The sequence below is a fragment of the Eublepharis macularius genome, chromosome 4 (genome assembly GCF_028583425.1).
Source record: "Eublepharis macularius isolate TG4126 chromosome 4, MPM_Emac_v1.0, whole genome shotgun sequence".
NCBI classification, from domain to species: Eukaryota; Metazoa; Chordata; class Lepidosauria; order Squamata; family Eublepharidae; genus Eublepharis; species Eublepharis macularius.
In genome coordinates, this window is record NC_072793.1 from 180,970,109 (window position 1) to 181,020,888 (window position 50,780).

The 50,780-nt window shown below is 45.7% G+C and overlaps 2 protein-coding genes across 3 annotated transcripts in view; both read right to left on the reverse strand.

Moving 5' to 3' along the window:
* Positions 1-910: 910 nt before the first annotated feature.
* Positions 911-30,751, reverse strand: LOC129327253 (zinc finger protein 883-like). Of its 2 annotated transcripts, XM_054975739.1 has the most exons (3): positions 30,577-30,751; positions 29,192-29,321; positions 911-3,536 (listed from the first exon to the last, which is right to left on the reverse strand). In XM_054975739.1, exons 1-3 carry the CDS (start codon positions 30,655-30,657, stop codon positions 1,774-1,776), a joined length of 1,974 nt encoding a protein of 657 aa, XP_054831714.1. In that variant the 5' UTR covers positions 30,658-30,751; the 3' UTR covers positions 911-1,773. The 2 variants fall into 2 exon arrangements, 1 of the variants encoding a protein (XP_054831714.1); XR_008596794.1 differs by lacking the exons at positions 911-3,536; positions 30,577-30,751 and adding an exon at positions 25,080-25,766 and having other exon boundaries at positions 29,192-29,281.
* A 14,793-nt stretch (positions 30,752-45,544) lies between these two features.
* The window catches only part of LOC129327256 (zinc finger protein 883-like), a 23,344-nt gene continuing 18,108 nt past the window's right edge, over positions 45,545-50,780 (reverse strand). Inside the window, exon 3 of the mRNA XM_054975743.1 lies at positions 45,545-49,152. Within this exon, the coding sequence (XP_054831718.1) occupies positions 47,474-49,152 (1,679 nt within the window). The 3' untranslated portion in view covers positions 45,545-47,473. The remainder of the gene's footprint in view (positions 49,153-50,780) is intronic.

Genomic DNA, 50,780 nt, shown 5'->3' on the forward strand with positions numbered 1-50,780 from the left:
TGCAATTTAGGCTAAGGGAAACACCTTGGAAGGGCTAAGGGGTTATGGAGGAGCCAAATGAGAAGGCCATATGTTACGCTTCTGATTCCTACCGGGTGAAGTGGAGCGGGCATTTCCACCTGATCAATGCCTGATCACGGCCAGATGAAGGGAACTGGTATTACCACCTGCTCCGCACATAATCCAGTCCAGGTGAAGAGGGCGGGCATTGCCCCCTGCTCTGTGTCCAATTCCTGCCCGGTGAAGGGGGTGAGCATTTCAGCGTGCTCTATGCCTAATCCTAACAGGGTGAAGTGGGGGGCGGATTACCACCTTCTCTGTGGATGATCCCGACCAGGTGAAAGTGGGGCAACTATTGCCTCTTACTCCGTGCAGGATCATGGCTGGGTGAAGAGAGGCAGGCATCGCCACCTGCTCCATGCCTGATACTTTCTGGCTGAAGGGGGAGTACAATATTACTACATGCTCTGCTGCTGATTCCTGCTGGGTGAAGTGTGAGTGGGCATTGCCACCTGCTATGCGCCTGATCCTGCCTGAATGGTGCGGGCATTGCCTCCTGATCCGCACCTGATCCCGGCTGGGTGGTTTATACAGCATTACTGCATCCTTGCCTCGATCACTGCCCTGTGAAGGTGGGGGAGGGGCAGGATGGTCTGCTTTGCCTGTGCCCCCACTAGGGTGCATTCTCTGGAGGCACAGTCTTTCTCATCTAGGCTTCCCGCTCCAGTAGTGCCCTCTGGAGGTGCACCAGGATAACAGGTGAGTGATCTGGAATACGGCTTACCTTTTATATATTAGAATGGGTATTCTAGTGAACTGTGTATGAACTTTAATGTAGCTTGGTAGCAAGTTGTATAACACAGATGTTCTTTTTATCTTTGGACATCTAATTAAAAATAGTGGACAGTGGTAAATAAACGTTCCTTTATTTGCTAGAACTGACTAATCATAACCTGCTCACTTAAATTTTTCTCAACTTTTAAAAAGATTTATGAAGCTTATCTAGTATGTGCAACAGCATCACTCTCAGCTTCGTAGAATGTCACATAATTAAAAATCTGAAGCATCAGCTAAATACAAGACACACCATATTTTTACATTGTCAAATATGAAAGATGTTAGATTTCTTAGTAAACAGCACATACCATTCTTCCCACTGGAAAATTACACTACTCATCATTATGGAAGAAGGATGAAGCATTAATCAATCTCACAACTCCGGTGAATGATCCATTAACACAAGGAGCTTTGAAAAGAGAAAAATATGCATGTTTTGCTCACCGGGGCTAGTATTTAACACTGTTGGATGTTAACAGAAAAGATGTAGGGGAGATGAAGATAAAGGAAGGAATTCCTTTAGGAAGGAAGATAAAGGAAGGAAGATGATGAGATCTTCCTCATCAGGGTAAGCTACCATAAAACACTTTATGGCACGAACAAGCAAGATTAACTGGTGATGGGATGGCTATTTCCCAGTGGGCAATTCGAGTTGTACGGTAAGGCTGCTGCTCACACTGAAGCTCTACCCACTTTCTAAGTATTTATATGGAACCTCCCCGGTGTGAACCTTTTGCTGGCTACTTAGGGTGCCATTTCACATTCCAAGCATTTATATGTCTTCTTCCATGTGAATTCTTCGATAACGAGGTCACCAGTATATGAAAAACTCTTCCCACACTACCATCATTTGTAAGTATTCTTCCCCGCATGAACTTTTTGATTGCTAGTTAATCTGCCCTTCAGTGAGAAGCTATTTGTACACTCCAAGCATTTCTACCGCTTCTCCACTGTGTGAACCTTTTGATGGCTATTGAGGCTGCCATTGCAAGAGAAGCTCTTCCCACATTTCAAGCATTTATATGGCTTCTCCCCTGTGTGAATCCTATGATGTATAGTGAGGCTGCCATTGCGAGAGAAGCTCTTTCCACACTCCAAGCATTTATATGGCTTCTCCCCTGTGTGAATCCTATGATGATTAGTGAGGGCACCACTGTCAGAGAAACTCTTCCCACATTCCAAGCATTTATATGGCTTCTCCCCTGTGTGAATCCTATGATGATTAGTGAGGGCACCACCGTCAGAGAAACTCTTCCCACATTCCAAGCATTTATATGGCTTCTCCCCTGTGTGAATCCTGTTATGTTTAGTGAGGTCGCCACTGTGAAAGAAACTCTTCCCACATTCCAAGCATTTATATGGCTTCTCCCCTGTGTGAATCATGTGATGTTTAGTGAGGTCACGACTGTCAGAGAAGCTCTTCCCACACTCCAAGCATTTATATGGCTTCTCCCCTGTGTGAACCTTTTGATGCCTAGTGAGGCTGTCATTGTGAGAGAAGCTCTTTCCACACTCCAAGCATTTATATGGCTTCTCCCCTGTGTGTATACTGTAATGTTTCCTGAGCCCACTATTCCAAGTGAAGCTCTTCCCACATTCCAAGCATTTATATGGCTTCTCCCCTGTGTGAATCCTGTGATGTTTAGTGAGGTCACCGCTGCGAGAGAAGCTCTTTGCACACTCCAAGCATTTATATGGCTTCTCACCTATGTGAACCTTTTGATGGCTAGTGAGGCTGTCATTGTAAGAGAAGCTCTTTCCACACTCCAAGCATTTATATGGCTTCTCCCCCGTGTGAACCTTTTGATGGCTAGTGAAACCGTAATTCCAAGAGAAGCTCTTTCCACACTCCAAGCATTTATATGGCTTCTCCCCCGTGTGAACCTTTTGATGGAGAGTGAGGTTGCCATTGCGAGCGAAGCTCTTTCCACACTCCAAGCATTTATATGGCTTCTCCCCTGTGTGAACCTTTTGATGGCTAGTGAGGCTGTAATTCCAAGAGAAGCTCTTTCCACACTCCAAGCATTTATATGGCTTCTCCCCCGTGTGAACCTTTTGATGGCCAGTGAGGCCGTAATTCCAAGAGAAGCTCTTTCCACACTCCAAGCATTTAAATGGCTTCTTTCCTGTGTGAATCCTACGATGTATAGTGAGGTTACCATTGAGAGAGAAGCTCTTTCCACACTCCAAGCATTTATGTGGCTTCTCCCCTGTGTGAATCCTGTGATGTTTTGTCAAAACACCACTGTGAGAGAAGCTCTTCCCACACTTCAAGCATTTATATGGCTTCGCCCCTGTGTGAAGCTTTTGATGGCTAGTTAGGTTGCCAGTCCAAGAGAAGCTCTTACCACACTCGAAGCATTTATATGGCTTCACCCCTGTGTGCATCCTCTGATGTTTAGCCAACTTGCTATTCTGAAGAAAGGCCTTCCCACACTTCAGGCATTCATATGTTTTCCGCCATGTTGTAATTTTCTGACATATTTTGACTCGGAGTTTGCCTGGGACCTCAGCGATCTTCCTGCTCTGATGGGCAAGGAATTTCTTCCTCTGCTTCCGTTTTGCTTTCCTTTTGATTCTCTGCCACTTCTTTGGTACCACTTGGTCCCCTGGTTTTGCTTCTCCCTTCAGATCTTCATCTCTTTCCATAATTGCTCTTCCTGGTTCCTTGTCACTTGCCAACTCCCTCACATATGCAGCTGCAAAAGAGAGACGGAAATCACATTTTAAAAAGAAGAAAATCAAAAAGGTAGAAATGACTCAACAAATATTTAAGATTTCATTGCCTTTGAAACCAGAACTCTTTTTATTAAACCACATATTGGTTCCAGTTAATAAAAACCAAAAACATTTGATTTTGAATATAACCATAACAGCCAGGATACTATACGCGAAACTCTAGAAAACGACAGCCATTCCAACGCAAGAGAAACTGACTGAAAGAACTCTTGAGACAGCTGAAATGGATAAATTGTCGAGTTTATTGAAAGACATGGACATTACAATATATAATGATGTTTGGGAGCCTTTTTACAGCTGGATACAAAAGAAGTCTGAAGAAACCTAGCTTTTAGCTAAGATGAAGACGTTTATGGACATTATCTAAAATGAAGGGGGAAATATGCAAATAAATAGCTGATCTGCAGAACACATGGATGTAACAAGAAATATATTAGATTGAATGGTGCGATGTATTAGTTATAAATATGAATTTCTTTCCCCCAACCCCTCTATTCTGTACCCCTTCCTTCTTAGTAAAAAAAATACTTATTTTTTAAAAAAGATAGAAATATCTGTTCACAAGTAAAATGAGTATGAATTGTACTGTAAGGAGCAGGCCTTGTTCCAATGAATATAGAGTAAAAAACTTTGGTTCAAGCTTCGTTGCTGTAAGAAATCTTATTAGGCCTGTTTGCTGAGAAAGGCACAGACACTGTTAATTAGTTGCCCCTGCATTGCTTTCATTTTCTGGGAAAGTGGCCTTGAGAAGCCCAGTGCCTGGTGATAATCTCAGCTCTTCCCATACTCTCTAATCTTTCACAGGGATGTAGTGTCCAATTAAGAAACAAGCCCTGATTGGTTCCCTGAGAGTTAAGAAGCCAATCTGTTTCTAGACGGTTTACCATTCCACACCGTTCCACTCTTGACCAGCCTTGCTATCTTGTAGCTATTGCCAACTATCAGCTATGTGAGAAGAGGGCTTCCAGCTCCATGCCAACTCCAAGTTGCTTAGAGTGACCTGGCATGAATGGGCTTTGGTAAGATCAACCAGCTTTGGAACCAACTCAGAGAATTGTTTTTTTAAATTTTTTTTATTTTTTTACTAGAAGATAAAGGATACAGAATAAAGAGGATGGGAAAAAGAAATTCATATTATATATCACTAATACACTGCACTGTACTATCTATTTCTTCAACGTGTTCTGCAGATCAGCCACTTATTTGCAAATTTTTCCAATCATTTTAAATAATGTCCAATAAAGTCTTCATCCTAACTAAAAGCTAAGTTTCTTCAGATTTTCTCTGTATTCAGCTATAAAATGGGTCCCAAATGTCATTATATATTGTAATGTCTATGTCTTTCAATAAACTTGACAATTTATCCATTTCAGTTATCTCAAGAATCCTTTCAATCAGGTATTCTTGAGTTGGGATGACTGTCGTTTTCCAAAGTTTCACATATAGTATTCTGGCTGTTATGATTATATTCAAAATCAAATGTTTTTGGTTTTTATTAACTAGAACCAATATGTGGTTTAATAAAAAGAGTTCTGGTTTCAAAGGCAATGACATCTTAAGTATCTGTTGAGACATTTTGTGGACCATCTTCCAGAACTCTGCTGCTTTTTTACATGTCCACCACATATGATAATATGAACCCTGGTTACTCTCACATGTCCAACATTTATTTGACATATTTAAAGGCATGTTAGCTATCCTAATAGGAGTTCGATGCCGTCTATAGAACATTTTGTAAATATTTTCTTTCAAAGAAGCTGCTTTTTTCATCCTGAAATTGCCCTTCCACATTTGCAACCATTGCTCTAAGTCAATTGTGTGTCCCACATTCTCTGCCCATTTTATCATGGTATGTTTAACTTCCTCCCCCTGTAATTTTGCGTTTAAAAGCATACTATATAATTTCTTTATTATTTTAACATCAGCACCACATATTATCATGTCAATATTCTCATCCTTTTCGTAGAAGCCCGTTTTTTTGTCTTTTTTATATTTAGATTCCAATGGTGCCTGGCCCCACCATCCCAACTCAATGTCTAACTCTCTCATTTCTTTTGAATTTTTTAATAGACCAGCTGGTTTCAACAGTACCTTATAGGTAGGGGCTTTCCCCTCTTTTTTTCAAGTTAGGTTGTGTAAATGCTTTGATTGGGGAGACCCACAAAGGCATTTTCTCATAAAAGACAAGTCTTAATCTTTCCCAAACCATCATTAATACCAGTACAGCCTGGTTAAGTTCCTTGAAAAAAGCTTGGGGTACCCCTACTGGTATGTTTTGGAACAAGAATAGGACTCTGGGTAGAACATTCATTTTTATCACCACAATTCTTCCCAGCAATGATATCTACAAGTCTTTCCATCTTTCCAGATCTTTTAAAATGGCTTTTATTTATTTTTATTTATTTATTTTTAATTACTAACACTACAAAAAAGGGAAAAGGGAACAGGGGGAAAGGGAAGAAACAACATATAAAAAACTACATCTACAAGTATTGCATTCCCTTCATACTACAATTATTTAAAGTTAAGACTTTTTAATATGCTATTAGATCGGTAGATCTTATAAAATACAAATTACAGTCAGGATCAGGTCTTCTCCCCCCCCCCGCCCGCGTCTTGGTCGCAGCTCTCTCTGAACAGCTACAATAGCTGTGCTCGCTCCCTCCTCCCCATTTCCCCCCATCAGATTCTAAATCCTCTCCTTGCTGGAACTCTTGATGATTAAACACAAAGTCCCTTAGCTGTACTTCCAATGTTATCTTGTAGGTTTGGTCTTTATAACTGAACCAGATACCTTCCGGAAATAACCATTTGTATTTTATTTCACGCTTCCTCAGAAGAGCTGCAAACCTTTTATATTTGAATCTTCTTTTCCGAGCTAAAAATGGAATGTCCTTCAATATCTTAACCTTGTTATCCAGAAAGTCCAAATCCACATTGTACGAATTATATAAGATGGTGTCCCGAGTCTTCTTAGATGAAAAATCGATAATAATCTCGCGAGGCAGCTGACGCTTCATTGCATATTTTGAAGATGTCCGGCGGACTTCCAAAATGTCGCTTTTTAACTCTTCTTTAGTTGCCTTTGCGGATGACGCCAAAAGTTCCGACACCAAGTCCTTTAAGTTTTCACTTTCCTCCTCCTTCACATTCTGAAGACGCAATACCGTCTGAGCACGATCCACTTGTAACCATATCAATTGATTCTCCAAAAGCTTTACTTCTTTGTTTGTTGCTTTCATGAGTACTGCGTTTTCGCGAGCAGACTGCTCTGCCCCTGACGCTGCGTCTTTAATGGTTTTCACTTGATTCTCAACTGAGCCAACCCTTTGACCGATTTCATTTAGCTTATCAACAAAGGGCTTCATAGCTTCGACGACCGACCGTTTAACCAGCTCTTCAAGAGACTCTCCTTTCCCCTGCAAAGCAGCCGAAACAGATTTGCCCACAGCAGGGCTCTGCTTTTTCGTCGCCATCTTAGGGGGGGGGGAGTCCGCCAACTAAGTTCCAAAACTCAATGAAGGGGAAGATATCTGAACCTTCTTAGCTTCAACTCCCACCAATCCTTCTCATACGCTTGGAATGACAGAAGGGATTCGCTACTTACAGGTTTTCACCTTAAATCTGCTTCTTGCCGTTCTCCATGGCCCAGCAGCACGCGATGTGCTGTGCAAGTCTACCGGCCTCCGTAGGAGCAAATGGGCAATTTACCCCCTGCATCGACTGCAGGGGGCTCTTCCCGCCGCGCTCCGGACCCTGACCCCTTCACTGGGAGTCCTGGGGGTTAACCCTCGCAGGTCAACCACCCGGTCAGGCTGCTCGGGCGCTTCCTCCCAGACCTGCGGAGAGGAGCGTCCGACATGGCCGGGAAAACGAAACCGAATCTAAAATTGCTTTTATTAATGTCATATAGTTATCATTCTTAATTCTAACTCCTCTAATTTCATCTGAATTTCGTATCTTATCCATAAGTGTTTCCAATGTTAGTATGAACAGAAGAAGTGATAGCAGACAGCCTTGTCTCATTCCTTTTTCAATTTTTATTGGTTCTGTTAATTAGCCGTTAACTACAATTCTGTTTTTTTGTTTATCATTATTTTTTTGGATTATTCTAAGAAAATGTTCTCCACATTGCATCTCTCCTAATTGTTTAAACATAAATTGCCAGTTAAGATTGTCAAAAGCTTTATCCATATCAAGAAACATTAGAGCTAGCTGTTTTTCTGGGTGGGCCTCATAGTATTCAAGATATTTAATATTTTCCTTATGCTGTGGCTAGTCTGTCTTCCTGTTAGAAAACCCGCTTGGTCTTGATGGATCATTTGGTCCAGTATTTTCTTCATTCGCCATGAGAGTATAGTTGCAAAGATTTTATAATCTACATTCAACAGTGAGATTGATCTGTAGTTTTTAATTTCTTTCAAGTCTGTTCCTTCCTTTGGTATTAGAGAAATCGTGGCTTCTTTCCAAGTCTCTGGCAAGGATTCTCTATCCCATATTTTTTCCATCAAGCACTTGAATGGGGCTATTAGGGTCTCTTCAAAACATGGGTAGAATTCAGCTGGAATGCCATCTAGTCCTGGAGATTTTCCCTTATTTTGTCTTTTAATTGCCTGTGCTATTTCGTTCATAGTAATTGGATCATTTAAAATTTTTCCCTGTTCTTCCTTAAATTTCTTCAGTTGCATGTTCTTTAAACAGGCTTCTTGTTGCTCTGGATGGACAGTCATTTTCCCATAAAGCTTTTTATAAAAGAGTTCTACCACCTTCTTTATTTCCTCCTGAAGTATTTTCTCTTCTCCTTTTTCATCCCTCAATATTATTTGTCTTTTAGTTTTCTCTTCTTAATTTGTAAGCTAGTCACCTTGTGGGTTTATTTGCGTTTTCAAAGTAATTTAATTTTGCTAATTTAATTTTTTTCTCCATCTCCTCTGTTAATATCAGGTTAAGTTTATATTGCAGTATCTTTATCTTCAGTTTTACTGTATCTTTTCCAGGGGTGTCTTTTAGGTTGTCTTCCTCTTCCTTTTAATTCCTTTCCAATTTCTGGTAGTCTTTATTTCTCTCTTTCTTTTTATGTGCTGCATATCTAATGGCCAGTCTTCTAAAAAGGTCTTTACTTGCATCCCACACTATATCCACAGTTGTTCCATTGTTTAGATTTTGTTTAAAAAAACCATTCCATTTCTTTGGAAACCATATCTTTAAATTTTTTGTCCTTTAATAGGCCTATATTCAGTCACCACATAATGGTCTTCTTTCTCCTTTTATCCTTATTATCAGAGGGTTGTGATCTCCAATCACTTGCGGTAAAATATCTATTTCTTCCATGTCCGCCACTGCCAATGTTCAGGCCCAGCACATATCTATTTGTGATTTGTGTCTATCAGAGTAGAAGGTATAATTGGTTGAATTCGGGTTTCGAATTCTCCATAAATCCACAAGGGCCAGTTCCTCTGCAAATTCAAAAAATGTCTTGGGGAGGGGTCCCCCCTTTTTTCCCGTTCTTCACCTGTTTCCTATCCAAACTTTTATCTACCACTGCATTAAAGTCTCCCCCTATATATATATCATTGTAATTCAAGTTGGATATGTCAGGATCTCTTTTAATATGCAGTTCCTTAACCAGAGTTACGCCATACTTAATTTGTAGATGTTAGCCTTTTTCTTCCTGGGTTGAAATTACGGGCCCAAATGGAAACTTAACTGTGGGAGTTTGTTATCGCCCTCCAGATCAGAAAATAGAGGAGGATTATAAAATGATGACAGGATTAAAGATGACTGCTAAACAAAAAAACTGTGTTGTAATGGGTGATTTTAACTACCCACACATTGACTGGGCCAATGGGTGTTCGAATCGGGGGAGAGAAAGTGAGTTTCTAGACTGTCTCAATGACTGTGCTATGGAACAGATGGTTACAGAACCTACTAGGGGAGAGGTGATCCTGGATTTGGTCCTCAGTAATGCTGAAGACCTGGTGAGAGATGTAAATGTGATTGCACCACTTGGGAACAGTGACCATAATGTTATTGAGTACAACATATGTATAAATAGGAAATTGCCAAATAAGACCAACACAGCCATGTTTAACTTCAAAAGGGGTAACTTTTCTGAGATGAGGGGGTACGTGAAGAAGAAACTGAAAGGGAAAGTAAAAAAGGTCAAAACACTTGGGGAATCTTGGAGACTATTTAAAACTACAATCCTGGAAGCTCAAATTAAATATATACCGCTGGTTAGGAAAGGCACAAATAGGTTTAGGAAAAGGCCAGCATGGTTAACAAGCAATGTAATAGAAGCTGTAAAAGGTAAAAAGGATTCTTTTAGGCAGTGGAAAACTAGTCGGAGTGAGGTTGATAAAAAGGAGCATAAGCTGTGGCAAAGAAAGTGCAAGTCTGTGATCAGACAGGCAAAAAGGGAATATGAGGAGCATATTGCAAAGAACATAAAGAAAAACAATAAACAATTCTTTAAATATATTAGAAGTAGGAAACCAGCTAGGGAGGCAGTGGGGCCCTTGGATGACCAAGGCGTAAAAGGATTACTAAAGGGTGATAGGGAAATGGCCGAGAAGCTGAATGCGTTCTTTGCTTCCGTCTTCACTGTGGAAGATAAGAAGTGCATGCCCACTCCGGAAGCACTGACTTTGGGAGGGGTTTTGAAAGACCTGAGTCACATTGAGGTGACGAGAGAGGAGGTTATGCGACTGCTAGATAATTTAAAAACTGATAAATCACCGGGCCCAGATGGCATACATCCAAGAGTTCTGAAAGAACTCAAGTGTGAACTTGTAGATCTCCTCACAAAAATATGTAATCTGTCATTAAACTCTGCATCTGTTCCTGAGGACTGGAAGGTAGCTAATGTTGTCCCCATCTTTAAAAAAGGTTCCAGGGGAGATCCGGGAAATTACAGGCCAGTCAGCCTGACGTCAATACCGGGTAAGTTGGTGGAAACTATTATCAAAAATAAAATTAGTGGGCACATTGATGACCAAAAGCTGATGAGGAAAACTCAGCATGGGTTCTGTAAGGGAAGATCTTGTCTCACCAATCTGTTAGAGTTCTTTGAGGGAGTGAACAAACAAGTGGACAAGGGAGATCCGATAGATATTGTTTATCTTGACTTCCAGAAAGCTTTTGACAAAGTTCCTCATCAAAGGCTCCTAAGTAAGCTCAGTAGCTATGGGATAAAGGGCCAAGTCCTCTTGTGGATCGAAAACTGGCTAATTAATAGGAAACAGAGAGTGAGTATAAACGGGCACTTCTCACAGTGGAGGGTGGTGAGCAGTGGGGTGCCACAGGGGTCGGTATTGGGTCCAATGCTTTTTAACTTGTTTATTAATGATTTGGAATTGGGATTAAGCAGTGAAGTGGCTAAATTTGCAGATGACACGAAATTGTTCAGGGTGGTGAAAGCCAGAGAGGATTGTGAGGCACTCCAAAGGGATCTGTCGAGGCTAGAAGAGTGGGCATCCATGTGGCAAATGAGGTTCAATGTAGCCAAGTGCAAAGTAATGCACATTGGAACCAAAAATCCAAAATATAAATACAAGTTGATGGGGTCTGAACTGGCGGAGACTGACCAAGAGAGAGATCTTGGAGTCATGATAGATAACTCACTAAAAACGTCAGCACAGTGTGCGACTGCCATAAAAAAAGCTAATGCTATGCTAGGGGTTATTAGGAAAGGGATTGAAAACAAATCAGCCGGTATCATAATGCCTCTGTATAAATCGATGGTGAGGCCTCATTTGGAGTACTGTGTACAGTTCTGGTCGCCACACCTTAAAAAAGATATCATAGCACTGGAAAAAGTACAGAGAAGGGCAACTAAAATGATTAAAGGGTTGGAACACTTTCCCTATGAGGAAAGATTGAGGCGCTTGGGGCTCTTTAGCCTGGAGAAAAGACGACTGAGGGGAGACATGATAGAGGTTTACAAGATAATGCACGGGTTAGAGAAGGTAGAGAAAGATGTGTTTTTCTCCCTTTCTCACAATACAAGAACTCGTGGGCACTCTATGAAATTATTGAGCAGTCGGGTTAGAACAGATAGAAGAAAATACTACTTTACACAAAGGGTGATAAACACATGGAATTCGTTGCCACAGGAGGTGGTGGCAGCTACAAGCATTGCCAGCTTCAAGAGGGGACTGGACAAATATATGGAGCAGAGGTCCATCAGTGGCTATTAGCCACAGGAGATAGATGGTATTCTCTTTGTGGGGAGGTGGTGCTCTGTTGTCTTGGTGCTGGAAGGAAGGCAGTGGGAGGGCTTCTGGTGTCCTGGCCTCACTGACAGTCCTTTAGATGGCACTGGATTTCTAGCCACTGTGTGTGACAGAATGTTGGACTGGATGGGCCACTGGCCTGATCCAACATGGCTTTGCTTATGTTCTTATGTTCTTATGTTCAGGTCCAGATGTTATTTTGACCGCAGTTTCCATGGGAGAGAATACCCTTTATCTGTCTCTTCAGCCGGCGACCTTGACGGCCCAAACCTTCCCATGTCCAATTTCTCATCATACAGAACTATGGGGAGAGGCTGGGATTGAAGGGTTTGATGTATCACAGGTTTCATTTTGTATCTCATTCTCAACAAAGCTTCTGTTCAGTCAAGTTCCGTTTAGGCCTTGAAATAATGGATACTTGTATCTTGAATGCTGTCTTTCAATAAACCTTTAGGAATCAAGAAACTTTTCGCTTCTTGCAGAAGGGGGAGATGGACTCTAGATAACAGGGATTCCATAGTCTGACATTTTGTTGAGAATCTCCTTTAACTCCCCCGACCCCTCACCCAGGGAGGATGGATACCAGTGAAGATGATTGATCAGTCCGATCCTGGAGGAGGGTGTGGGGTCTCAGAATGTGCCTGCCAGTGGTACTGAGCAGGATAGAGCGATCATCGGGGATGCCCAGTCAAGGCCGAGTGGGATTCATGGTGGCGACCAGCTGATTTTGCTGCCCACCCTGCAGCAGTGGGGCTCCAGACCCCGGGAAACCAGAGAGCGACGGGCCGGCACCACGTTCTCCCATTCGATGATCGATTTAAGCAGAACCGTTGGATCGACGGACCAGGGAGCAACGGGAGGCCCTGTTTGGGAAATGGGTTGCCTGTCCAAGCTCTCTGCAGGCGCAACACGGTCCAGTTCCCAGCCGTGGTACTGGTGGGATGCAGAGGCCGGGCAGCTAGTGGAGTGTGATCCCCGGGAGGATACTATCAGGCCTCAGGACTGGGAGGCCCCGTGCAATGAACTTTTGAGTTGGGACTACACCGATGTAGGTTCAGCCAGAACCTGGGACAATGGCATCGGATCCCAGGGGAGAGATCCACGTTGGAATCACTTGCAAAATCAAGCCCATGTGGTGCAGTATGGAATACTGGCGGTGACAGGCATAGCAAAGGGCTGGATAGCCAGCACGTCAGAGGAAGAAGGGCCTCCTGTGGAAGGAGGGGTAGAGCCACCGATCATTGAAGGACCTTCGGACTGGATACCGGTGGACGCAGAAGAAGAAGCAGACAATTGGCAGCGGCCTTGGGAAGAGACCTTGCTGCGGCCTGACCAGATGGAGCCGGTCAAGCAGCAGAAAGAAACGGAGCCTGGTACTCCTGCTCATTATCACTGGCTGGAAGACAGGATGGGAGCGATGGAAGAGGATTTAGCTCAAGCCGTTTATCTCATCGGCCTATTGGTGCAGGGTGAGGGAGCTTCACAGTCGGCTCAGCGGGGACACGTGGCCGGGGTCGCAGCCTCTCGGGGCCAAGCTCAACTTCAGCAGCCCCCTGCTCTGCCTGCTCCAGGGGCCTGGCCCGCAGGGACAAGCCCAGCCTGGGCCCCAACAGCCCCCAGGTCTGGCTCCCCAACAGCAACTGCCACCACCGCCACCACCTCAACCTATTCAGCCTCTGCCGCCGCCTCAACTAATTCCTGCCCCGCAGCCACAACAACCACCCCTGCTTCTTCAGCTGATTCCGGCCCCGCAGCTAGTCCAGCAGCCACCTCCACCGCTGCTGGTCCAACCTATTCTGGCCCCACAACTGCAACAACCACCGCCGCCCCTTCAGCCGATTCCGGCTCCACAGGTGGTCCAACAAGTGGTCCAACAGCCACTTCCACCGCCACCTCAGCCAATCCCCACTCCGCGACCCCAGCAGCCACCACCTCTTCCTGCCCCGGGCCCACCACTGCCACCGCAACAGCTGCCACCGCAACCATTGCCTGTTCCTCGTCCTCAAGGGCCCGTTGGTCCAGGAGCGCCAGGAGGGGCTGGACCTGTTCCCGGAGTCCCGCCAGCAGGCCAGCTGATGCAGGTGAGGTGGTCCGGTCCGAGGCGGCAGGGACTCGCCAGACAGGCTGGGGTTGCACTGCGAAGGCTGGTACAGCCACCACCCAGACCTCAACAAGTTCCAGGATGGGTGCCAGCTCCCCTGCAACCACAGCCACAACCGGGGCCCCCGCTGCTGTTTGGCCCTCCACCTCCAGCGTGGCAGGCAACCCAGGGCAGGCCAGGAGGAGCGGAATTGCCTATGGGGTGGATTAAGTTGGAGGCCACCTTTGATGGGGACACCCATAAACTGGGATTTTTCATGGTGCAGGCTCTCCAGTTTTTCAACCGGTGGGGCTACCTTTTCCCGGATGAGGAGTGTCGGGTTACTCATTTGTCATCCCGGCTGGAAGGCAAAGCAGTGGAGTGGTATGTGACTCTATATTACTCGGGGGCTCCCGAACTGGGACACCTTACAGGACTTTATCGCAGCCCTGAGAGCCCAGTACGAGGACCCCTTGGAGGAGAAGCAAGCCTGTACCGAGCTGCAAACTCTTTGGCAGGGAACACAACCCGTAAGGGAGTATGCGGCTAAGTTTCGTCAGTTGGCAGCCAAGTGCCCTCATTGCAAGGAAGGAAGATAGTGATGTTCAGGAGTGGAATGAATCCCAGGTTACTGAATATAGCTTTAATGCAAGATGATCCCCCAACACTTCTGGGTTGGATACAATTGGCGTGCAAAGTGGAAAACCGCACTCAAGTAGTCTGCCTTGTGGAGCGGCAACAGGCTATGGGAACCAGAAAACCCCCTCCTGTGGCGAGGGGGGCCCAATGGACTCCGATAGTCAGGGGAGCTAGGGAGACCCGATGCAGACAGGGACTTTGTTTGCAATGTAGCAACAGTGGGCATTTTGCGGCTCAGTGCCCTCTTCGAGCACAAGCCCCACCAGCTCCCCCACCGACTTGTCCAGTCCCTGCACCGAGGACCAGCCGAGGGAAAGGAATGCAGAGGAAGGGGTGTCTGGAACAGGGGCTAGACGCCGAGGAGGTGAAAATGGAGCTAGATGTCCAGTTTGCGGAGGCAGACACTCCCAGCCCACCATCGGGAAATGAGATGGATCTGTCATGAAGAGGCCCCAATGGCAGATCACAGAGGAAACCACCCCGGAAGAGGTGAGAGAGAGAGGTGCCATATTATTTGTACCAGTAATATTAATCAATCCAAAAAGGGGAACTCATATTCGAGTGCAGGTGTTAATTGACTCGGGCTGTTCAAGAGACATTATTGCACTGGCTCTGGTGAATGGCTTGGGATTAGAAACCCGAGAATTAAAGAGCCCATTATTTTTGAACAAATGGATGGTTCCAACATGAATCCAGCTGTCCGAGAAACAGAGCAGGTGCCCACAGGGATGGGTAAACATTGGGAAAGCCGATCTTATATCGTCAGTCAAGCGGCTAAGTATCCCCTCATCCTGGGCAGCCGATGGCTTTGGGATCATAATCCCAACATTAATTGGGCCAAAGGACATTAATTGGGCCAAGCCTTTAGCGAGGAGGAGGCAGTCAGCTTGCCCCCCCCCCCCACAATACTGACTGTGCAATTGAACTGATTGCGGGGGGAAGTCTCCCCAAGGGAAAACTGTACTCCATGAGCCCAGGGGAGAGAGAGGAGTTACAAAATTTTATAGATAAGAATCTGGAGAGGGGTTTCATCCATCCTACTAACTCCCCTCATGCAGCCCCGGTGCTATTTGTGAAAAAGAAAGATGGGGGGCTGAGACTTTACCGACTTTCGAGGTATCAACGCGGTGTCGATGACCAACGCCTACCCAATCCCATTGATCCAGGACCTGCTAAACGTAGTGGCACAGGGTAAGATCTTTTCAAAATTGGACCTTAAAGAAGCTTATTTTCATGTCAGAATCAGGGAAGGTGACGAGTGGAAAACCGCGTTCAATACGCCCTTAGGCCAGTAAGAATATCTTGTCATGCCTTTTGGCGTATCTGGAGCCCCATCTGTTTACATGGCCATGATCAATGAAGTCCTGCATAAATGTTTATACAAAGGAGTAGTGGTTTACCTTTTTTTTTTTTTAAGAAATTTTTATTGGATTAGAATATATAATCATTCAATACAAACATTACCCCTTTGTATATATCTGCTTCTAACCCCCTCCCTTTCCTCCCCCCATTTGTTTGACTTCCAACAGTTTTCCAACCCTTTGTCTATCTTATTACTTACTTACTTAATACCACATATAGTCTATTAAACATACACTTAAACTTTCTTCTAAGCTTATTATCTTTTATAACACAGAATTTCCTTTAGACACTCCTTAACTGGATCTTGTAATCTAAGTAAAACACTGCTAGCGTATATTAGTAATCTTAATATTAATAGTATAACGTTTTATCCATTTTCTGTTCCCTTACTTAAACTCTATACTCTCCCCAGTCATCATAATAATCAATTTGACTTATATTCTATAAATTTCTTTAAACATTTCTTATTCTCAATCTATTTTAAATGTATAAAATATCTGTTATACTAAAAACATGACTACAATAAAAAAGTACCCAGCTAGCGTGCTCTTATATATTCATAATAAAACATGTTATTTAATACTATATGTAATAAAATTTTATCATAACCCTAGTAATAGCTTAGAATTTAAAAGTTAAATCCCCCTTTCCCGGTAAAGTCACTTCTCTCTTCTTTTATTAAATTTCAGTAATTCTCAAACTGCCACAGTTCTCCTTTCACATCCCATTTTTTTTCCAAATATTGCTTCAGTTTCTCCCAATCCATGTTAAACTGTCCTGGATCAAGATCCTTAAGTTGTCATTTTGTCCATCTCAGCCATGTACAGCAATTTGTAGATCCAATCTTCAGTAGTCGGTACTTCTTGTACTTTCCATTTCTGCGCATATAAAAGTCTAGCCGCTGTGGTCATATAAAATAACAATGTTCTATATTGCGCTGGAACATCTTCCATTCCCAAGTTCAGTAGCAGCAATTCTGGGTTTTTATTAACTTGAATTTGTAAAATCTCATTAATTGCTTCTATTATTTCTCCCCAGTATAGCTTAGCTACCCCACAAGTCCACCACATATGATACAAAGATCCTTCATGCTTTTTACATTTCCAGCATTTATTCGACATATTAGTATTTCCTAGCGCAATTTTCTTTGGTGTCAGATGCCAACGATATATCATTTTATAGACATTCTCTTTAATATTTGTACATGTCATGATCTTCAAAGTCATTTTCCACAGGTATTCCCACGCCTCCATTGTTATTTCTTTATGAAAGTTTATCGCCCACTTCACCATTTGGACTTTGACTGTCTCATCCTCTGTAAACCATTTTAAAAGTACTGTATAGATCTTTGAAATTTCCTTTTTACCTTCTTGAAAAATTACCTCTTCTAATTCTGAATTCTCCGTTCTTATTCCTCCCTCCGCACAATCCGAGTTATAAAGATCTCTAATCTGCCTATATTGAAACCATCCATAACTTGAAGACAACTCCTCTTCTGTCTTTATTCTCAATTTTGAAAATTCTAGTCGTGTTATCTCCTTGTAAATTAAACACTGTTGTTCACTTTCGAGAGTTCTTGGATCTATTATTTCATACGGAACCACCCAGGAGGGAATTCCGTCTTGCAGGTAATTTTTGTACTTCTTCCAAATTGAAAAGAGGCTTCTCCGAATATAGTGGTGTAGAAACATGGAATCTGCTTTTACTTTGTCATACCACAAATATGCATGCCATCCAAATGTTTTTTATATCCCTCCAAAGCCAGTAACTTGCGATTCTTCAATGTCATCCATTCTTTTATCCAAGCCAGACAAATTGCTTCATCGTATAATCTTAAATTGGGTAGCTGCATTCCACCTCTCTCTTTAGCATCCTGTAATACTTTCATTTTCACACGAGGTTTCTTGCCTGCCCACACAAAGTCCGATATTTTCCTTTGCCATTTTTCAAATTGTTTAGAGTCTCGGATAATTGGAATTGTTTGTAACAAGAACATCACTTTCGGCAATACATTCATCTTTACTGCTGCAATTCTTCCCAACCATGACAAGTTCAGCCTATTCCATTTAATCAAATCTCGCTCTATTTGAGTCCACAATTTCTCATAATTATTCTTGAATAGGTCTATGTTCTTCGCAGTCAATTCAATTCCCAGATATTTTACCTTATTTGTTACTTTGCAGTCTGTTATTTCCATTAGTTCCTGTTGTTTCTGTTTGGTCATATTCTTACATAATATCTTTGACTTCTTTTTGTTTACATAAAATCCAGCCAAATCTCCGAATTCCCTAATTTTCTCCATTACCTTTGGCATATTCTCAATTGGATCATCCACAATTAACATTATATCATCTGCAAACGCTCTGACCTTGTAGGAAAACTCTCTTATTTTTATTCCTCGGATTGCATCATCTTCTCGAATCTGAATCATCAGTATTTCCAAGACTAAAATAAATAACAATGGTGACAAAGGGCAACCCTGTCTTGTACTTTTACCTATTATCAATTTTTTTGTCACATCCTCATTCACCACAATTGCTTCACTCTGGTCCCTATAAATTTCTTTCACTGCACGAATGAACTTTTCTCCCATTTGCAGCTTCTCCATAGTGGCAAACATAAAGTCCCAGTTCAAATTGTCAAATGCTTTCTCAGCGTCCCTGAAGAAGAAACCGACTTCTCTATCACAACGCTTATCATAATATTCAATAGCATTTATAACTGTCCTTAAATTATCTTTAATTTGTCTATTTGGCAAAAATCCAGCTTGCTCCTCCGCAATAAATTCAGACATCCATCCCTTTACCCTCTCCGCCAATATCTTCGCAAAGATTTTGTAGTCATTGTTCAGCAACGAAATTGGTCTGTAATTTTTAACATTAGTCAAGTCTTGTCCCTCTTTAGGAATCAATGATATATTAGCTTCACTCCAAGTATCTGGAGTCCTTTGATCTCGCATAACTCCATTGATCACTTCTTTCAGAAAGGGCGCCAATTCATTAGCCAATACTTTGTAAAATTTAGCTGTCAGTCCATCTGGACCTGGTGCCTTTCCTAATTTTGTTGACTGTATTGCCTCTTTTATTTCTTCTTCCGTCACTTCTCTATTCAGTTTATCTCTCCATCCTTCAGAAATTGCAGGGAGCTTCATCTTTTCCAAATACCTCGTTATTGAGTCTTTATTCACTTCTTTTTTTTGGTACAACTTTGCATAAAATTTAAAAAAGGCTCTACTAATGGCTGTCTGCTCCAGGTGTGTTTTATTCTCCTCACAAATTTTATTTATGGTTCTCTTCTCCTTTCTCTTCTTCAGTTGCCACGCCAAATATTTCCCAGGTTTATTTGCACCCTCAAATGACTTTTGATTCATTCTCTTAAGATTCCATTCCAGTTCTTTGTTATTCATTGCCGTCAACTGTTCTTGAAGGATTTTAATATCCTGATATATCTTCTTTTTTCCTGGTCTCTTCTTAAGTTGTATCTCTTTGGCTTTTATTTTTTCCATAATCTCCAATCTCTTCTCCTCTTTTTTCTTCCTAACTCTTGCATTTAAGTCCATTAGTATGCCTCTAGTCACTGCTTTATAAGTGTCCCATACCTTATTTGTTGATACTTCCTTATTCATGTTATGTTGTATAAAGAACTTGGTCTCTCTTCGCAGCAATTCAATGTTTTCTTCTTCTTGCAATAGATCTTCATTTATTCTCCATCCTCTTCTTTTAATTCTTTTCCCAAATCTCCACATGATTGGATTGTGATCTGAGCCTACCATAGGCATTATTTCCACATCCTTAGTCCAAAGCGCTAAGTCTTTGGAGGCCCAGATCATGTCAATTCGTGATAAAGTGGAATGTCTTGCAGAATAAAATGTATATTGTCTACTTTTAGGATTCTGTCTCCTCCATACGTCTTCTAGAGTTTCTTGTTCCTTTATTACAAAAAAAGACTTTGGTAATAGTCCTCTTTTCTTTTGTGCAGTTACAGATTTCTTATCTTCATCCAAGTTAGTAACTCCATTGAAGTCTCCAGCTAGAATTATCTGATCATAAGATAGCTCATCAAGTTGTTTTCCCAAGTCCTCAAAGAAACTTTCTTTTGCTCCATTGGGTGCATATATTCCAATCACCAACAATTTCTTAAAATTCCACATAATTTCCACTGCTAAATATCTGGCTTCCACATCACACACCACTAACTTTGGCTGTAATTCCTCTTTTATATACAACACCACACCTTTTTTCTTCTTTTTTGCAGCAGCCACAAATTCACTTCCCAATTTTGCAAATTTTAAATATTTTACATCTTGCTTTCCTGCAAACAAACAATGTCACATTTTTGTTTTAATAGCCAGTGGAAAATATTTTTTCTCTTGTTGGGTGAATTAAGTCCATTTACATTCCAAGATAAAATTTTGCACTCCATATTCATGATCTTGCTGTTGGTAAGTCCTTTTCATTGTCCCTGATAAACTTTTCCATCTCCAATTCAGATCTGATGCGCTTTTTGACTCCACCAGATTCAAAGGACACTCCTTCAGGTATTTCCCATCTGTATCTTATTTTCATATCCTTCAGAATCTGGACTAAATCTTTGTATTTTTTCTGGTCTAGCAACACCGATCTGGGCAATTCCTTCATAATGATGACAGTCTTGCCGTTGACCTCTAATGGATCTTGAAATTGTTTACTCACAATCATTTCTCTTGTATTTCTAGTCGTAAACTGCACAATCATATCTCTTGGTAATTTCCTCTGGGTCGCAAATCTTGAGTTTATTCTGTATACCACGTCTAGGATAGCCGCAATTTCCCCCTCCTCTTTCCCCAGGTATTCAGCCAGCACTTCTGTAATCTGTTCTTGGGCAGTCTTTCCTTCAGTTTCCGGCAGGCCACGAAACCTTAATTGTTTCTCCATATGTTTACTTTCCGCAACGGCCATTCTACCCCTCATCACCCTCATCTCAGTTCGTTGCGTGTCTGTTAAAGTGTCCACCGCATTTTCTACTATATTGACTCTTTGCTGTGTGGCTTGCAAGTCATTTTGTATCTTTTCCATACCTTTCGTCACTTCCGCCAATTCTTTCTTAAGTGTCTCTTTAAACTCTTTCGCCAACTCTGGTATCATATCTTTAAGTTCTTTGATTCCTTCTGAAACTTTTTTATCCAAACTTTCAATTGCCGCTTGCCACTCCTTTTTCGACATCGTGGGGCTAGCTTTGCCTCGCTCCCACGAGTCCGCCCTTTTTCTTAACTCCGTGGCGTTTAGCTTTATATACTTTTACTTTTAAAAGTCCCGAATTCGTTTTATTTCTAAAAAAAACCAATTGCAAAATCCAAAATGTCGGGCATCTTTTCTCTATGGTTTCTCTATGGTTGTTTCCCCTTTACTTGTAATCCAAGATGACCTACTTCCTCTTCCGCTGAAGCCACGACCCTTCCCCTTTCCAAAATGGCGTTGTTCTGCTTCCTGTAACGTGGAAAAGGCCGCTTCTCTCCAGCTTCTCTATTGTTATGACGTACTTCCTGTTCCTCAGCCACACACAGCAGTTCTCGTGATGTTAAAACTTTCTCACAGTCCACTATCTCTTTGTCACCACAGGTATGTAAACAATAATCAAATTTCTTTAATAACTCCGTTATGCTTAGTCCTTTTTTAAAAAAATTTCTTGCCGGAATTTCCCCTCCTTATAATCAATCTGTCGCAGTTTTAAAATTAACTTTAATGCTTCGTTTCTTAAAGTAATCTGTCCCATTTCAAGAGATAGTGATCTTTACCTTCTTAGTCGATTTCACGGGTTGTAATCACTGTTTCAATCTTCAGTTCACGTCAATTCCCCTTGTCCCTGTTTGAAGCTTGGGCATGTAGATCTTATGCCAACCGAATTGGCTCCTAAGCTGCTGTAGAGATCTTGGCAAAACCTGTCTTCGGGTGGGACCTCAAGGGACGGGAGAGAGTCCATTGCACAGGACCCCCCCTCGCCCGAGATCAATGCGCCCTGAGGTTCTTGAGCGTTCTAAGCCTGTTCTCCGCCTGAGAACAGTTGGCTGCGGGCAATTTTTGCCCCTCCAGCCTCCAAAACAGCAGCCCGGACAGCTCAGCTCTTAGAGCTGCGTTAGACCTCCATGGATCCCAAACCGGAAGTCGGAGTAGTGGTTTACCTTGATGATGTTCTTATTTTCTCAGAAACTAAAGAAAAGCATGTTAAACTGGTTCAGGAGGTTTTAGCCACTCTGATGCACCACAAGCTCCCTATCAAACTGTCTAAATGTGAGTTCCACAAAACTGAACTGGCCTATCTAGGCTACCGAGTTTCAGGGCAAGGGTTAAAAATGGACCCTGCCAAAATCCAGGCAGTGAAAGACTGGCAAACGCCAACCACCCGAAAGCAATTGCAATCTTTCTTAGGCTTTGCCAATTTATATAGACAGTTCATTGAGGGGTTCACCCAAAGTGCCCTTCCGTTAATGGGCTTGCTAAAAACGAAGGGGAGAGAGGAGCAAGCAAATAAGCCAACTAACAAACTGAATTGGGGCCCCGACTGCCAAGAGGCATTCGAAAAGTTGAAGGACCAATTTACTTCTGAGCCGGTCCTACAGCACCCAGATGAGAATCGCCCCTTTATAGTACAAGGGGACGCAAGTGATGCAGCCATTGGCAGAGTGCTTCTTCAAAGGGGGGAGGATGGTAAAGCACGGCCATGCACGTACCTGTCCAGGAAATTTACCGAGGCTGAGCGCAATTGGAATGTATCGGAGAAGGAGGCGTTTGCAGTTAAGGTAGCCCTTACAATGTGGTGGCATTGGCTAGAAGGGGCTCGCCACCCGTTTGAAGTGTGGACTGATCATGAGAACCTGGAAGTCCTCCGAAGTCCCTGCCGGCTTAATGCCAAACAACTCCGTTGGGCTGAATTCTTTTCAAAGTTTAATTTCACCTTTAACTTCCTGCCTGGCAAATCGAACTTCTTAGCAGACGCTCTGTCACGCATGCCCCAATTTCAAAGCAAAAGGGAGGAGAATATCGACACTGTCTTTTCCCCCACCCAGTTGGGAGGTGCGGTTACAACTCATAGCCAGACAACCAAACTGCAGGCTGAGCTGAAGGGGTGGAGAGCCAAAGTGAAAAGCGAAGTGGAAAAAGAGGGGGAGCAAGTGCCCAGAGTAAAAATGACTCAAACGGCAGTGGGAGAATGGGTAAAAGAGGACAAATTATACATTCCAGCTAGCCTCAGAAAAGAGGTGTTGCAGCAATGTCACGATGCCCATACCGCTGGTCACTTCAGTTACTTAAAGACATTACACTTAATCCACAGACAATTTTGGTGGCCGGGAATGCGGAAAGATGTTTCTCAATATGTGGCATCCTGCCCTACCTGCATTATGGCGAAACCTAGGAGGGGAAAGCCACCGGGGCTATTGCAACTTCTAGAAATCCCAAATCGCCCATGGGAAGTGATATCTATGGACTTCATGACAGACTTACCCCCCTCAAAAGGCTGCACTTGCATATTAGTAGTGGTGGACTTATTTTCTAAACAAGCCCATTTTATTCTGTGTACGGCCATACCTTCAGCTAAAAAGCTAGCCAACCTGTTCATGAAATACATTGTTAAGCTGCACTCTTTTCCCTCCAAGGTAATATCGGATCGGGGCGGACAATTTGTTGCCAATTTCTGGCGAGAGCTCTTGCAACTAGTCGGCATTGAACAAGGAATTAGCTCCACCCACCATCCCGAGAGCGACGGGCAGTCCAAAAGAACTAATCAAGTATTAGAGCAATTTCTCAGATGCTACATTAATTTTCAATATGATAATTGGACCCAGCTGCTCCATTTTGCAGAATACGCATATAACAACTCGGTCCACAGTTCCACAGGGGAAACGCCCTTCAAAATAGTGCATGGATATGAAGGAGTAGCGTTCCCTTTTGACATGCAACCAGAGAGCAAGCAAATGGGAGACTTAGGGGAGTGGTGGACCTCCCTTACTAAACAATGGATGTTAATCCAAAAGACTCTGGCCAAAGCAAAAGCAGATTATAAAAAGTACACTGATCACCACCGTGTGGAGCAGTGGAAATTGCAGCCTGGAGACAAAGTCTACATCTTCACCAAAAACTTCAAGACAGAGCCAACCAGCAAAAAACTAGGATTGAAATACTTAGGACCATTCCCAGTTAAGAAAGTAATCAATAAAGTGACTGCTGAAGTCGAACTACCAAAGAATCTATGCCATGTACACCCCACGTTTCATACCAGTCTGCTAAAACAAGCACCACCTGCAGATGAATGGCATCCAAAACAACCAATACCCCATCCTACTCTTATTGATGACCAAGTGCACTATGAAATAGAAGAAATCCTGGACTCTACACGCAGATACAATAAACTTTACTACTTAGTTAGATGGAAGGACTTTGAGGAGGGGTTTAGGGAGTGGGTGGAGGCTTCTCATGTCAGAGCCCCTAGGCTCCTAGCTAAGTTTCATAGCAAATATCCTGAAAATGCAGGGCCTGAGGGGAGAGAGGACGGGTCTTAAGGGGGGCAGAATGTCAGGAACTCTTTTTAGATGCGGTTCCTTAACCAGAGTTACGCCATACTTACTTTGGAGTTGTTAGCCTTTTTCTCCCTCCAGGTCCAGATGTTATTTTGACCGCAGTTTCCAGGAGAAAGAATACCTCTTATCTGTCTCTTCAGCTGGCAACCTTGACGGCCCGAGCCTTCCCACGTCCAAGTTCTCATCATACAGATCTATGTGGGGAGGCTGGGAATGAAGGGTTTGATGTATCACAGGTTTCATTTTGTATCTCATTCTCAACAAAGCTTCTGTTCAGTCAAGTTCCGTTTAGGCCTTGAAAAATGGATACTTGTATCTTGAATGATGTCTTTCAATAAACCTTTTGGAATCAAGAAACTTTTTGCTTCTTGCAGAAGGGGGAGATGGACTCTAGATAACAGGGATTCCATAGTCTGACAGGATATACGCTCTGAACGTTTTTGTTAGAGAGTTAACAGAAGTCTACCTTGCAAGGATGGCTTGCAAGAACAGTTCACAGTACAAAATATTATTATGGTAAGTGGTTCATGAGCTTTCACAGAGTGAATTCAATGAAGTGGTTTATAGCTTTGAGGCTTCAGAGACAAAAGAACCCACACAGAAATAAAAAATAATTATTTATTAATTAAGTGCAAGGTTATAAAAATTCACAAGACAGAAGGTGAGAGAGCTTTTAAGCCATTTTTATGTCAACTGGAGCCAGAGTGGCCCAGGCCTGAACAGCCAATCAGACATCGCCTGAAAAAGAGGTGCATACGTGAGGAAGGAGGGGTGCGAATGGTCTACAGGACTTGGCACACTCCCCAGTCCTGCAGGTGTACATTGCTTCCCAGTTGGTTCAAGGAGAACTCAGCCATGGAGGCTGGACTACCCGCTAACAAACCGCAAAGTGTTCTCTTGTCTCAAGGCCTCTAAGAGCTGAGAGGGTGAGACAGCTAGCTCCTCCAAGAGGCCTCTTTGCAGAAGAAGGTGTGTGTGGAGGAAAGCAATTTTCCTAGCAAGAGGCTTATACAGACAGAGAGCCTTTGAACCAGCGTTGCAAGAAAGATGGCTTCTTTAATCATTAGAACAGAATGTTTTTTTCTTCACAAAGACACCAGATCAAACAGTAATAATCCCTCCTTGGGCGAGGGGGAGCATACAGATATTAAACAGCATCGAGGAGAGGATCGCCTCCAAGGGACGCCACGTACGAGAGAGTAATGCAGTGACACCCGGTCCCCAAGCGTCACCCTCTGCCCCGAGCCGTTGAGAAATGATGACCCTGTGAGCTACATCGTCCAATTCTGCCAAAGGAACGGGACATGGATCTCTGGATCTTAAGCTGCAACATTCAGAAAAAAATTAGGTTGAGGGTATACCGGACACCACTGTGCCTTCTAAGTAAAGGATTAGGTACTGTGTCCAACTGCTGGTGATGTGTAACTTATAAGGTGCATTTCTGAATCATATGCTCTGGGCATGTCTGGTTATTCGGCCCTTCTGAGAGGAAGCCATTGCTCATATTGATTTTGTAATAGAATACGCCTTTATTTTTGAGGAGGTTTATGTACTTTTAGACTATTTACTCGTATTGTGGCCCCTATCATGGCAACAGAAATGGACCCTCTCTACCCTTGCAGGCTCTACAGCACTGAAAAGACAACAGCCCATTTCCTGTAACTCGCAAGATTGAGGACCTTATAAACTTATCTACAGTATTGTCAGCCTCCTAGACCTGATTTCTCTCAATAAAAGGCAGGGGGTGGTGGTGGCAGAGTCATCCTTCCTGTTCCATGTTGGACTTTCTAACAGCTGGGCTGGCACATCATATTTATGCCTGGGAGAAGGAAGGACGGAGAGCTAACCATACGTGAACAGATACAAGTAGCTTAGCAAGTGGGTGAGAAGATGAGAAGAAAGTAAGAAAAGCTGGAAAATGGGGGGTTGCCAGGAGGAGGGAAAGAGGAAATGGTGGTGAAGAAGGGGATATAGGGGGAAACGAGGTTCCCCTCACAAGCCATCGTTGCAGGATCAACCCTGTGCAAATGGACCCAGGCCTGGCTGCTGGCCCTGTGCAACTCATCCACCGTTTTTCCAGAAAGGATGTGAAAGAGATGGAAGGAGGGAAAGATGAAGAGGGAGGTGAGGACAGATAAAGGTAAGTAGGCTGATGGGTGGGAAGGAGGGAAGTAATCCGGGAAAGGAGGAAGGGTATAGAGGCTTTCAGGGAAGGGAAAGAGAAAGTAAGAGGGGAGAACAAACAAAATGAGATGCCCACCCAATTCCTTGTAGTTGCCCATCTGTAAACACTACATTGGCTATCAAAACAGGAATGCTTCAAGTAAGAAACCACTTTTGTTTGGGAAAAGGCAATGATCCTAAACAAAGAGTCTATGGGAAACTCAGTAAACCAGCGGAGAACAGTCGTTAAACTCCGTTATCTATATAAATAAAAGGTTTCGTCCTTTTGTGACCAGTGTAACTCCTCCGAAAGTAAAGCTAGGGGGCCTCAAAGTTGGGAAGTAGCTTTGGGATGACTGCAGAACTTTCAGTGCAAACCACAAAGGAGATCGCAACATCCAGGGCCACGCAGTCCCCCCACAACCTCCACCCCCTTGAGTTTTGCTTTGGAGGCAAAGATCATCTGGGGTAGGCAAAGTTCACCTGAAAATAAAGTTAGGCCCCTCAAAGTTGGCCTCTTGCTTCAGAATGACGATGGGAGTTGCTGTGCCCCAAATGAGGGTCACTGGGCCACTGTGGCCCATGCAATCTGCAAAAAACCCCGCCCCCACAATTTGCACTGAAAGCTACACTTGACTGTGGCAGGCATAACTCATCAAAAAAAAGAAGAAGCAGGGATCTCAAAATTGACACACACACCCTGGTGGCAGCACAGAGAAAGAGTGTGGAAAAATAGGCCCTCCTTTACTAAACAGAGGGGGTTTAAGAATTTCCCTCAGCTACTGGAGCCAGACTGGTTTAATGGGTAGAGAGAGTCTGGTAATTTAGGGAAATCTCAAGCCCCCACCTGGAGGATGGCAACCTTAGGCAGAGCTGCTCTGGATACAAGTACTGTTAAATGTCTCAAGTGGGCACACCCCAAGTAAAATAATCATAAAGTATTTGAAAACGTGAACCATATAGTAACATTTGCATACACACACAAAATCAAGATAATGCCCCCCCCCAATTGCACCCGAGGCTCCTACCGCCCACCTGGATCATTCCAGCGCCCTCCAGGGGGCGGTATTGCCCACTTTGGGAACCACTGCTCTAGAGGAAGCAGCAAAGGAAGATCGGGAGGAAGGGGGAAAACACACTATACATTATAGGAGAAAACTATGGCCAAACACTACTGGGGGGGGGGTGCCCTGCAGAGCCCTTAAAAGACGACACTGCAGAGGAAAGCTCCAAAGCAGGTGAGCGGAGTGAGCAGGTGGGGATCTGGTTCATATCGACGAAAGGATGTGACTGTCTGCAGTTATGCTGGGAATAAGAGAAAGCATTTGGTCATTAGGTGTAGAAACACTGTGGGCGCAGAAGTGCCAAAAAAAGAAGGGAATCAGAACATCCGGAGCCAGGTTATCTCAAGAACATCCCCGTGCTGTTTGCAAAGCAAGGAAAGTTTTACGTGTGAGAAGGCAGCACAGACAGGCTGGGTGGAAGATATCCCTCTGTTATGAGAGGAAGAGGATTTATTCGCCCCTTCCCTGAGCTCTCAGGGCCAGCGTGGCTGTATTTGATCAGAGTGTCTGACTAGATGGAAGAGAACAGCAAAACCCACGTGACATGCCTACTAACAATCACAACAGGGTATTCAATACATTAAATCACATTACACAGTAAAACACATATAGACTAAAACTACAATTCATAAAACTGATTCCTCAACTCACCTATGGAAAACCATTAATACGGTTGCTAAAACACAGGTACCACAGAATAATAAAGTGCTGGTGCTACAAATTGCTACGTAAATTCATTGCACGTGAAATTATTAAAGTGCAAGTGCATAGTAACAACCCAGCATGTTCTATTTCACAGGTCCTGAATAGCAACAGTCCAATAGTGAGCGAGAAGTTCCAGTGAAATCAAGTCCATTCTTGTTGTGTATTGTTTCATTTCTTGTTTGTTATTTCATAATGGCTGTGTGAAATCCAAAGGTTGGAGGAGCAGATTCCATTCCAGTGGGAGATGACTGTGGAGGAGCCAACTGGTGTGGGGAGGGCGGAATATAAATCTAACAAACGAAATTAAATTAAGGACCTTGGCCAGGGGCCGTTCCCAGCCCTGCAGCCAAAGACCCTCCTCTCTAATCCCCTTTCCAATGCACGTGGATTGAACCAGTGACTTCCCACAAGCAAAACAGGAGCTCTGCCATGGCGGACGGACGGGTCCCTTTTCTGCTCGTCCCATCGCCAATGCCAGGTCTCTTCTCCCCCCCACACACACATCAGCCTCAGTCACACAACCAAAGGACTGTGGGAGAGCCACTCTGTGTCAAAATAGGAAGACCAGAGACTGAAACAGGGCTTTGCTAGCGTGAATCTAATGGGATATCATCCTCTTCATCAACAGGTTTCTCTTTGCAACTTGAATTTATCTAATCCTTTTATTTTCAGGGGCTGCAGGACCCCCCAGGTGCTGGAATATCAATCTTTCATCCGTGGCAAATAAAAATGAGTCCTGAAATTAAAGAGGGCCAAAGGAAGATGCCTCCCCCTCCCTTCTCTTCCATGTTCATGATAAAAAGGGAAAGGACCTTACCAAGGGAGGCCACGGTCTCGTAATTCTCCTCCATCACTTCCCAGTAGAGTTTTCTTTGGCCTGGATCCAGGAGAGCCCATTCCTCCTCCGTGAAGAACACAGCTACTTCCAGAAAGGACTTTGGGAATGCCTGGAAGAGGAAAATAGTGCCCAGTCGAACATGTATTCTTGTTCCTGAGCATTCAAGAAATGAAGGAAGAATCCCTTTGGCTAGTCATCTGATTAAACGAACGCAATACAGCAAACTGATGGCAAGAAAAATTGCTTCCCCTCCTCCAGCCCCCGACAAGCAAAATATACTGAAATTCTGCAAGAAAGCCAGAACATTGCAGAGAACTGGGCTTCGGTGAAAGGTAAAGGGAGTCCCCTGTGCAAGCACCAAGTCATTACTGACCCATGGGGAGACGTTGCACCACAACGTTTTCTTGGCAGACTCTTTTTTATGGGGTGGTTTGCCATTGCCTTCCTCAGTCATCTATACTTTACCCCCAGGAAACTGGGTCCTCATTTGACCGACCTCGGAAGGATGGAAGGCTGAGTCAACCTTGAGCCAGCTACCTGAACCCAGCTTCCGCTGGGATCGAATTCAGGTTGTGAGCAGAGCTTGGGCTGCAGTATTGCCGTTTACCACTCTGTGCCATGGGGCTCTTTAGTCAAGCCCAATTAAATGTTAAGAACCCTAGTTGACTCTTCGCTCTCGAGTTACCTCGCCTGAGCCTGCATCCTGGAAATACACAGAATTTTTGTTTGCACACAAGAGGTTTCCTCTTTCCAAGAAGGCTTCCTCTTTCAGTATTTCTGCCCGCAGAGGTGCTCTGTGTTACTTTAAAACTTGCCTCCAGCTCTGTCAACACAAAGTGGCCTAATTAACAGCAGGAGTTCAGTTCAGCAGCACCTCAGAGACCCACAAGATTTCCAGGGGATGCGCTCTTGAGAGCTCCCTTCCTCCCAAGTCATCGGATGCTGCCATTTCTCGTATGGTTGCCATCTCCAGGTTGTGAAATTCTGGGAGATTTGGGGGTGGAGCTTGGAGAGGGTGGGGTTTGGGGAGGGAAGAGACCTCAGCCGGGTACAATGCTATAGAGTTCACCCTCCAAAGCAGTCACGTTCTCCAGGGGAAATCATCTGGCCTGGAGATCACTCGTCATTCCGGGAGATCTCCAGCAATCACCTGGAGATTGGCAGCCGTAATTTCTTCGCTGAAATCAACCCGCCCCCCCCCCCCAAATACACACACACTCCCAATGGGAAAAAACTCTGCAGGAGTCCGGGGCTCTGCGGGTGACACGGGGATCTCCCTGCACGCCCCCTCCACCCCGTTCACACGTGTTTTCTGCCTCTCCCCTGTTCTGGCCCAGCCCCCGTCCACGAGGCCCTCCACTCACCTTTCCCGCAGAGGGGCGGAGGCCAAAGTCCCCCTCCAGCCGAGGCAGCCGATACAGAGGAGCCGCCCCGCAGGCCTCCATGGTCCCGTCCCCCCACTCCCCGCCTGGCTTCCTTTGCTCCCCGGGAACGAAGAAAGGCCTGGCCGCTCCCCGTGGGTCGCACGGCCGTGGAAGATTTTCTCGACTGAGCCGAGTGTGAGAGGCGGAGTCTTCTTCCTAGAGAGGCCAGGGGAGCTGTGACTCGGCGCTTTGTTCTCCATGAGAACTACACTTCCCAGAGGACCTTGCGGACCCAATGCTTCGGTTGCCAGCCTCCAGGGGGTGACTGGAGATCTTCCGGAATTGCAACTGATCTCCCGTTGACAGAGATCTCTTTTCTGGCTCCTTTTTCGGGGGATCCGAACGGACTGAAGACGGGCCCTCCTTTGTAGTGGGCGGAGGGCGAGTTTGGCTCTCTGGAAAGGCGAGTTTAGAGCTCCCCCCAGGGAATAGCCCATGAAGGCGAAGGAGAAGGGAGGGACCCGGCTGGAGAAGGAGGCTCCCAGTTCGCTTCTTCTTTGCGTGTCCTTGAATGAGTTTCATGCAACCACCTTGAGCTTATTCCTATTATGAACTGCAAGAACAGTCCCATCTCCAGTTCTTTCCACCCGAAACCCAAACCCCCTCGGAGAAGGGCCTGGGAGGTTACACGAGATCCAGCCCTGCTGCTAGGAAAACAGACGGATGCCGCTGCAAAAGGCGCCTCCTCCCAACTCAGACCACCCGGATCGTGGCCCCCCGGCCTTGACACGGCCAGCCTGGCCCCCTGCAGCCCTGACCTGGTGGCATCAAGACTGGGCTGCTGTCAGGCGCTCTACTACATGGGCCAATGTGCAGGAGCCACAAGGCTGTGGCTCATCGCGGGAGCTGTTCCCCCTAGTCTGCAGTCATGCCCAAGGGCTTCCCGACAGTCAGTTCTCGGCTCTCACCTACAAAGCCCTTTAGGAAGGTTGTACTGTAGGGAGAGGTTCTCAGTCAGAGGCTTCTCCAACGAGGTGGGGGCCACAGACTTCCCCACTATGTCTCCTTCAGCATGGGCTCCTATGTACTGGATGTACTATGTACTATGTATTGGATTTTTTGCTGATCTTCTGTCTTTGAAAAACCTACATTTATTTACTGTATGGCATTGCATATCAAAAGGCCCTTGATACTGACTGGGTTAACCTATCACTATGTAATCTGCCTTGAGTCTCAGGGCCAAGCTACAAATGACAAATGACACTTGAATGGCAAGTGTATTTCTCCCTGTTCACTTGCCCTCCACTCAATCCACTTGCCAGGCAAGTGTCTTTTGACATGTGTAGCATGGCCCTCACTTAGAAAGGCAGACTAGAAGTGGCATACATACATAAACACACACAGAGAGAGACATAAATGGTGTGCCTCTCTCCCTGTGCTCTGCCACAAACCGCTTCACTCGTCTGAACAGGGCCTTCTGCAGGTGCCCGTATGTGTGTGCAACCCATTCCTTTTTCTCTTTAACATTTTCTTTTTATTAAAAGGTTAGAATTTAGAGCCCATGCAGCAAATTACACAGAGCATTGTGAAGGGAATGGCTCGTTTATGCCATGTACGGCTATACCCCATCCATCCCCGTCATGTTTCTAGGGGATGCTAGGTGTCAATCCTGTGGTTTGCTTCTATATTACAAAGGTTAGGGAAGATCTTCTTCCCTGCCTGGGAATGCAGCTGTAATCTCGGTATTCCTCTGAAGCTCGCCGAAAGTACCTTGGATGTCTGAAATGCTAACATCCCTTTCTGTCTAGCTGATGTAGGAGCAAAAGTTTCCCAGACTTTTCCCACTCGAAATTGTGAGCTGGGAGAGGGAACTGTTTGAGTATTTTAGATCTGTACTTTCCCCCAAGCTTCTATTCTCTTCAAGGAAGTTGTACTGCTTAGTTATACCTTACTTCTAAGTAACCTTATGGACCTGTGCATATGAAAAGGTCTGATTTCTGAATGAAAGTCATTTAACCAAGAACCTGTGTCTTGCTGCAATGATCCAGGGCTCATTTCGAGGGGGAACGCACAGGAACGCAGTTCCCCAAAGAGGTCACATGTCAGGTGGCCTCGCCCACCTGACTCAGCCTGGATTGGAGCCAAAATGGCCTGCATCAGGTCTCTGACGGGTGGTGGATCACTCTCCCACTCAGCAGTGACCCAATCCTGACCATTTTGGGCCCCTTTTTGGCCATAATCAGCCCCTTTTGTCATTTTGGGCCCAATTTTGGCCCTGAATGGCCAAGATTGGGTCCAAAACAGCCAGGATAGGTGATGTCAGGGGTGTGTGGCATATGCAAATCAGTTATGCTAATGACACACTTCTGGTGATGCCAAGGCCTGTGGCATATGCTAATGATTTATGCTAATGAGTTATGCTAATGAGTTCCTCCCGCTCTTTTTCTACGAAATGACCCCTGCAGGGATCTATATATTGTCGAAGGCTTTCATGGCTGGAGAATGATGGTTGTTGTGGATTTTCCAGGCTGTATTGCCGTGGTCTTGGCATTGTAGTTCCTGATGTTTCGCCAGCAGCTGTAACTGGCATCTTCAGAGGTGTAGCACCGAAAGACAGAGATCTCTCAGTGTCAAACTGTGGAGAAGATGTTAGCAGGTAATTTATATCTACTCAGGAAGGTGGGTTTGGGTTGCGTCATCCTGTAAGAGTTTCCCAGGGTGTGGAATGCTAATGGAATGCTAATGCTTCACTGTATCCTGAGGAGGTTCTTTTGCATATGGCTTGGTGCTTGATGTGCTAATCTTATCTGCAGGGCTATTGTAAGATGTATGGTCTTTGGATAGCCTGGTGATTGGCCTTTATTTAGAGTGGGCCATTGGCTGCTTGCCAACTGAAACCTCCAATTAGAATCAGGTTGGGGAAGCCTAACTTTTATTCAGGCTAGGGGCCAGTATATAACGTTCTGAATCATTGGTTGGGGCAGCAGCAGACACAAGAGAGCCAAGTGGCTGAGAAGCATAGAGGCGATCAACTCCCTATGTTAACCCAGAGAACCTGTAGACTCTCTAACAGAACACAGCATCGCTCCTACTACCCTACCTCTTTGCCTATAAATTTTTGGGCAGCCAGAAATCCAGCTACCTGTCTTCCTTTAATTCTTGTTTTGGGGGAGATACTCTATCATGGTCGGCCTTTGTAGTAACATGGGCCATTTCTAGTTTGGAGGCTAGATTTCCTTTCTCCAAAAACATTTTAATGTTCCAGATCAGAGTTTTACCAGAAAAATCAGTCCAAGGCAATACAACAAATAAACCTTTGCCTGCATCCACTAGGTCTGAGGTCCCTTGCTGGGAGACCTAGCAAAAAGAGGGGAGTAGGATGAACTATGAGCAGAAGGGCTGTTTCACCAAACTGCAATCAAATTCACCCTCCAAATGTGCACACTAACACATCAAGCAACTTCCCAAGCTGCTGAACTGGTCAGAAGTTGGGAGCAGAGGGAGTAAATCAGTGCATAACTCAAGTATGGTGCACGTCTCGCAAACAAAACGGGCCACATCTGCGACTGCTGTTTCCCCAGTACCAAGGGTTAACACCAGGTTACAGACTGTGAGCTGGGTGCCTGCCAGACCACCACCCAGCCTGGAAAGGCCCACAACATACACCCTCCTAAAGAAGCCCAAAGTCCCTTGAGCAGCAAGGGCCCCTTCTGACACATAATATGCAAACACACACACACATAGAGGGAACAGATTGCAGCTGCTACCCCTGCTGTGTGGCAAGAAGTTACTTCCTACCATTCCTCATGTACACAAATACAAAAATATCCCTTACACAAAATCCTCTTTTTCCCTTTCTTTCCCTTTTAGCACAAACAGCTCAAGAAGAACAGAAGTTGATAAATTTGCGGGAAATTCAGACTTCAGAATATGTGTGTGAGCAGAGCATCCTGGCCATGCAATTTGAACAAAAGATGACTAGCGTACCGAGGGTCTCGGTGCCAGATGGCCAGATGTCACCACCATTCCCCTTTCAGCCCGCACAGGCGACGGAAAGAGGGGGAGTTCCAGCAGGTGCAGTGGGTCGCACACCTTGGCTGAGAGAACCGACGGCAGGTGGAGCCGTGAGCGCAAGTGGAGGACAGCAAAGTGTCTTATGCAGTGGCGGGCAGCAACAGTCACCATTGCTCCTGAGGGCGGGAGAGCCTACAGTCCCTACGGGGACCGGATTACAATTAGGGCATCCCCAAGGGATGGGTCTTGCAAGATTCCTGAGGGTGGGAGTGACAGCAGTGCCAACGGGGATGGGATTACAAATGGGGTATCCCCAGGGAGGGGGATCCCTGCAGTACAGCCCCAACAAGCGCCTTTGGGGGTTCAAGCACCCATATGGGCAGCGCAAGCAGCACAAGTACTACGCGAGACAAGCAGAAAGCCAACCGGTAGAAGCGATGGTGGCAGGGCCACCACAAGGGTGGTGCAAGTTAGAAACAGGGTTTGATGGAAACCCTGAGGATTTGGGATTTTTTATCGTACAAGCTATGGAATTTTTCTGTGACTGGGGACATTTATTCCCCGCGGAGCATAGCCGAGTGAGTCACTTAGGATCCTGGTTGGGAGGCGCTGTAGCATCATGGTACGTGACTCTATATGAAACAGGGGCACCTGAATTAAATGGCTTAAATGCTTTTGTATATGCCCTACGAGCTCAGTTTGAGGACTCCTTGGAGGGGGAGAGAGAGCACGAACCGAACTTAGGACCCTGAAGCAAGGGTCTCGACCTGTGAGAGAATATGCAGCGGAATTTAGACAATTTGCAGCCAAGGTGATTGATTATCATGAGGGAGTTAAAATAGAGCTATTTTGAAATGGATTAAATGCTGATTTATTGGATAGGGCATTGATACAAGACAATCCACAAACGTTGTTGGGGTGGATCCAACTGGCCTGTGCTGTTAACTGTAGAGAAGTCTATTCCTCCTAATTATTTGAAATAAGTGTTTGATGAAAAAGAAGCTGATGAATTACCTCCCCATAGGTCTACCGACTATGCTATTGAATTGATTCCAGGGGAGAAGTTGCCTAAAGGCAAGTTGTACTCAATGAGTCCGGCGGAACGCAAAGAGTTAAGAGAGTTTATTGATAAAAACCTAGCGTGAGGATTCATCTGCCCAGGCAGCTCCCCCCATGTTGCTCCTGTATTGTTTTAGCCAGCTGCTTTCCCAGGAATGAAGCTGAGAGCAGAACCACAAGTGACAAAAGGCACAGATTGGACACTTGTCAGCTTCCCTCAAGTTTTGATGGGAAATGTAGGCATCCTGGTCTTGCAGCTTGGCTCTCTGACTGCTGTCCAACGGACTTTTCAACTGTCACTCGTCCAACATTCCGCCAAGCTGCCTACATCTTCAGGGTTGACATTAGATCAGTTCAGACCACTCTCCCAGGAAGAGGTAGACAGGGTCTTGAATGCTGTGAAACCTACCACATGCCTACTGGACCCATGCCCATCAGGGCTGGTGAAAACTGGCAGTGCTGAGATTTGGGTCCTGCTAGCTGACATCATTAATCTTTCCCTGAGTTCTGGGTTTTTCCCAGACTCATTGAAGGAGGCAGTGGTGTGGCCCTGATTAAAGAAACCATCATTGGATCCTGTTGATCCAGCCAATTATCGCCCAGTTTCAAATCTTTGTCCAGCGACGCCGGCCTTTTGTCCACCCTCACCACCAGCCCTGGAGCAGCAGGCAGCCCCGTTAGGCTCTGCAGCACAGCCTCTGGCTGTACCTCAGTTGCAGGAGCCTCTACAGGCCTCCAGGCCTCTCTCACCCTTAGGCCAGTTGCAGCCGATGCCCAGGCACAAGTCTGGGGAACAGCCTGCAGCCACTCAGCAGACTCACCAGTCTTCTGCAGTTGCCCAGATGGCTCCACTTCATCCAGGCACACAGGAGGTTGCCATCAGCACAAGTCAGGCAGGCGCAGGCCCCAAGATGCCAAGGGAGCCACTGGGGAGGGTTCAGAAGCCGCAGGGATAAGCCAGGCAGAGAACAGACCAAATGCCCCAACCTAGGTGGGGATGGAGTGGGTGGGGCCAGGAGACTGCAGAGTCTACCCAGCCCTCTTATCAGATAGGCTGGGAGCGGGGCCAGTCAGGAAGATGGCGTGATGATTGGGGGCAGAGCCAGGGAGGTGGGGCCAGGAGAGGCTTTTAAATTCAGGTTCCTGTGAAGGCCAAGGAGGATTTTGCAGGGAGAGACAGCTGGAGTGTGCTGCTGCTCCCAGGGCAGGAGAAGGAACAAGGTGGTGCAACCGCCTTCCCTGCCCATCTGAGGCCAGAGGACACCTGCCTGGAGAGCTGGTAGCATGGCAGGCCGTCAGGAGAGGGCGCCAGTGAGGGAGGATCCTCACAATCTTCAATTCCTGGGTAAGATCATTGAGAGGGTTGTATCAGAACAGTTACAGGTATACCTGGATGACGCCTCTATCTTGGACCCATTCCAGTGTGGCTTCTGGTCCAGCCATGGTACGGAGACAGCTCTGGTCGCTCTCACAGATGATCTGCAGTGGCACCTGGATCGGGGAGGGTCAGCACTGCTTATACTTTTAGATCTTACAGCAGCGTTCGATGTGTTCGATCACGATCTCTTGACCCTCTGCCTCGCCAACGTGGGGATTTGTGGGATAGCCCTGCAATGGCTCCTTTCTCTGCGGTTGGGGACAGAGGGTGGCATTGGGGAACAGATGTTTGTCTGCCATTCCTTGGTATGCGGCGCCCTTCAGGGGGCAATTCTTTTCCCAATGCTATTTAACATAGCAAAAAAGGCTAATTCAATCCTGGGTTGTATCAAAGGGGCCATAGCGTCGAAATCGCAGGAGGTCATAGCCCCTCTCTATACTGCCTTGGTCAGGCCACACCTGGAGTATTGTGTGCAGTTCTGGAGGCCTCACTTCAAAAAGGATGTGGACAAAATCGAGAGGGTGCAGAGGAGAGCGACGAGGATAATCAGGGGGTTGGAGACTGAGCCCTACGAGGAAAGGCTGAGGGCCTTGGGAACGTTTCGTTTGGAGAAGAGGAGGTTGAGGGGGGACATGATTGCTCTCTTTAAATATTTGAAAGGCTGTCATTTGGAGGAGCAATGGGCTAAAACTACATGCACAAAGGTACCGACTGGATATTAGGAAAAACCTTTTCACCGTCAGAGTAGTTCAAAAGTGGAATCAGCTGCCTAGGGAGGTGGTGAGCTCCCCCTCACTGGCAGTCTTCAAGAAGAGGCTGGATGAATACTTGTCAGAGATGCTTTAGGCTGATCCTGCACTGGGCAGGGGGTTGGACTAGATGGTCTGTAAGGCCCCTTCCAACTCTATGATTCTATGAACATCTATATGCACCCCCTCGCCCAGGTAGTAAGCAATTTTGGGCTGGAATGTCACCAGTATGCAGATGACTCCCAGCTTTATCTGTTGATGGATGACCAATCTGACTGTGCTCTGGATTCCTTGGCCAAGGGTCTTAAGGCTGTGATGGTATGGTTACGTCAGAGTTGCCTGAAATTGAATCTCCTGAAGACAGAGGTTCTGTGTCTGGGTCTTGGAGCAATAGGGTTGGGGACCCAGATCCCAGCCCTCAATGGGGTACAACTGAAGCCTTCGTTGACGGTGGGAAGCCTGGGTTTGACTTTGGACACCACACATTCAATGGAGGCTCAGGACACGACTGTTGCCAGGTCTGCCTTTTTTTCAGCTCCGACAGGCCAGGCAGCTGGCACCCTATTTCTCATCCCAGGATCTGGCCACAGTAAACCATGCAACCATGCTAGATTACTGCAACTCACTCTATGCTGGGTTGCCCTTGGTCTGACGTGGAAGCTGCAGCTGGTCCAGAATGCAGCAGCACACGTACTTACAGGAAGGCCTATTCGAGCGCATATCCATCCTGTGCTGTGCCAGCTGCACTGGCTTCCAGTGGAGTTCTGGATCCTGTTAACTCTGGTGTTTACAGCCCTCCACAGACTGGGACCAGCATACCGGCAGTACCTCCTTTCCCATTACGTCCCTTGCAGGGCACTGCACTCTGCAGATATACAACTCCTGGTGGTCCCCGACCTAAGGGACATCCGGCTGGCCTCCACCAGGGCCAGGGCTTTTTCTGCCCTGGTACCAGCCTGGTGGAACACTCTCCCGCTGGAGATCCAGGCCCTGCAGGACCTATTACAGTTCCATAGGGCCTGTAAAATGGAGATGTTATGCCAGGCCTTTGGTTGAGGACCAGCAGGTGTGCCCTCTTATGCCATCTAAGATCGCTACCTGTTCTATGACTGCCTTTGGCTATGAGTTCTACCCTCAGCTATGACTTATGCAGGTCTTTTATTAGCATCCAAAGTAGCCTATGTATAATGGTGCCTGAAGTATTTTAATATAAGTTTTTAAGCGTGTTTTTAAAGTTGACAATTGATTATGTTGCAATGATGATGTGAGCCGCCCTGAGCCTATTCGTGGGGAGGGCGGGATATAAGCCCAAACAAACAAACTCACACACACACAAACAAAAACACAAACAAACACAAACAAAGAAGAAGATGGGGAAGGTATAGCCAGGATGGGGCCAGGTCTGCCCCACGTTCCCTCCACAGTCACCCTCAAAGTGGGCAGGGTCCACCAACAGGGAGAAGGGACACCAGTTGATCCCCCTGTCCACTGAAAGGTCTTACTGGAATCCGTAGGGGGGCTCCTTGCAGGGGGGAGCCACATGCTGCAATTTAGGCTAAGGGAAACACCTTGGAAGGGCTAAGGGGTTATGGAGGAGCCAAATGAGAAGGCCATATGTTACGCTTCTGATTCCTACCGGGTGAAGTGGAGCGGGCATTTCCACCTGATCAGTGCCTGATCACGGCCAGATGAAGGGAACTGGTATTGCCACCTGCTCCGCACATAATCCAGTCCAGGTGAAGAGGGTGGGCATTGCCCCCTGCTCTGTGTCCAATTCCTGCCCGGTGAAGGGGGTGAGCATTTCAGCGTGCTCTATGCCTAATCCTAACAGGGTGAAGTGGGGGGGGGATTACCACCTTCTCTGTGGATGATCCCGGCCAGGTGAAAGTGGGGCAACTATTGCCTCTTACTCCACGCATGATCACGGCTGGGTGAAGAGGGGCGGGCATTGCCACCTGCTCCATGCCTGATCCTTTCTGGCTGAAGGGGGGGTACAGTATTACTACATGCTCTGCTGCTGATTCCTGCTGGGGTGAAGTGTGGGTGGGCATTGCCACCTGCTATGTGCCTGATCCTGCCTGAGTGAAGGGCTGGGGCATTGCCTCCTGATCCGCACCTGATCCCTGCTGGGTGAAGCTGGGTGGTTGATACAGCATTACTGAGGAATATGGATTTGAAGGGATTTTATATACCATTTCTGTGCCTTTCAGTATTATATGCACTTTTACTACGTCCAGGAGTTATTGTAGTACTGATAACTCAGCTTGCAAGAAAATGACATTTGAAACAAAGGACCAAAGAAGAATGCATGTGAAACATGTTAATCACTGTGAGAACTGAGAATTAACAGTACAACTTGCTTGCTATATGATAGAGATGCACCTATCACACACCTGCTGTATGATTCTAATACAAAAAGCTCTTTGTAAGATCAGTTAATGCAAAATGTCACAAATTAGGTAAGCCAGAATTAGAAACATCTCTCTCACAGCTGGGAAAGAGAGAAACTGCAGAACTGGGGGCACATTCCTTTCCACCCACGCAACCCAGCTCCTTGAAAGCTCCAAGGTTGCAAAGAAGCGACTTCAGCAACTTCAGGGCACTGTTAAAAAGCAATGTTGGCAAAAAGGAGGGGGCAGGAATAGGCCCCTAAGAGGAGATGGGTGAGAGAAAGTAGGATGACGTTCTTCCTAGAGATAATGCCAAGGACAGATAGGAAATTGCAGTCTTGCAATTTGCCAATTATGCGGCTGACCTAAGTTGCTTCTTCCAATCAAAGTAACCCTAGACATTTGTGTCAAGATAGGAGGTCCCCTTTCTATGCCAATGGGGGACCCCTGTATTCTGCAGCCAATAAGATAACAAATCTTGATGGATAGCAGCCAAGGGAGCTGCTTCCATCAAGGGCTGGGCTTTCCATCTGCCTGGCCCCGCCCCTTGCTGCTCCAGCCTACAAAGGTTGTTGTAGCCTGCACTGCTGCTGCTGCTGCTGCTGCTGCCAAGGGAGCTGCTTCCATCAAGGGCTGGGCTTTCCATCTGCCTGGCCCCGCCCCTTGCTGCTCCAGCCTACAAAGGTTGTTGTAGCCTGCACTGCTGCTGCTGCTGCTGCTGCTGCCAAGGGAGCTGCTTCCATCAAGGGCTGGGCTTTCCATGTGCCCGGCCCCGCCCCTTGTTTTTCCAGCCTAAAAGACTGCTGCTAGGGGACTGCTCGCCTTGTTACTGTTTATTGTTTTTATACTATGTGTGTTAGTTATTGTAGTCTATGTTGTTAATTTGGTAGGGTATTGGGGTTTTGTGTATGTTTGATAGCTTAGTCTGTGATAGTTGGTGGGCTGTTGATTTTGTGAGGGTGGTGGGTTAGCACTATGATCATTGGTGAGGAGGCCGGCTTGGGGTCGGGGATCCCAGTGATCCGGGGACGTGGGAGGTATGGTGGTGGGAGCAGATTATGGAAGGGAAGGGCATTGAGACATGGTAGGGCTCGGTGCCCTTCCAATCTGTGTCCCATCCCAAGATATACCTGTTGTGGGGCTAGGATATTAAACCACTCTCCGACACTGGCGCTGTGCAATGCCAGGTCCATAAATAATAAGACCAAAACGCTGCAAGATTATCTTGCAGCATTGAATGTGGACCTGGCTTGCATGACCGAGACATGGGTGAGGGAGGGCGAGATGGTCGCTTTGAAAGAACTAGCCCCCCCAGGTTATACGGTCCTCCACCAGTCCCGGACAAGTGGTCGGGGGGGAGGTGTGGCTTTACTCATTCGGGAGTCTTTCTCCTTCAGACCGCTCCCCACCCCAAAAATTACTGGCATTGATTGTGTGGGCCTAGCGTTGGACGCCGAGGAGAGGTTGGCAATATGCGTGGTGTACCGACCGCCTACTGCACCTGCATCTTCCCTGTCTGGTCTCTTGGAGGCGGTGGCCAGCTGGGCCTTGGAATTCCCGAAACTTTTGGTTCTCGGGGATTTCAACGTCCATGCTGATGGCGATGCCTCCATGCAGGCCATTGACCTGGTGTCCTCCGTGGCGGCCCTAGGACTCTCCCAGTTTGTTTCGGCTCCCACGCATCAAGCAGGTCACATGCTGGATTTGATTTTTGGGGCAGGGATGATGGTGGTCCTGGATGCCTATGATGCAGTGCCATGGTCAGATCACTTTGTTCTGAAGGCTCGTCTGAGCATGCCGCTCCTTTCCCAAGTGGGCGGTGAGCGGATTTACGCTCGCCCGTGGAGGCTTATGGATCCAATTGGTTTCCAGGCGGCTCTGCGGGATCCGATGCCCCCTGGCAGTACGTTAGATGAGCTGGTGGATGATTGGCATGACCGTCTTTCCGAAGCCATCGACGCTATTGCCCTCTGCCGTCCTCTCCGAGCCCGCAAACAGGTAGCTCCTTGGTTTACCGAGGAGCTTCGCCAGATGAAGCGGTCTCTGAGACGACTAGAGCGAGTGTGGAGGCGGGGGCGCGACGAAGAGGCAAGAACATCTTATAGGACGTTTATGAAAGCCTATGAAGTGGCAGTGAAAGCAGCAAAGAGGGATTTCTTTCCTGCTTCCATTGCGTCCGCTAGCTCACGCCCGGCTCAATTATTTCAAACAGTTCGGTCCTTGGTCTCCCTCTCTCAGGGAGACCACCAAATTCTTAATTCAACTATTGGCTGCGAGGCTTTTGCGAGCTATTTTGCGGGTAGAATCTTGTCCCTTTGCCGTGGCCTGCCACCCACTGTTGATACAGTAAGGGAACTGGAGACCCCCTGGCCGTCTTCTGGGTCCGTATTAGACCATTTCAGGCTGCTCTCTCAGGACGATGTTGACAGGATCCTGCAGGGGATGAGGCCAACCACCTGTCCTCTGGACCCCTGTCCATCCTGGCTGGTGAAGGCCAGCTCAGAGGGGCTACGGGACCATTTGGAGGCCATTGTTAACATCTCCCTGAGCTCTGGGGTTTTTCCAGGAGTGTTAAAGGAGGCGGTAGTGCGGCCCCTCCTGAAAAAAACATCTTTGGACCCCACCAACCCGTCCAGTTACCGCCCAGTGTCGAACCTCCCGTTCCTGGGCAAGGTGATTGAGCGGGCGGTGGCGGTACAACTGCAGGAATTCCTGAATGATGCTCTAGTCCTGGACCCATTCCAGTCTGGCTTCCATCCTGGCCATGGGACGGAGACAGCCTTGGTTGCCCTCACAGACGACCTTCGCAGGCATCTGGATCGAGGCAAGTCAGCGCTGTTTGTGTTACTTGATCTCACGGCAGCGTTTGACACGGTTGACTATGATTTGTTGGCCAGCCGCCTTGCCGACGTGGGGATTAGGAGGACAGTCTTACAGTGGCTGGTCTCCTTTCTCCAGGGTCGGGGACAGAGGGTGGCGCTCGGGGGAGATCTATCGCCCCGTCACCCTTTGGTGTGCAGGGTTCCCCAAGGGGCGATACTCTCCCCGGTTATTTAACATCTATATGCACCCCCTCGCCCAGTTGGTGCGGAGGTTTGGGCTGGGTTGTCATCAATAAGCGGATGACACCCAACTTTTTCTGTTGATGGACGGCCGGCCAGACACGGTCCCAGACAATCTGGCCGGAGCTTTGGAGGCTGTGACAGCATGGTTGAAGCAGAGCAGGCTGAAATTGAACCCAGTGAAGACGGAGGTCCTGCAGCTGGGACGGGGGCTGCCAGATGTTGGGATCCAGCTCCCTGCCCTGGATGGGACACCACTGGCAACTTTGCCAGTGGTAAAGAGTCTGGGTGTGCTCCTGGATGCCTCCCTATCGATGGAGGCCCAGGTCACGGTGGTTGCCAAGTCTGCATTTTTCCATCTTCGTCAGATCAGGCAGCTTGCCCCCTACCTGACGCCCCAGGACCTGGCTACAGTGATCCATGCAACGGTCACCTCCAGGCTAGATTACTGTAACTCACTCTACGCTGGGCTACCCCTGGGCCTGATCCGGAAACTACAACTGGTCCAGAATGTGGCAGCACGGGTCCTGACTGGTATACCTTACCAGTCACACATCACACCTGTCCTGCGCCAGCTGCACTGGCTTCCGGTTGAATTCCGAATCAGGTTCAAAGTGTTGGTTCTTACCTTTAAAGCCCTGAGTGGGTTGGGACCGGCATATCTTCGGGACCGCCTCTCCCTGTACGTTCCCTGGAGATCGCTCCGATCAGCAAATAAATATTTACTTGTGGTCCCCGGCCCTAAGGAAGCCCGCCTCGCTTCAACCAGGGCCAGGGCCTTTTCAGTCCTGGCCCCAGCCTGGTGGAACGCTCTGTCAATGGAAACCTGGGCCCAGCGGGACATATTATCGTTCCACCGGGCCTGTAAGACAGAGCTGTTCCGCCAGGCGTTTGGTGATTGAAGGGGGCGGTGCCATGTCGGCCTCCCACCTTTGGGGTGGGGAAGGTTCTCCCCACCACTGCACTTTGTTAATTTGTTTTATTATTTGTATATTGATTTTAGTTTTTGTTTTTATCTATTTTAACTGTTCACCGCCCAGAGCCCCTGGGGATGGGCGGTATATAAATTGAATAAATAAATAAATAAATAAAATAAAAATAAAAATTATAATTAGCCAAAAAGTATTAATCGCTTTGCACTGCTATTGTAGCTCTGATGAGCTTTGGACACGAGGAGACCATCTGCTCCTGTGTAAATTGCTCCTCCATTGTTTAATTCAACAATCATACATTGCTTCATTCTACAGGACTCTGTGGTGTGTGTCTCTTATTGTGATTGGCGAGAGGGACACCTACGGCACAAGTTTGTGCTTAACATTACTGCTTCCTTGCCTTGATCACTGCCCTGTAGAAGGTGGGAGAGGGGCGGGATGGTCGGCTTTGCCTGTGCCTCCCACTAGGGTGCGCTCTCTGGAGGCACAGTCTTTCCCATCTAGGCTTCCCGCTCCAGCGGTGCCCTCTGGAGGTGCACCAGGATAACAGGTGAGTGATCTGGAATACAGCTTGCCTTTTATATATTAGAATGGGTATTCTAGTGAACTGTGTATGAACTTTAATGTAGCTTGATAGCAAGTTGTATAACACAGATGTTCTTTTTATCTTTGGACATCGAATTAAAAATAGTGGACAGTGGTAGATAAACGTTCCTTTATTTGCTAGAACTGACTAATCATAACCTGCTCACTTAAATTTTTCTCAACTTTTTAAAAGATTTTTGAAGCTTATCTAGTACGTGCAACAGCATCACTCTCAGCTTCGTAGGATGTCACATAATTAAAAATCTGAATCATCAGCTAAATACAAGACACGCCATATTTTTACATTGTCAAATATGAAAGATGTTAGATTTCTTAGTAAACAGCACATGCCATTCTTCCCACTGGGAAATTACCCTACTCATCATGAAGCATTAATCAATCTCACAACGTTGGTGACTGATCCATTAACACAAGGAGCTTTGAAAAGAGAAAAATATGCATTGTCGAAGGCTTTCATGGCTGTAGAACGATGTTTGTTGTGGTGTATCGCCGTGGTCTTGGCATTGTAGTTCCTGACATTTCGCCAGCAGCTGTGACTGGCATCTTCAGAGGTGTAGCACCGAAAGACAGGGATCTCTCAGTGTAAAATAAACCCCCAAACACTGAGAGATCTCTGTCTTTCGGTGCTACACCTCTGAAGACGCCAGTCACAGCTGCTGGTGAAACGTCAGGAACTACAATGCCAAGACCACGGCAATACAGCCCGGAAAATCCACAACAACCAAAAATAAGCATGTTTTGCTCACTGGGGCTAGTATTTAACACTTTAATATATATATATATAAATAAATTTTTATTGAGCTTTTAGAGTAAAGGGGAAGGGGGTACAGAAAGTAATCAATCTTTAACAGGTTCACCATGGGACAGATACATCAGTTCCAAATTATAGATGAGTCAATCTAAAAGCAGAAAGTAAAGATAACAGAACAATATATATCAAGCAAGCAAGCAATGGTCTATATCGAATAAGCAGGAAATATTTTTGTGCTAATTTTCCTCTTTGTTATCTTTGTTCTGGACCCACTCTCCAAAGCTATATACTTGCTTTTCATTATAGTAGAGGTAAGGGGGCCAGGTCAGTATTCGATTCAAGCAAGGGGCAATCCAACCATAGCTAGCTAATTGGGTTTTCATATTAATAAAATTGGAGTATCTACCTAGGCTACAAAGCTAAAACACAGTTTCCATTTTGAAAAATAAGAAAAAAGAGAAGAAGAGAAGGGAGAATTAAGTTGTATATGTTATAGATGAGTTCGTCCAAAAGCAAAGAGTGAGAATAATAGAACACAAAATAATAATCAGAAAATGGTATAACATCTATATCAGAAGGAAACCTTTTTAGTTTTCCTCTTTCTTGCCTCTGTTCTAGGCCAATATACTTAGATTTTCATAATAGTAAAGGTGGAAAGGCCAGACATTATTTAGTTAAAAAAAAGAAGAAGAAAAGAAACAAGAAAAAACTCCAACCGGAGCTGTTTGCTTGTATTTTCATATTGATAAGGCTGGTATGTCTATATAAACTAGAAGACAATTTCCCATTATTATTTTTTTAAAAAAGAGAAAACAAGGGGAAAGGAAAACTGGGTCCTTCATCTACTTTATCTTGACCATCTGCCCTCTTCCTTGAATTTTCATAGTCTTAAAATTATAAAAGAGCAGTCGGCTACTTGACTTTAAACACTCATTTATAATCTAAGAAGAAAGACTAAGATCATCCCTTTGGCAGTAAACATTCAAAGTCTATTATAATACAGAGCCTCAAGAGCTTCCATTAGATTGTTACATATCATTTAACGTATAAAACAAATCGAGATCATAATCCATATTTCTCCAAAAAAGAGAGCAATAATAGCAAAAAAGAAAGATCTTTAGCTCCCTCAGCCCCCCCTCTTAATCCTTCGATACACATACAAAATAGATGGTGTTATACAAACACACACACACACACACACACACACACAATCTTTATTCATCTGGGCCGTCAAGGGAAAGTTTTCTGTGTCTTCCATCCAGTTCGGGGGGGGATCAGCGAGAATGTTGCGTCTTCTCTCTCTTTTTCCCTCCTCCTTCCTGTAAAGTGATACATCCAATCTTTATTCCATCTAGGCCACAGAAAGTAAATTTTCTTATCTTCCATCGAATTCAGGGGGGTCAGCAAAAATCTTATTTCTTCTCCGTTTAATTCTTTGACTGGGAGCCCCTTCATTCAGTAGTAAGATGCTGGATTCTCTCCTTGCAGGTCAGTTTCGTAGTTTCTTTGTATTGCCACCATTTTGTAGACTCAGTAGATTTGTCTCTCCTCGTTCTGTTTTTCTTTCAGATGGTTCTGTCTCCTTAGAAATTTGGTCTGTGTTACAATCTTTTATTTTATTTTTGTCCGCTTACGCTCCAAATAACCCATCGATATTTAATATTTCAGTCATTAGCTTGGAGGCTTGTTGTAATTTGGTAATTAGATCTTCTACCCAAGAAGCCACTTCAGTTATGGTTAGTCTCTCATCACAGTGGTAAAAAGCTTTATTTTGTTAACTGTGCTCGAAAATTAATTGCCTGTCTGCTGGGAGGACACTCACTCCTTTTCCCCCTCTCTGATAGTGAGGTCACCAGTACATTACCATCATTTATAAGTTTTCTTCCCTGCATGAACCTTTTGATTGCTGGTTAACCTGCCCTTCAGTGAGAAGCTATTTGTACACTCCAAGCATTTCTACCGCTTCTCCACTGTGTGAATCTTTTGATGGCTAGTGAGGCTGTCATTGCGAGAGAAGCTCTTTCCACACTCCAAGCATTTATATGGCTTCTCCCCTGTGTGAATCCTATGATGTTTAGTGAGGCTACCATTGAGAGAGAAGCTCTTCCCACATTCCAAGCATTTATATGGCTTGTCCCCTGTGTGAATCCTGTGATGATCAGTGAGGCCACCACTGTGAGAGAAACTCTTCCCACATTCCAAGCATGTATATGGCTTCTCCCCTGTGTGAATCCTGTGATGCTTAGTGAGGTTGCTCTTCTGAGAAAAGCTCATTCCACATTCCAAGCATGTATATGGCTTCTCCCCTGTGTGAATCCTGTGATGTTTAGTGAGGCCACCACTGTGAGAGAAACTCTTCCCACATTCCAAGCATGTATATGGCTTCTCCCCTGTGTGAATCCTGTGATGTTTAGTGAGGTCAGCACTGTGAGAGAAACTCTTCCCACACTCCAAGCATTTATACGGCTTCTCCCCTGTGTGAACCCTTTGATGGAGAGTTAGGCTGTCACTCTGAGAGAAGCCCTTCCCACACTCCAAGCATTTATATGGCTTCTCTCCTGTGTGAATAATACGATGTTTAGTGAGGTTACCCTTGCGAGAAAAGCTCTTCCCACATTCCAAACACTTATATGGCTTCTCCCCTGTGTGAATCCTGTGATGTTTAGTGAGCGCACTACTGTGAGAGAAGCTCTTTGCACACTCCAAACATTTATATGGCTTCTCACCTGTGTGAACCTTTTGATGGCTAATTAGGGTGCTATTATGAGAGAAGCTTTTTCCACACTCCAAGCATTTATACGGCTTCTCCCCCGTGTGAATCCTGTGATGTTTAGTGAGCTCACTGCTGCGAGAGAAGCTCTTTGCACACTCCAAACATTTATATGGCTTCTCACCTGTGTGAACCTTTTGGTGGCTAGTGAGGCTGTCACTGCGAGAGAAGCTCTTTCCACACTCCAAGCATTTATATGGCCTCTCCCCTGTGTGAATCCTTTGATGTTTAGTGAATACACCACTGTCAGAGAAACTCTTCCCACATTCCAAGCATGTATATGGCTTCTCCCCTGTGTGAATCCTGTGATGTTTAGTGAGGTCAGCACTGTGAGAGAAACTCTTCCCACACTCCAAGCATTTATATGGCTTCTCCCCTGTGTGAACCCTGTGATGGATAGTTAGGCTGATATTGTAAAAGAAGCCCTTCCCACACTCCAAGCATTTATATGGCTTCTCCCCTGTGTGAAGCTTTTGATGGCTAGTTAGCTTGTCAGTCTGAGAGAAGCTCTTACCACACTCGAAGCATTTATATGGCTTCACCCCTGTGTGTATCCTCTGATGTTTAGCCAACTTGCTATTCTGAACGAAGGTCTTCCCACACTTCAGGCATTTATATGTTTTCCGCCATGTTGTAATTTTCTGGCATATTTTAACTTGGAGTTTGCCTGGGACCTCAAGTATCTTCCTGCTCTGATGGGCAAGGAATTTCTTCCTCTGCTTCTGTTTTGCTTCCCTTTTGCTTCTCTGCCACTTCTTTGGTACCACTTGTTCCCCAGATTTTGCTTCTCCCTTCAGATCTTCATCTCTTTCCATAATTGCTCTTCCTGGTTCCTTCTCAATTGCCAACTCCCTCACATATGCAGCTGCAAAAGAGAGATGGAAATCACATTTTAAAAAGAAGAAAATCAAAAAGGTAGAAATGACTCAACAGATATTTAAGATTTCATTGCCTTTGAAACCAGAACTCTTTTTATTGGTTCCAGTTAATAAAAACCAAAAACATTTGATTTTGAATATAATCACAACAGCCAGGATACTATATGCGAAACTCTGGAAAAAGACAGCCATTCCAACGCAAGAAAAACTGATTGAAAGAACTCTTGAGACAGCTGAAATGGATAAATTGTTGAGTTTATTGAAAGACATGGACATTACTATGGGTCCTTAGGTCAGCGGACAGGAAAGCCTACCCTGATCAAAAGGGCACTCTGCTCCCCTCTTCTCCTAAATGCTTAACAATGCAACGTGCAGTTTCAGCCGTCCCTGTCAGTAATTGGTTAACTGGATGCCAGCACAGATAAACATTATTTCCTTGGTCATCAGTCCTTGTGTATACATGCTGTGCCTAAATAAAAGAGCCACTGCCTGGCTAGAGAGAGACTAGCCTTCGCAGACTGATGCTCAGAATCTTCAACCCTGTGTCGTGTCATTCCTACAAGTGGCGCAGCTGAACAGGGACACCCGCTCATCAATGCCTGACATAGGCCCCTTGAGTGCACTCCTACGTCGCTGTCTCAGTGACCCTTTCATTGGTGAGTATGGGAGGACAATTTTCACATGCCCAGAGCAGGCATATTGAGGAAGTCCAGTTCCTGGTTCAGAAGTCCAGCAGGACCGCGACTTCTAGTCAACTTCACTCCTTGGTTCAGCAGATCAATAAGTTGTGCCCCTGGTATCCTGAGGAGGTGTCTCTCCACCTCAAGGACTGGGAGAAAATTGGCTGGGTCCTTCATGCCCCGCCACAAGCTCATGTAGAATTGTTGCATACCTGGCATCAATGCAGATATGCAGTGGAGAAGTTTACGCCCTCTCCCACCACTGCTCAATTGTCTACGGACTGTCCACCAGAGTATGCTGAGGTGCAGTTGCTTCCTCCAGCACCACTCAGCTCTCCCTCCTCTCCACAACCTTCTGCACCCCCCAGTAAAGATTTTAATCCTCCACCTTCTGCTGGAGGAGTTCCAGGGGGGCTCGTGAGGGAGGTGCTGGAACGGGAGCTCAGGCAGCCAAAATCTGAGGATGTGGCAGAATTAACTGAAATGCTTGCTGAAATGCCAGTTCATGTAATGGATCAGGTTGATGATCAGGGCCGCCAGATTGTGGAATATAAGCCTCTCTCTTATCCTGTTCTTGCCGAGTTAAGAAAAGCCACAGAGTCTTATCCAGATTTTATCAAGCGTCAGATTGATAATGCTGATGCTCAGGAAGAGCTGCTCCTTAAACTGGCTAAAGAGAATGCTACTTCTGAGTGCCGAAGGGTTATCACAGGTCTGGGAAAAAACCCGGAGTTGGCAGACATGATTGGACCTTACCAGGATATAGGAAATCCCTCTCATCAAGCCTTTTTGCTTGCTGCCACTCTCCCTCAGGGTGGGAAGCCTGAGGGGAAATGTTTTAACTGCGGCAAGCCTGGTCATTTTGCAGCAGAATGCCAGGATCCTGAGGGAGGAGGTGTAAAACCAAGACCTACCAGCCCAACTGGAAATGGAAA

What these genes read in the sequence shown, in the direction of transcription:
- LOC129327253 (XM_054975739.1), bottom strand. Translation starts at nt 30,657, where the DNA reads ATGGAGGCCTGCGGGGCGGCTCCTCTGTATCGGCTGCCTCGGCTGGAG. An exon ending in TCCGCCCCTCTGCGGGAAAG is followed by an intron (nt 29,322 to 30,576) that starts GTGAGTGGAGGG and finishes TTCCTCTTCCAG; the next exon opens with GCATTCCCAAAGTCCTTTCT. An exon ending in CGAGACCGTGGCCTCCCTTG is followed by an intron (nt 3,537 to 29,191) that starts GTAAGGTCCTTT and finishes TCTCTTTTGCAG; the next exon opens with CTGCATATGTGAGGGAGTTG.